This window comes from Spinacia oleracea, chromosome 4 (assembly GCF_020520425.1).
Source record: "Spinacia oleracea cultivar Varoflay chromosome 4, BTI_SOV_V1, whole genome shotgun sequence".
Classification (NCBI taxonomy): Eukaryota; Viridiplantae; Streptophyta; class Magnoliopsida; order Caryophyllales; family Amaranthaceae; genus Spinacia; species Spinacia oleracea.
In genome coordinates this window covers 145,203,368-145,275,456 of record NC_079490.1, presented here as the reverse complement: position 1 = coordinate 145,275,456, position 72,089 = coordinate 145,203,368, and the positions used below count along the sequence as shown (strand labels likewise).

The following is a 72,089-nucleotide window of genomic DNA, read 5'->3' as shown; positions in this document are numbered from 1 at the left end:
ATAGAACTTAGTTATTATCCATGCTTACTAAATTTCCAGCAACTTTTATAAGTTCTAAAACACTTGAATTAATTAGAATTTGATTGCCCATAATTAAAATAATAGTCTCAATTGAAAAACTAAAGTCCTAGTATGAAAATATTAATTTTCCACCTTTAAAATCATCAAAATCAACACTTTTTAGGCTTTGTATTAAATTTGAAAATTGCATTTGATTTTCATAATTAAAATTGACGTTCATTAATGTAAATCAATAACTTGTTAAATTGGGATTAAAACCCTAGTTAACCATAAAAATTACTTTAGTACATTAAAAATCAACACTTTATTAATTTATCAAATCTGAAAATTATGATTCTTTGATTTAAAACATTCCTCATGAATCCAGACACATAAAACATCACAATACGGTGTTCATAACTGTTCCCGGCAGCTTAATAATCCAAAATCAATAATAATAATATAGTTTTAAAATACGAAATTGAAATAGAATAGGCAAGGAAGAAGAGAATTATACCAAACTGTCCTATAGCACGGTACAATCACAATTTGAATGTGATTGGGCGCAAAAGGAATTAACGGAAAAAAGTATAATGCACACAACACACGTTGGTGTGCGTGTTTTGCGTGCGGTGCAGCGGCAAAGGCAAGCAGGGGAACGGGAGCATGCGGCAAAAACCAAGGCAGCAGCAGGGGTGCTCGCACGAGCACGGGCGAGGGTGTGCGAGAGGGTGTGCGGCAGGGCACGAGCCACACGGAACGACGCAACAACGACAAACAACACCAGCAACACGCAACAGCAAGCTAGGTGCGATGTTGTGCGAGTAAGGGCATGAGAGAGCGAGCAAAAGAGTGTGGGTGTGTGAGGCCGTCCGCGAGAGACAGCAGCGACACGAGGGGCGAGGGCGAGGGCGAGTATGCTCGGAGGCACGAGGCATAGGGCAGCAACGAGCAATGTGCTCGGCTGCGTGAGTTTGCGGGTGAGGGGACCGAGCAAGAGGGGGCGAGAGAGATAAGAGGGAGCCAGGTGCAAGGCAAGGGAGGAGAAAGAAATTTATGAAATAAGTGGGGATCAATTAATGAGGTGGGTTGTATTTATAGGTTCACAATCCCTAATGGGCTTAGGCTTAGGAATTTAGCATTAGGCTTTGCACACTTAAGTAATTGGGTTTGATTTAGAATTTGAGGCGTAGAAACTTAGTTGGGTTCACCAACTGAACGAGTTGGGCTTTTAGAACTAATCCAAACTGTTTAAAATACGACCCAATAAAATTCTCGTTTCAAATAATAAATTCGTTTCGGATTTAATAAAAATAATTATTATTTTAATTAAATAAAAATACATTTAAATCATAATTAAATGCAATTTAAGTTCAAGAATTCGTAAAAATACTTTATAAATACAATAAAATATATTTATAAATTCGTAAAAATACTTTATAAATACATCAAAATATATTTATAAATTCGTAAAAATACTTTATAAATACATTAAAATATATTTATAAATTCCGAAAAATACGAGGTATTACATGGTGAGTCCTTAGTATTTTTTTCCCTTTTTTTTCCCTACCGAAAACATTTCTCAATATTTTAAAGAATCTTAAAAAGACACATGGAATGACACATGTCATATTCTGTTGTGTCCTTAGATTTTTTTTTAAAAATATTTTAATTGAAGAATCTTTTTAAATATCTGATTTTAAATTATTATTTTTTCTTATACTTTCCTTCTATTTACCATAATACAAGTATTACTATATATATATTAAAAGACACATCAGAAATGACACGTGTCACGTCCTGATGAGTACTTAGTATTTTTCTCTTTTTTTCATGCCGAATAAATTTCGCTATATTTTAAAGAATCTTAAAAAAGATACACGGAATGACACGTGTCATCTCCTGGTGTGTCCTTAGTTTTTTTCTCTTTTTTTCATGCCGAATAAATTTCGCTATATTTTAAAGAATCTTAAAAAAGATACACGGAATGACACGTGTCATCTCCTGGTGTGTCCTTAGTTTTTTTTTAAAAAAATATTTTAATTGAAAAATCTTTTAAAATATCTGATTTCAAAAGTTTTTTTCTTATTCTTTCCTTCTATTTAATATAATACAAGTATATATGAAAAAAAAATTGATTTCATGTATTACGACAAGGATAAAAAATAATAATATTTATACTGATTTGAAGAATATATATATGTTAGAAATGGGAAAAAAAATCACAATTTTTTTTTGATATTATTGTTCCTATAATATACGTAGTAAGCTACTCGTAATAGCAAATTATTTTTTTGATTTTCGTATAAAATTTTCAAAAAAAAATTATTATTCTCTGAACCTACCATAGTTAATAAATAAATAAATTACTCTGCATATGTGATTATACCCAAACAAAAAAAAATTAAGTAAAACAAGTGTTAAAAGGTGGGTTCGATGAAGTTACTTATAAATTCGAAAGCCAATTATATATCCGTTCTAGAAAATATGGCGTTATAACTGATATGGTTATCAAATCAATACTCCCTCTATATTTTATTAGAAGTCACATGTTTACTGTCACACATGTTAATGAATGATTTTTGTTTACGAGTTAAATGTGAAGTGTGTATTATACTAGGAGTTGAGGAGGTAGTATAATGTTTAGAGTATATTCAAAGTGGATGCAAAGGTTATTTGGGCTATTACAATGGTTTTGGCGTTGCATTAGCTCGCCAGTCGGGCGAATTCCGCCCATCGGGCGAATGGAGATAGAGTCTGTTTTGAGCGGTTTTGTGACGGTTGCTTGGATGTAACCTTTAGATATTATTTTCAGCGGTGACTCTTCATAAAGAACTCTATATATAGAGTACTTATGACACATTTAAGACATGGTTAACATATACTACCTCCGTTTCAAAAAGATCTTTACAGTTACTATTTGCACGTACTCCAATGCAATATTTAACTACTAATATATCCAATTTCGTATGTGAAAAAATTATAAAAATTTGATATTCTGAAAATACATCCCGAGACCAATCTAACAAGATCTTACATGTAACGTTTTGATGTATATAATGGTGAGAATTTACGGTCAAAGTTTTTATAATTTGGACACATTTTCCAAAACGTAAAGAACTTTCTGAAACGGAGGTAGTATATTATACTTGCATACAGTTGAGAGATCTTCTTGCAAACTATTTCTTAAAGTGAGACATTTGAGTGATAAACACAAATTCTTGTTGGATTGATTTTGTGAGAACACACAAGATCAATCAATTCTTCATTGTATCTCAATAGTGTTTTTCGTGAACCCGATTGTTCCTTTATGGGTCGATAAAATACTATTAGGAAAGCGTGTTATCTCGTCCCTTGAAGATTTCCGGTCTCCCCACAGTGATATTTCTAACAATCTAATAGTATTTTAGTCTTTGGATAATGGCGTCTTCATTGCATGATATGCCAACGAATTTCCAGAAGTTGGATAAGTTCGAGGGTGCGGGTTATCGCCGTTGGCAAAAGAAGATCCACTTTCTTTTGACAACATTGAACGTGGTGTACGTGCTAACAACTCCCATGCCAGATCCTCCCGCCGATGGAGAAGAAGAGACTTTGAAGAATACACGGACGTAGAACCAAGTGGGAGAACGATGATTACATTTGTCGTGGGCACATATTGAATGCGTTGGTTGACCCGTTGTTCGATCTGTACCAAAATGAAGAGAGTGCAAACAAACTTTGGGACAAACTTGATTCCAAGTATATGGCTGAGTATGCTTCAAGTAAGAAATTTCTTGTTAGCAATTTTAATAATTTTAAAATGTCTAATGATAGGCCTATTATGGAACAATTTCATGAAGTTCAACATATTTTGAGTCAAATTAGATTTCTGGTATGGTAATGAGTGAGGCTATAGAGGCAACCTCTATTATTGTTAAATTGCCATCTTCTTGGAAAGATACAAAGAACTCCTTGAAACATAAAAAACAGGAAATGACCATGGAATAATTGGGTACTCATCTTCTTGTTGAGAAGGGTATCCGGGATCAAGATGGTGTTAAAAAGTCTAATGTCAATGACAAGATTACTCCTGGTTCTTCTATCAATATGGTGGAAGAAGGGTAGTCTAGTGGGACTAAAAAGTTCAACAAAAATATTGCAAACAAGAAGGATAAAAAGCTAAAATCTATTTCTTGTTGGGAATGTAACGGTCCTCATTTCAAGAGGGATTTTCCAACCTTCAAAAATAAGAAGGCTAGCAAGGGTCAACGTAATAATGTTGACAAGAACCAATTATGGTTGTTGCACATGATGCTACAAATATAGAAATGGGTTTTGTGGCTATGATTTCTGAAATCAATGTTGTGCAGGTTGATGACTCTTGGTGGATTGATCCGGGAGCCTCTAGACATGTGTGCAAAGATAAGAATTATTTCAAGTCTTTTGAAGATTTAGAGGATGGTCCAATTTTGTACATGGGGAATGATTCTATGGTCAAGGCTAAAGGAATAGGCCAAGTAGAATTATTGCTAACATCTGGAAAAACTCTAACTCTTAGAGATGTAGTTTTTGTACCAAAAGTTAGGAAAAACTTAATGTCTGGAGGTGTTTAAATAAATATGGATTTAAGATGGTTTTTGAGGCTGATAAGTTTGTATTAAGTAAGGGTGGTATTTATGTAGGACAAGGATATTATTGTAATGGGATGTTTAAATTAAGCATTAATAATAAAGTTGTGGATTCTATTTACTTGCTTGATGTTTATTCTCTATGGCAGAATCGTTTATGTCATGTTAATTATTGACGTTTGTATGACATGTCTAAAGTAGGATTGATTCCTCCTTTTGATTATAATATAGAGAAGTGTAAAACATGCATGTTAAATAAAATTACAATAAATCCTTTTCCTACCGTGCTAAGGCAAACAAAATTGCTTGAATTGTTGCATAGTGATTTATGTGATTTTCATAGTTCACCTTCTTTAGGAAATAAGAAATATATTGTAACTTTAATTGATGATTATTCAATATGGTTGTAAACACAAATTTCAGAGTCTGCAAAAATACGAGAATCAAAATATGTGAACAAAATATATTTTTATTGATTTTGTGTAATTTGGGTACAATCTCTAATATTTGCTCCTCTGATTCGATCTCCACTTTGAATTTGACTTGGCTCACAAACTAATTTGATTTGATTCACGAACTAGTTTGATTTGTACTTGAATGAGGGCCTTCGGGCTTGATCTCGTTCAAGAATGTCGATGTAGAATAGAACAGCACGTTCTTTTTGTATGCTTGTTGTTCTTCTTCCACCGGGATGTTTGATGTCGATTTGGTGTTGCTCACGAACGGGATTGATCTTCTTGAATAAGGGCCTTCAGGCTTAATCTCGTCCAAGGTCGATCTTCTAGAATGGAACGGCACGCCTTTTTGAATGCTTATTGTTCTTCTTCTAGGGAGAGAGAGTTTGGTGAGACTTGACTGGCAAGAGAATATGTGAGAGATTTAGGTTTGCCGTCTGTTTTCTCCTCCCTTCAAATGATGCAGGAAACTCCTATTTATAGGAGTGAATGGAACTTAATTAATTTTAGGGTTTTAGTGTTTCGGGCTTCTTGAATTGGACTTAATAGTCATGACCCGTTTATAACAGTTTTGACCTATTTGTTGGGTTTAAACCGTTTAAAATATTTGAGTTTGATTAAAATAACTAAAAATGGGCCAAATTAATTTAGGAAACCAAATTAATTACTTTTATTGACTGTCAAATAATAATTGAGTCAATATTTTGACTTTTGACCCGAATAATATCCGACGTGGCACGCATTTCAAAATTTTCGTGCCTACAAATTGCCCCCTTCGAGACTGTATCACGTACACATTTTTACGTGTTTGCTTGTGATTAAGTCTCGAACTTTTTCTAAAACGAAATTAACTCATGCACTTGACCCAATAACCACTTTCTTGTACTTGGACTTTGAAGTTACATTCTTTAATGGGCCGACTTGCTATCAATTTTTTTTTTCCCTTTGATTGAATGCTGGCCTAAATAATGAATTTAGCCACTTAGGAGTTAGAAGTTGCAAAACCCACGAAATGTTGAGCTTATAACGTAGTATTTCATATCCTTGATTCCTTGTTGGTGATAAGCTAGTTCATCAGAATCAATGTAATACCCAACTAACCTTTTTTTTTAATTGATCAATGATGAGGAGTCCTCGACTCCTCGTTGCTTCCCAAACTCAATTTTGAGGATAATTAAATTTTGTAAACAATCTAATTATCTTTTGAGAGTTCTAATTTGTATAATCTTATGGAAACTTATCATGACTTGGCCTTAGGCTATAAATATAGATCCTTGGGATGCCTTTTCTTTTCAAATTATAGAATACAAAGACAAGTTGAAGAGCCCGATCAATGATGAAAGCAACCGACGAAGGAGCCCTCTCGAAGCTACCACCCAAACTCGATAGAAGAGACATCAATAATATGCATGGAATAAGCAGGCACGACGAAAACGCTCTTTTTCTATTCTAGACACCGCTAAGGAGGACATGACATTCCCGCCTATGTTGGACGCCGTGAAGGAGGAGCCAGAGAGGAGGTCTCGTTAACTTTTTGTGCTTGTTTTTTTTTCAAGTTCTTACAGGTTTATGACCAAAGGAGTTGAAGCCAAGCAGAAGATTGAAGGAGAGTCCGCAACTCTCAGTCCTTAGTTTCCTCATTGTTCTTGGTCCGAGCTGCTTGATCGTCCGAAGACCAGAGAAGGAGTTGTCCTAGCTTGAGTCCGAGAAGGAGAGGCCTTGTCCGACATTTGCTACCGCGGAGCCAAGCATCGCTACCGAGCAGTCGAGCCACATTACCTTCACCTTGAAGAAGACGACACCTTCTTGATCATCTAGTAGTCTCAATCTTTTGATGATACGGCTGGTTCCCTCGTCCTTGACGTGTTGTTTGAAGACCTGAGACTAGAGACGGACAAGACCGAAGGAGAAGCCCCATCCTCTATCTTCTGTCCTTGAGATATAACGAGCACCGCTACCATCGGAGCAGAATATAGCTACGTGCCTACGTTACAGGTATACTTCTTGTTCGTGTGTTTCAACTCCGTATTTGATTCTATATGGACATTGCTCTCGAAAGCTCAACTTCTTTGTTTTCGTCCTCCTTCACGTGAACAGTTGAACCCGTTGCTGAACTTTATGATGATTATGAATTTATGATACTGATAATTGATGATGGCCGTAAGAGTCAAACATGTTTTTTTATTTCTTGCCTCAACCCATTTACGTGAACTTGCTGTTTCCTTCTTTTTTTTTTGTTATCATAACATCAAAAACATGATCATGATGATAAAGGTGGGCTCAAAGCACAAACATGGCCACTTCTTTTTTTTTCTTATCAGTAATTTGATCCAAGTTGTTTTTTTTTTTTTTAATTTTTTTTTTAAATTTTTTTTTTAAAGAACAGTCTTGATCAACGAGACTACTACCATGATAGCCTTAAAACACCTTGACACCCTTGATAATAATCCCGTTTGTTGTCACGTATAGGGTCTTTTTTTGCTTTTTGCTTCTCCATGCAACCATCTGATGTTAAATTTCGATAATCAAGGCATGTTGACACATCTCGTATTTGTTTTATTTGCATTTGGGAAGAACGATAACATCTTTTGCAAATCCCTGGTGCTTGAAAGCTTTCTCCGTCGATATTGCTTTATATTTCGGCAGATTTTCGGCGCTTGGAAGCTATTTGTACGTGTTTTGAGGTTTTCTCCAATCTTCATGTCAACATTTTGGCGAATTACTGGCGCTTGACGACTTTCTCCAGGTCTTCAAGAAATTTTGATAGCGTGTTGGAGCTTCAGACCTTTCTCAAATCTCCCTTTGAACAATTTGGTGGATCCCTGGTGCTTGACGGCTTTGTCCAGGTCTTCAAGGAATTTTGGTGAAGTTTCGGTCCTTTTGAACTTTTATACAGGATGGTGTTTGGATCTTTCTCCATCCCTGCAGCTTGATATATTAGGTTGATCGATCTCCGGTGCTTTGAAGCTTTCTCCACATTTCAAAGAACTTCGATGAGATGTTGCTGCTTTTGAGCTTTCTTCAGACTTCATGTTTCACATTTGGTGGATTCCCGGTGCTTGGTGGCTTTCTCCAAGAAATTTGACGACTTCTTTCTCTTTCAGTAAAACTCTGGTGCTTGGAAGCTTTCTCCAGATCTCAATGTAGTTGAACCCCTGGTGCTTGGAAGCTTTCTCCAGATCGCTGGTTCGAGGTGTTTGGTGTTTTTGAGCTTTCTCCAAACTTTGAGTAATTGACGACAATTTTCATGGGCATCATTCGAAAAATAAATTTTGAAGATAAAGTAACAAAATTTAAATTCTTTTACTAATGCCCCCAATGTCGTACTTCGTTTTTTTTTAAAACGTTTTGTGTTTTTCAAAACATACGTACTCCTTTAATGATTTTCATTTTTTTGATGTGACTGCACTTGAATTTTTTTGATTATCCAAGATGCCTACGTACCAATAAAGTGATTGGTTTTTACACTTTTTTGGATCAAGCCACACGTAGTTCCAAGTTTTTTTTGTTTGTTTTGTTTTTTGTTATGCAGTTTAGGCTCGTGCTTAGGAGCTTTGAGGACGATATTTTCACCTTTGCCCCCAGGATCATTGTTGAAACTTCTTGCAGACTTGTGGACCCAAATCGTCGAAGTCTCAACAACTGCCCGACTAATCGGATTTTTCTTCATGATTGGCTATCGCAACCTCCATTTCGTGAGCTTGAGATGCCAAATCTTGGAATGTTCTGGGCTTTATTCCTTGCAAAATATAGACCAAGTCCCAATGCATGCCTTGGGTGCACATCTCAACTGCAGAAGTTTTGGGCAAATGATCCTTGGATTGAAGACTTAGTGTCCGCCAACGATCGATGTATTCCACGACTGGTTCATCCTCCAACTGGTTTGTTTGTGTCAACTCCATCATGCTGACCATACGACGAGCATTGATGAAGCGATTCAGGAACAAATCTTCCATTTGGTCCCAGCTATCAATCGATCCAGATTCTAATTCGTCGGCATACCAATCGAAGGCAACTTCTTTTAGCGATCGAACAAACTGTTTCACGAGCAAGTCTCCTTCGGTGCCTGCGCTATTACACGTTTCAATAAAATGTGCAACATGTTGCTTCGGATTGCCTTTTCCATCAAACTGCATGAATTTTGGAGGTTGATAAGCGTCAGGCATCTCCAATGCATCAATCCTTTTTGTGTATGGTTTGATGTAATGACCACTTTCCCCAGGATCTACGCCAAGTTGATGTTTGATAGTTTTGGCTATCATATCTTGAATTTGACGGAAGCAGAATGAATCACCATGTGGCTTTCTTCTTCTTGGCTTGGACTTCAATGTTGATTTAGAATCATCGCTTTTGCCTTCACTTTCGTTTTCACCGTTTTTGTATGATTCGCCAAAGGGACGTTTTTCCAGCTTCTTGGTCAAATTGGCAATTTTTTCTTCTTGCCGTTTGATTTGGGCTCCCTTTTCTTCGCCGTCTTTAACAAGTTTTTCAAGGAGTTTCTTCATGTACGTCAATTCTTCCTCAATGGTGTTTGCTTCAATCGCCAATACGTTTACAATGACGGTGTCTATTCTTCCATTGCTTGGCTCCAATGACGAACTTTGGGCCGCTCCCTTACCTGGCTCCTGTAACGGACCTTGGACCGCTCCATCGCTTGACTCTTGTAATGGACCTTGGATTGTTGTCGAAGAAAAGGACTTGTTACTTTTGTAACCACATCCTGGATTTATGAGCGACTCAAAACGCATGGATCTTTTCTTGACCACCATGATTGGACCTTCCTTCTTCATCTAGACGCTTTTATGGCTCGAGAGTACTTCGGTAATTGGATTTGTGGAGAAAGAGATGAGAGGTAGAAATCGTCCCACCGAGCGTGCCAAATTTGTAAACACAAATTTCAGAGTCTGCAAAAATACGAGAATCAAAATATGTGAACAAAATATATTTTTATTGATTTTGTGTAATTTGGGTACAATCTCTAATATTTGCTCCTCTGATTCGATCTCCACTTTGAATTTGACTTGGCTCACAAACTAATTTGATTTGATTCACGAACTAGTTTGATTTGTACTTGAATGAGGGCCTTCGGGCTTGATCTCGTTCAAGAATGTCGATGTAGAATAGAACGGCACGTTCTTTTTGTATGCTTGTTGTTCTTCTTCCACCGGGATGTTTGATGTCGATTTGGTGTTGCTCACGAACGGGATTGATCTTCTTGAATAAGGGCCTTCAGGCTTGATCTCGTCCAAGGTCGATCTTCTAGAATGGAACGGCACGCCTTTTTGAATGCTTATTGTTCTTCTTCTAGGGAGAGAGAGTTTGGTGAGACTTGACTGGCAGGAGAATATGTGAGAGATTTAGGTTTGCCGTCTGTTTTCTCCTCCCTTCAAATGATGCAGGAAACTCCTATTTATAGGAGTGAATGAAACTTAATTAATTTTAGGGTTTTAGTGTTTCGGGCTTCTTGAATTGGACTTAATAGTCATGACCCGTTTATAACAGTTTTGACCTATTTGTTGGGTTTAAACCGTTAAAAATATTTGAGTTTGATTAAAATAACTAAAAATGGGCCAAATTAATTTAAGAAACCAAATTAATTACTTTTATTGACTGTCAAATAATAATTGAGTCAATATTTTGACTTTTGACCCGAATAATATCCGATGTGGCACGCATTTTAAAATTTTCGTGCCTACAATGGTGTTACATTTATTTGTTATCTTCTAAAGATGAAACTCTAGATAAGTTTAAGATCTTTAAAATCGAAGTTGAATTGCAAACTAATGAAAAAGTTAAGAAACTTCGAACGGATAGGGGTGGAGAGTATTATGATCCAAGTTATTTTTAGTCCATTGGTATAATCCATGAAGTTCCCGCACCATATTCTCCTCAAAGTAATGGGGTTGCGGAAAGAAAGAATAGGGTTCTAAAAGAAATGGTTAATTTCATGCTTTCTAATTCGGGTCTTAGTGACGGTTTTTTGGTGAAGCTATGTTGACAGCTTGTTATGTCTTGAATTGAGTTCCTAACAAAAGGAATAAGACTACCCCATATGAACTTTGGCACAAACGAAATCCTAATCTCAATTACCTTATGGTATGGGGATGTAGGGCTATCCTTAAAGTGAAGGAACCCAAAAGGAAAACTTTGGGTGAAAAGGCAATTGATTGGATCTTTATAGGCTATGCTGAACAATAGAAAAGCCTATAGGTTTTATGTCATTGGTTCTAATGACTATGTCTCTACACACATCGTGGTAGAGTTAAAGGATGCAATTTTTGATGAAACCCGTTTTTCATCAATTCCAAGACCAAAGAATATGTTACCTAGTACTAGTTCCGGTATAATAGATGATATTGGAAAAGATTGTTAGGTTATGATACATATGACATTACATAGATCATGCGGAAACAACCATTAACCCAGGACAACATATTATTTACACATAATCATTTAGCATAGTTTAGATGCATACTCTTTGTTGCGTGCCTTCCCTAGCTGCGCCCGAACCGAACAAGAACAAGTCTTTAGGACTCCAAGTGTCGTCCCTCCGTAGATAGTCCACAGCACGTCCGGATCCGCCTTAAGATTGACCAACTAGAATCGCCCTTAAGGTACTAGAAAATTTCGGCACTTTATGAGCAAGATGTGTTTTAATTTTCTCTCAAAAACTCACTTTTGAATACTTTGAAACTTGTGTATAAATTATGACCCCTAGGCCTTTATTTATAGAGTTATGGAAAAGGAATCGTAATCCTAGTAGGATACGAATTAATTGAAATTAGAATCCTATATGAATTCTATTTAATTAATTTATCCAATTAGGAATAGAAATTTAATCATACACTGACTCTTGCAGATTCAGGAATCACGCATGAGCACAAACTCACACACACACGGCAGCCACAAGGGCTGCCCATGCGCGTGCGAGCAGCAGCCCACGCAGCACGGCCCACGCATCCGTGGCCCTTGGCGCGCGCTGGGCCTGCCTTGCGGTAGGCCTGGGCGCTGCCTTGGCTGGGCTTGTGGCGCGCATGCTTGCTGGGCGATGGCCCCGGCTTCGTGCTGGGCCTTCGTCCGGCAAGCCTCGTCCGATGCTAATTCGTACGATACGCTTCCGATTAAATTTCCATTTCCGGAATCTATTTCCGATTACGAACAATATTTAATATTTCCGATTCCGGAATTAATTTCCGTTTCGAACAAATATTTAATATTTCCGTTTCCGGAATTATTTTCCGATTCCGGTAATATTTCCGATTCTGACAATATTTCCGTTTCCGGCAATATTTCCGATTCTGGTAATATTTCCATTTCCAATAATATTTTCCGATACGTACCATGTTTCCGTTTCCGGCAACATCTACGACTTGGATAATATTCATATTTCCGATACGATCCATATTTCCGTTTCCGGCAATATCATCGTTTCCGGAGTATTCATTTCTTGCCTGTGACGATCTTAGCTCCCACTGAAACCAAGATCCGTCGGTTCCGAATATTCATAGATGGAGTATTTAATGCCATTAAATACTTGATCCGTTTACGTACTATTTGTGTGACCCTACGGGTTCAGTCAAGAGTAAGCTGTGGATTAATATCATTAATTCCACTTGAACTGAAGCGGCCTCTAGCTAGGCATTCAGCTCACTTGATCTCACTGAATTATTAACTTGTTAATTAATACTGAACCGCATTTATTAGACTTAACATAGAATGCATACTTGGACCAAGGGCATTATTTCCTTCAGTCTCCCACTTGTCCTTAGGGACAAGTGTGCATTTCCTAATTCCTTTGTCGCTCGATGCTTGCTCTTGAACATAAGGTAAGAGTTGTCATCCTTATTATGTCCAGAGGTGTTCCTCGGTTTCAGAGTTCAACTGATCAAATAAACAGATAATCATAGCCTATGATTCATCCGAGCACGGCCATGCATTTCACAGTTTCTAGCTCTCCGAGTGGCCTTGTACAACTTTTAAGCATCTCATCCCGATTTATGGGAGGACAATCCCAATCTTGCGATCTTGAGATTAGACTTCGTTTGATAGGTGATTACCTGAGCGTTGCCTTTATAGCCTCCTTTTACGGTGCGACGGTTGGTCAACGTCAAAGCAACCAGTTCTCAAACAAGTAATCTCAAATCACTCAGGTATTGAGGATTTAGTGTCTAATAATTTAATGAAATTTACTTATGACAGACTTTCATCTCTTACAGTAAAGTTTCATAGGTCTTGTCCGATACTAGTCTTCCCAAAGTAAGTATCTATGCAAATGATTATGACATTGCCATGTCCACATAGTTCAAGAAACAGAACTACTAGTCATCTTGCATTCTAATCGTCTAACGTTTTCTATGCGTCCAATTTTATAGAAAACTCCGATTAGGGACCATTTTCAACCTTTGACATTCAAGTTCACTTGATAGACATTTCTTAGTCACAGGACTGGTCCTGACAGTCTATCTTGAATATATCGTCAAGTTGAAGGGACTCATCATTTAATAAACCACAAATTAAATGGGAAAAATGAATTCCTTTCATTTATTGTGAATGATTAACCAATAATGTTTTACAAAGATTTAAACTCTAAAACTTTAAAACATTAAACAGAGACATCAAAGCCATTCTCCAATATGCTTGATTCCCATAGCTGCAGTGTGCGAGTTGTGCTTCGCTTGCGGCAGAGGTTTAGTTAATGGATCTGATATGTTGTCATCAGTTCCAATTTTGCTTATCTCGACTTCTTTTCTTTCAACGAACTCTCGTAGAAGGTGAAATCTACGAAGTACATGCTTGACTCTCTGGTGGTGTCTAGGCTCTTTTGCCTGTGCAATAGCTCCGTTATTATCACAATACAGGGCTATTGGTCCTTTAATGGAGGGGACTACACCAAGTTCTCCTATGAACTTCCTTAGCCATATAGCTTCCTTTGCTGCTTCATGTGCAGCAATGTACTCCGCTTCAGTTGTAGAATCCGCAATGGTGCTTTGCTTAGCACTTTTCCAGCTTACTGCTCCTCCGTTGAGGCAGAAGACAAACCCAGACTGTGATCTGAAATCATCTTTGTCGGTTTGGAAACTTGCGTCCGTATAGCCTTTAACAATTAATTCATCATCTCCACCATAGACCAGGAAGTCATCTTTGTGCCTTTTCAGGTACTTCAGAATGTTCTTGGCAGCAGTCCAATGCGCCTCTCCTGGGTCTGACTGGTATCTGCTCGTAGCACTGAGTGCGTACGCAACATCCGGGCGTGTACATATCATAGCATACATTATTGAACCAATCAATGATGCATATGGAATCCCATTCATTCGTCTACGCTCATCAAGTGTTTTTGGGCACTGAGTCTTGCTTAGAGTCATTCCATGAGACATGGGTAGGTAGCCTCGCTTGGAGTCCGCCATCTTGAACCTATCAAGCACCTTATTGATATAAGTGCTTTGACTAAGTCCAATCATCTTTTTAGATCTATCTCTGTAAATCTTGATGCCCAATATGTACTGTGCTTCTCCTAGATCCTTCATCGAAAAACATTTCCCAAGCCAAATCTTGACAGAGTTCAACATAGGAATGTCATTTCCGATAAGCAATATGTCGTCGACATATAATACTAGGAAAGCAATTTTGCTCCCACTGACCTTCTTGTATACACAAGATTCGTCCGCGTTCTTGATGAAACCAAAGTCACTGACTGCTTCATCAAAACGTATATTCCAGCTCCTGGATGCCTGCTTCAATCCGTAGATTGACTTCTTTAGCTTGCATACCTTTTTAGCATTCTTTGGATCCTCAAAACCTTCAGGCTGTGTCATAAACACAGTTTCTGTTAAAACGCCGTTTAAGAAAGCAGTTTTGACATCCATCTGCCATATTTCGTAATCGTAATATGCAGCGATTGCTAACATTATTCGAATAGACTTTAGCATTGCAACTGGTGAAAAGGTTTCATCGTAATCCACACCATGGACTTGCCTGTAACCTTTTGCAACCAATCTAGCTTTGAAAACTTCAAGTTTCCCATCCTTGTCCTTTTTCAGTTTGAAAACCCATTTGCTTCCAATGGCTTGGTAGCCATCTGGCAAATCGACCAAATCCCATACTTGGTTTTCAGACATGGAGTCTAATTCAGATTGCATGGCTTCTTGCCACTGCTTGGAGCTAGGGCTCGTCATAGCTTGCTTGTAAGTCGCAGGTTCATCACTTTCAAGTAATAGAACGTCATAGCTCTCGTTCGTCAAAATACCTAAGTACCTTTCCGGTTGAGATCTATATCTTTGCGATCTACGCGGGGTAACATTTCTAGATTGACCATGATTCTCACCAGATTCTTCTAAAGATCTCTGAGTTTCATCTTGAATGTCATCTTGAGCATTCTCTAGAGTTTGTTGTTCGACTCGAATTTCTTCGAGGTCTACTTTTCTCCCACTTGTCATTTTGGAAATGTGATCCTTCTCCAAAAAGACACCATCTCGAGCAACAAACACTTTGTTCTCAGATGTATTGTAGAAGTAATACCCCTTTGTTTCCTTTGGATAGCCCACAAGGATACATTTGTCAGATTTTGGATGAAGTTTGTCTGAAATTAATCGTTTGACGTAAACTTCACATCCCCAAATCTTAAGAAAAGACACATTTGGAGGCTTTCCAAACCATAATTCGTATGGAGTCTTTTCGACAGCTTTAGACGGAGCTCTATTTATAGTGAGTGCAGCTGTATTTAGTGCATGTCCCCAAAATTCTAATGGAAGTTCGGCCTGACCCATCATTGACCTGACCATGTCTAGCAAGGTTCTGTTCCTCCGTTCTGACACACCGTTCCATTGTGGTGTTCCAGGAGGAGTCAATTCTGATAGAATTCCACATTCTTTCAGATGGTCATCAAATTCATAGCTCAGATATTCACCGCCTCTATCAGACCGCAGTGCCTTAATCTTCTTGCCTAATTGATTCTCTACTTCACTCTGAAATTCCTTGAATTTGTCAAAGGATTCAGACTTATGCTTCATTAGGTAGACATAACCATACCTACTGAAGTCATCAGTGAAAGTGATAAAGTAGCTGAAACCACCTCTAGCATTTGTACTCATTGGTCCACATACATCTGTATGGATTAAACCCAATAGTTCATTTGCTCTTTCTCCAACTTTGGAGAAAGGTTGCTTTGTCATTTTGCCAAGTAAACATGATTCGCATTTACCATAATCCTCTAAGTCAAATGGTTCTAGAATTCCTTCCCTTTGAAGTCTTTCTAAGCGTTTCAAGTTTATATGGCCTAATCGACAATGCCACAGATAGGTGAGATCTGAATCATCCTTTTTGGCCTTTTTGGTATTTATGTTATATACTTGTTTGTCGTGATCTAATAAATAAAGTCCATTGACTAATCTAGCAGATCCATAAAACATCTCTTTAAAATAAAACGAACAACTATTGTCTTTTATTATAAAGGAAAATCCCTTAGCATCTAAGCAAGAAACTGAAATGATGTTTTTAGTAAGACTTGGAACATGGAAACATTCTTCCAGTTCCAAAACTAGCCCGGAGGGCAACGACAAATAGTAAGTTCCTACGGCTAATGCAGCAATCCGTGCTCCATTTCCCACTCGTAGGTCGACTTCACCCTTGCTTAACTTTCTACTTCTTCTTAGTCCCTGTGGATTGGAACATAAGTGTGAGCCACAACCTGTATCTAATACCCAAGAAGTTGAATTAGCAAGTATACAGTCTATAACGAAAATACCTGAAGATGGAACGACTGTTCCGTTCTTCTGATCTTCCTTTAGCTTCAAGCAATCTCTCTTCCAATGCCCCTTCTTCTTGCAGTAGAAGCATTCGGATTCAGAAGTGGGTTGACTGACCTTCCTCTTTGCAGATTTGGCGCCAGTTTGCTTAGTTGGGCTGGCCTTGTTGCCACCTTTCTTAGCATTCCTCTTCTTTCCAGATTTCTTGAACTTGCCCCCACGCACCATAAGCACATCCTGCTTATCACTTTTGAGCGTCTTTTCAGCGGTCTTCAGCATACCGTGAAGCTCAGTGAGCGTTTTGTCCAGACTATTCATACTGTAGTTCAGTTTGAACTGATCATACCCGCTATGAAGAGAATGGAGGATGGTGTCTATAGCCATTTCCTGAGAAAATTGCTGATCCAGCCGACTCATATTCTCAATGAGTCCAATCATTTTGAGAACATGTGGACTTACGGGCTCGCCTTTCTTAAGCTTGGTCTCAAGAATTTGCCTATGAGTCTCGAATCTTTCGACTCGAGCCAGATCTTGGAACATGTTCTTCAACTCACTGATGATTGTGAAAGCATCTGAGTTGATGAACGTTTTCTGCAGATCCGCACTCATGGTGGCGAGCATTAGACATTTCACATCCTTGTTGGCATCAATCCAACGATTGAGGGCAGCCTGAGTGACCCCGTCGCCAGGAGCTTCGGGCATCGCCTCATCTAGGACATACTCCTTTTCTTCCTGCATAAGAACTATTTGCAAGTTCCTTTGCCAGTCAAGGAAGTTTTTCCCGTTCAACTTCTCCTTTTCGAGAATTGATCGAATGTTGAATGAATTGTTGTTTGCCATATTAAAACTACAATTGAAAAGAATAAACAAATAAATAACCATTCACAGTTTCTCTTAATAAACTTAAATTCTAGCACACATGCATAATTCAATGTTTATTAAGCATTTTATTCAAGTTATGTGTTCCGGCAGGTGTGAATAAAATGATTCCAAGATCCTAAAATCATTGAAGAACTAAGCACAGTTTGTCGACTTAATCCTAGAACATCTTAGGTAAGCAAAAGCCTTTTGCTAATAGTCTAGAAACTATTCTTGGTTGATAGGTACGTCTAAGAACTTATTAGGTAAACCTATCGAATTTGCCACGACATAAAAGGACTCCTTACTTATATCGTTGAGTTTCACCAAAACTAACATGTACTCACAATTATTTGTGTACCTTGCCCCTTTAGGACCAATAAGTAACACCTCGCTGAGCGAAAACTATTACTAGATTGATGTAAAGGATATCCAAGCAAGTGTATATTTTGGCATGGCACCTTTTAACTCAATTTTTAAGTTTGGAACTTAAGGCTCTTACTATGTTGGTTAGATTTTAAGTGAACTAAAATCCTTAATCATGCAACATAATCAAGCTTTTGATCTCATGCATTTTAAGACATATTTAAAGCAATAAATAACTTAAAACATGCATAAGATATTTGTGATCTAGTATGGCCCGACTTCATCTTGAAGCTTTGACTTCAAAGTCCGTCTTGAAAATCTCCGTGGGAGGCACCATTTTCTTCAAATAGGATAAGCTATAACTAATTACAACTATTTGATGGTTCGCAGACCATATTTGAATTGAAAAATAACTTTGGTACTTTAGACCAATTACATTCAAATTAATGGTACGCAGACCATATTTTCTATCCTATTTGGGCCATACTAGTCACTTCATAACCTGCAAAACAGTACATATACAATATATACCATTCACCCATTCATTATCATGAATGGCCCACATAGCTGGTTAGTAAAACACATTATGCATCACGTAAACATTTGCAGCAATTAATCAAGGGCACCAATAATCTACCAATTATTCAGTCCTTATTAATTCTAATCGAGTTGTTTTAACCTTAAGGATTTGTAGACCTAATCAAGAGTTTATGACTAAAAAGCGCTCCCACTCAAACCAATAAATTCATATGCTTTACTAATTTTAAACATAAAATTGTATTTCTAGTCTGACCGGAAACATACAAATTTAATTAAAATTTAAAGCTCATATAAATTTATAATTGAATCCAAAAATTTAATTTAATTTCAGTCGCATTTAAATTAATTCATGATTTTAATTTTAGTAAAATAATTAGAATAAATTCCATTTATTATAATTATAATATTCAAAATTAAAATCCAAGAAATTAATTCAAATTAATAATTTTAAAATTAATTAAAATTACGTGAACTGAAATTTTCAAATTAAACATTCAAAACGATCTAATCGTAACGCAAACACCCTACGCGTTGCACGCCCATGGGCCGTACGCACACAGCCATTGCTGGCCATGTGCGCGCAGCCCATGCGCTCGTCGCATAGCTGCTGCTGTCCTATCGCAAGCCTCCGCACAGCGCCCCATCGCACGCGAGCTATCGCTCGCAGTGCGCGCGCGCGAGATCGCTCGCTGGGCGCGCTGGCTCGCTCGCTGTGCGCGCGAGCCATCGCTCGCTGGGGCGCGACATCGCTCGCTGGGCGGGCGACATCGCGCGCTGTGCGCGCGACATCGCGCGCTGTGCGCGCGAGTGATGCTGGGCGCAGCGCTCGTGGCACGCGAGCTTGCGCTCGCTGCGCGCGAGGCTGCGCGCACTTGTGCGAGGCAGCGCGCGTTGTGGCGCAGCTCGCTTGCTGCCCACACGCGACTGCCTTGGCTCGCCCCTCGCCCATGCCCATTCGTTCATTGCTCGTGGCACACGACACAAGGCAGGGCTGCTGCTTGTGCTCGTGCACTACGCCCTTGCTCATTGCATTCGTGCCGCACGGGCGACGAGCTCCCTTGCTCGTCGTCGCATGCCCGCATTATACAACACCCCTTAAGGGTAACACGAAGCGTCCATTGCTTCGTGCGTGCAAGTTTTATGAACGAATCGCATAAAAATTTAAAATTTATATTTAAAATTAATGACAAATTAATAAATAATATTAATTTCATAATTTTAGGGCGAAAAATCGAAAATTTATTATCCAATTGATTTCCGATTGTTATGGATTCAAGTCTAGGTCATAAAAATTTAAAATTTATCATAAATTTACAATTTTTATGGTGGTTTTTAATCATAGGTTTCTAATTAAATTACAATTAATTATGAAAATCAAATTAATTCTAAATTATTCTAATTTTCAACAAATTAATCATAATTACAAATTAGATTGCATAATTAACAAGACTAGGCATTCAAACTTGTTAAACATATGCAGTAGGTCAATCAAAAATTCAAGATTTATCAACAAGAATCGCAAATATTTAATTTAACATCTTAAATTTACGAAATTTTGCATTCGAAAAACTAAAACCTTCGAAAAGTCATAGTTAGGCTTCGAATTTGAGAATTCTGGATTCGGCAGAAAAAAACTATTTTTGTCAAAATTTTAGAATGCCTTTTACATGCGGAATTGACACAAAAATCACTCGATTTGGATGAGTAACGAAGAAACTGCCGAAAAACTGCGTACGTATAATTAAATAAACGCAATTTGCAATTAATTAACAATTACGAAAATTAATCACCCCTTTTAATTCTTGCAAATTTGTAATATTTAACCATGTTCATGCAATTTAGATTATGAAAATAATAAGGGGATCGTGATACCACTGTTAGGTTATGATACATATGACAATTCATAAATCATGCGGAAAAACCAATAAAGTGATTGGTTTTTACACTTTTTTGGATCAAGCCACACGTAGTTCCAAGTTTTTTTTGTTTGTTTTGTTTTTTGTTATGCAGTTTAGGCTCGTGCTTAGGAGCTTTGAGGACGATATTTTCACCTTTGCCCCCAGGATCATTGTTGAAACTTCTTGCAGACTTGTGGACCCAAATCGTCGAAGTCTCAACAACTGCCCGACTAATCGGATTTTTCTTCATGATTGGCTATCGCAACCTCCATTTCGTGAGCTTGAGATGCCAAATCTTGGAATGTTCTGGGCTTTATTCCTTGCAAAATATAGACCAAGTCCCAATGCATGCCTTGGGTGCACATCTCAACTGCAGAAGTTTTGGGCAAATGATCCTTGGATTGAAGACTTAGTGTCCGCCAACGATCGATGTATTCCACGACTGGTTCATCCTCCAACTGGTTTGTTTGTGTCAACTCCATCATGCTGACCATACGACGAGCATTGATGAAGCGATTCAGGAACAAATCTTCCATTTGGTCCCAGCTATCAATCGATCCAGATTCTAATTCGTCGGCATACCAATCGAAGGCAACTTCTTTTAGCGATCGAACAAACTGTTTCACGAGCAAGTCTCCTTCGGTGCCTGCGCTATTACACGTTTCAATAAAATGTGCAACATGTTGCTTCGGATTGCCTTTTCCATCAAACTGCATGAATTTTGGAGGTTGATAAGCGTCAGGCATCTCCAATGCATCAATCCTTTTTGTGTATGGTTTGATGTAATGACCACTTTCCCCAGGATCTACGCCAAGTTGATGTTTGATAGTTTTGGCTATCATATCTTGAATTTGACGGAAGCAGAATGAATCACCATGTGGCTTTCTTCTTCTTGGCTTGGACTTCAATGTTGATTTAGAATCATCGCTTTTGCCTTCACTTTCGTTTTCACCGTTTTTGTATGATTCGCCAAAGGGACGTTTTTCCAGCTTCTTGGTCAAATTGGCAATTTTTTCTTCTTGCCGTTTGATTTGGGCTCCCTTTTCTTCGCCGTCTTTAACAAGTTTTTCAAGGAGTTTCTTCATGTACGTCAATTCTTCCTCAATGGTGTTTGCTTCAATCGCCAATACGTTTACAATGACGGTGTCTATTCTTCCATTGCTTGGCTCCAATGACGAACTTTGGGCCGCTCCCTTACCTGGCTCCTGTAACGGACCTTGGACCGCTCCATCGCTTGACTCTTGTAATGGACCTTGGATTGTTGTCGAAGAAAAGGACTTGTTACTTTTGTAACCACATCCTGGATTTATGAGCGACTCAAAACGCATGGATCTTTTCTTGACCACCATGATTGGACCTTCCTTCTTCATCTAGACGCTTTTATGGCTCGAGAGTACTTCGGTAATTGGATTTGTGGAGAAAGAGATGAGAGGTAGAAATCGTCCCACCGAGCGTGCCAAATTTGTAAACACAAATTTCAGAGTCTGCAAAAATACGAGAATCAAAATATGTGAACAAAATATATTTTTATTGATTTTGTGTAATTTGGGTACAATCTCTAATATTTGCTCCTCTGATTCGATCTCCACTTTGAATTTGACTTGGCTCACAAACTAATTTGATTTGATTCACGAACTAGTTTGATTTGTACTTGAATGAGGGCCTTCGGGCTTGATCTCGTTCAAGAATGTCGATGTAGAATAGAACGGCACGTTCTTTTTGTATGCTTGTTGTTCTTCTTCCACCGGGATGTTTGATGTCGATTTGGTGTTGCTCACGAACGGGATTGATCTTCTTGAATAAGGGCCTTCAGGCTTGATCTCGTCCAAGGTCGATCTTCTAGAATGGAACGGCACGCCTTTTTGAATGCTTATTGTTCTTCTTCTAGGGAGAGAGAGTTTGGTGAGACTTGACTGGCAGGAGAATATGTGAGAGATTTAGGTTTGCCGTCTGTTTTCTCCTCCCTTCAAATGATGCAGGAAACTCCTATTTATAGGAGTGAATGAAACTTAATTAATTTTAGGGTTTTAGTGTTTCGGGCTTCTTGAATTGGACTTAATAGTCATGACCCGTTTATAACAGTTTTGACCTATTTGTTGGGTTTAAACCGTTAAAAATATTTGAGTTTGATTAAAATAACTAAAAATGGGCCAAATTAATTTAAGAAACCAAATTAATTACTTTTATTGACTGTCAAATAATAATTGAGTCAATATTTTGACTTTTGACCCGAATAATATCCGATGTGGCACGCATTTTAAAATTTTCGTGCCTACAATGGTGTTACATTTATTTGTTATCTTCTAAAGATGAAACTCTAGATAAGTTTAAGATCTTTAAAATCGAAGTTGAATTGCAAACTAATGAAAAAGTTAAGAAACTTCGAACGGATAGGGGTGGAGAGTATTATGATCCAAGTTATTTTTAGTCCATTGGTATAATCCATGAAGTTCCCGCACCATATTCTCCTCAAAGTAATGGGGTTGCGGAAAGAAAGAATAGGGTTCTAAAAGAAATGGTTAATTTCATGCTTTCTAATTCGGGTCTTAGTGACGGTTTTTTGGTGAAGCTATGTTGACAGCTTGTTATGTCTTGAATTGAGTTCCTAACAAAAGGAATAAGACTACCCCATATGAACTTTGGCACAAACGAAATCCTAATCTCAATTACCTTATGGTATGGGGATGTAGGGCTATCCTTAAAGTGAAGGAACCCAAAAGGAAAACTTTGGGTGAAAAGGCAATTGATTGGATCTTTATAGGCTATGCTGAACAATAGAAAAGCCTATAGGTTTTATGTCATTGGTTCTAATGACTATGTCTCTACACACATCGTGGTAGAGTTAAAGGATGCAATTTTTGATGAAACCCGTTTTTCATCAATTCCAAGACCAAAGAATATGTTACCTAGTACTAGTTCCGGTATAATAGATGATATTGGAAAAGATTGTTAGGTTATGATACATATGACATTACATAGATCATGCGGAAACAACCATTAACCCAGGACAACATATTATTTACACATAATCATTTAGCATAGTTTAGATGCATACTCTTTGTTGCGTGCCTTCCCTAGCTGCGCCCGAACCGAACAAGAACAAGTCTTTAGGACTCCAAGTGTCGTCCCTCCGTAGATAGTCCACAGCACGTCCGGATCCGCCTTAAGATTGACCAACTAGAATCGCGCTTAAGGTACTAGAAAATTTCGGCACTTTATGAGCAAGATGTGTTTTAATTTTCTCTCAAAAACTCACTTTTGAATACTTTGAAACTTGTGTATAAATTATGACCCCTAGGCCTTTATTTATAGAGTTATGGAAAAGGAATCGTAATCCTAGTAGGATACGAATTAATTGAAATTAGAATCCTATATGAATTCTATTTAATTAATTTATCCAATTAGGAATAGAAATTTAATCATACACTGACTCTTGCAGATTCAGGAATCACGCATGAGCACAAACTCACACACACACGGCAGCCACAAGGGCTGCCCATGCGCGTGCGAGCAGCAGCCCACGCAGCACGGCCCACGCATCCGTGGCCCTTGGCGCGCGCTGGGCCTGCCTTGCGGTAGGCCTGGGCGCTGCCTTGGCTGGGCTTGTGGCGCGCATGCTTGCTGGGCGATGGCCCCGGCTTCGTGCTGGGCCTTCGTCCGGCAAGCCTCGTCCGATGCTAATTCGTACGATACGCTTCCGATTAAATTTCCATTTCCGGAATCTATTTCCGATTACGAACAATATTTAATATTTCCGATTCCGGAATTAATTTCCGTTTCGAACAAATATTTAATATTTCCGTTTCCGGAATTATTTTCCGATTCCGGTAATATTTCCGATTCTGACAATATTTCCGTTTCCGGCAATATTTCCGATTCTGGTAATATTTCCATTTCCAATAATATTTTCCGATACGTACCATGTTTCCGTTTCCGGCAACATCTACGACTTGGATAATATTCATATTTCCGATACGATCCATATTTCCGTTTCCGGCAATATCATCGTTTCCGGAGTATTCATTTCTTGCCTGTGACGATCTTAGCTCCCACTGAAACCAAGATCCGTCGGTTCCGAATATTCATAGATGGAGTATTTAATGCCATTAAATACTTGATCCGTTTACGTACTATTTGTGTGACCCTACGGGTTCAGTCAAGAGTAAGCTGTGGATTAATATCATTAATTCCACTTGAACTGAAGCGGCCTCTAGCTAGGCATTCAGCTCACTTGATCTCACTGAATTATTAACTTGTTAATTAATACTGAACCGCATTTATTAGACTTAACATAGAATGCATACTTGGACCAAGGGCATTATTTCCTTCAAAGATCATGATATGTTTTACCGAAAATAAGGAAAAGTAAACGAATTAGGAAAGAAAAGTCGTATGGACCTGATTTTCAGTTGTACTTAGTTGAAGGGTCAAGAGAGTCAGTTTTGACTCTATATTCATATTGTTATAATGTGGAGGAAGATCCTAAGTTTTTCAATGAGGCGGTCAAGTCTTATGACTCTTCCTTTTGGAAGGGGACAATTGATGATGAAATGGATTCTTTAATGGGCAATAATATTTGGGTTTTATCTGACCCAGTTGCAAACCACTTGGTTGTAAGTGGATTTTCACAAGGAAAAAGAAGATTGATGGAACCGTATTAAAGCATAAGGCCCAGTTGGTGGCCCAAGGCTTTAGGCAAAGATATAGAATTGATTACTTTGACACTTATGCTCCGGTGGCAAGAATTGCCACTATAAGGTTATTAATTGCATTAGCCGCGATTCATAACTTGGTAATTCACCAAATGGATCAACCAGAAGGCTTTGTTGTTAAAGGACAAGAGAGCAAGGTTTGCAAGTTAGTTAGATCTTTGTATGGACTAAAACAAGCACCTAAGCAATCGCATCAAAAATTTGATAAAGTTGTCTTGTCTAATTGTTTCAAAATAAATCAAGCCGATAAGTATGTATACAGCAAGTTTGATGACAACGGTAAAGGAGTTATAATTTGCTTATATGTGGATGACATGCTTATCTTTGGGACTGATTTGGAACAAGTTGAAAAGACCAAAGTTTTTCTGTCTACTTGTTTCTCCAAGAAGGATTTGAGAGAAGCGGATGTTATTCTTGGAATTAGAATAATAAGAGAAAATGGAGCAACATATTTATCACAATCTCATTATATTGAGAAAGTGATTTGGTGAATCAAATTGTTCACCGGTTTCTACTCCTATGGATCCAACCATTAAGTTGGTTCCGAGTAGTGGTACTCCAATTTCACAATTGGGGTATACAAGCTTGATTGGAAGCTTGATGTATTCTATGACTTATACTAGATCGGATATAGCTTTTGATGTTGGAAAGCTAAGTCGATTTAATAGTAATCCTAGTATGTTTCATGGCAAGCTTTGCGGCGAGTACTAAATTATTGAAGAAAATTATAGATTATAGTTTGACTTATACGGGAGAACCTTCGGTATTAGAAGGTTACTCGGATGCTAGTTGGATCACAAACCAAGAGGATTATTCATCTACAAGTGGTTGGGTGTTTATTCTTGGAGGAGGTGTCATTTCATGAGCTTTTAAGAAACAAACATGTATAACTGATTTAACTATGGCATCGGAGTTCATAGCATTAGCTTCATGTTGCAAGGAAGCGGAATGGCTAAGGGATTTGTTGAGAGAGGTAGACTTGTTGGTAAAACCAATGTCTCCTAATGCTATACATTGAAATTAGAGCATCTTCTAATTTATTTCAATACGTATTTCAAAATATATTCACGTCTAATCTTGTTTTGTTCGTCTCTGTGTGTAGTTTAACAATATCAAAATTTTACGGAGTATATTTTTTTAACATACGTATTTAAAGATATTTACGCTTAAATATTGAGTTGAAACGGATTAAAAAGTTAAAAGGAGACTAATATTTAAGAACGGATGGAGTACAAAGTTATCACCTTAAATTTGTTCGAAGATTGAAACTTTTAAAAGTACCACCACTCAACAGAGAATTTAACAGTTTCCGCCAAGACGTAGTAATTTTAGAAATTTAGACAATTTAAGGTGGTAATTTAAAATAAATTTTTTTTACGGTTTTTTCATGAAATGCCCTCGAGGTTTGCAAAAATGCACCAAATACCCTCGCGTCTTTTGAATCACATAATATACCCCTATTTTTTCGTACTGTTCATGAAATGCACTTGGAGTTAACGGACGTTAGTCCTCCGTTAGCTGCAGTTTACCATTTTACCCTTAATACATGTTATTCGAGATAAATTAAAAAAAAAAAATCTTAACTTATTCTCTTTCTCTCTCCTCTCCCCTGTTCTACCTCCTGCTCTCTAGTCGCTGGCTGCGGTCGATCTCCACTCTATCTCCACTCTCTGGTCGTCGACGGAGGTCGATCTTCGATCTCTGGTCTCCGGCGAGCCTAACTCACGATTTTGAAGTATTACGGTTCGATGGCCATCAAATTGCAAAAGGTCGCCGGATTTTTTTGGGCGTTCTTCGGCGTTTTGATCGAAGGATTGACCGGATTTTGATCGGAGGGTAGTCGGTGGTTTGGTTGCGATTCTTTGGTTCGTTGTTTGGAGCAAGACATCCCATTCCTCAGTCGGCAATTCACCTCGGAACTGTTTGAGGCAGAGGACGTTATCTTCAATCCCAGGTATAATTTCATGTTTTTTTGGGCTGAAAATCAAACTAATTTGTTTTTGATAGCATGAATTAGCAAAACTGTATAGAGAGTTGTAGTTTCAAATAAATTCGTTTTATTTATTTATTGAATTGTAAAGACAGAAAAACCCGGATCGCACCGGAATTGAATAGTTTATGAATCACGAGAAATTGAACTGTAAATAATGAAAACAAATAAAATCGTAATTGAATTTTGAAAAAATATAATTGTTTGTTTGAATTTGGTTAAATTCACCATCTAATCCCTTGAATCAGCCATATGGCCATATCCATGACAGTATAAGGTTTACATATTTTAGGTGGGATTGGAAGGCAGAGGGAGAAGAAGACTAAAATAAAAGATTTTGAGGTGAAGAAATCGCCTTATGAGATTTTTAGCGCATGGAGGAACAATGAGCTCGTCGGGAAATTCAAGTCTAGCTTGGTAATATCTCTTGTCTATCTATGTATAGTTTTTCTTAATTTCATAGATTTTGTGGTGGTGTTCTCTGGTAGAGTGTTATTGTATATGTGTATGTATGCTGCTGCAACACTTTGGACTTGTTTTTGGTATTGTTTGAGACTCCAATTTGTGCAATTTTATAGCTGAATGTGGACGGATGGAACTTGTACCTGTATGATTGTCTTCACAACAGCAAGATAAAAACCGCCCTTCCAAAAAAAGAAAAAGAAAAGTCCAGTCATATACAGTTGTCTTATTATAGATTTATAGGCATTTGATATGTAGGTTCATGACATGGCTTTGGCTTTGGCTTTGGCTGATTACATTGGAGTGATGCTGTTAAGCACGCCACATATGTGCCTCACAATGCTGGAAGTTATCTAATGAAGCGTTTCAGGAAGGTTCAGTGCCCTATTGTTGAGAGGTTGACCAACTCTCTTATGATGCACGGACGCAACAATGGAAAGAAGCTTATGGCTGTTCGCATTGTGAAGCATGTCATGGAAATTATCCACCTTTTGACTGACTTGAACCCCATCCAAGTTGTTGTTGATGCCATCATCAACAGGTACCCAAAACCCTTCCCCTTTGGTGTCTTCTTTATGTTCTTTCTGTTGAGGCTTTGCACCCAATTATCATGTATAGAACGAGGAAAGAAATGATAGGTATTGGTTCACAAGTTCGCAATACAAATGCATTTTTGCAACACTAATGTTTTCTTGAACCATATTGTGTTATGCAGTGGACCAAAAGAAGATGCTACCAGAATTGGTTCTGTTGGTTCTGTGAGGCGTCAAGCTGTTGATATCTCACCACTTAGGCGTGTTAATCAGGCAATCTATCTTCTGACAACTGGAGCTCGTGAGAGTGCTTTCAGGAACATTAAGACCATTGCCGAGTGCCTAGCTTGCTGATGAACTTGCCTAGCTTGCTGATGAACTCATTAATGCTGCCAAGGGTTCATCCAACAATTCACTCTTCTTGTAACCACCATTTATGAGTTGTTACTTGATTTCATGTGTAGCTTATCTGCTTGATTTAATAATACTTTTAAGAACCAACAATATACATTTGATGATGTGTAGGTTGGCTATTTAATTTTTGATATGCTCATGATTTGATTGTTAAAAACTTAAAATGTACACGGGTGGTACATATTTTGGTCATGGTTTGAAGAACTTTAATTGTCACAGAGATAACTACGGAGTATGATTCGTAAAACGTACATATTGCCTTCATTGTTTGAAAGATGTCCAGAGTCACTTGTTTCTTGAATTTTGGATTATATGGATTTCCTATAAGAATCAAAGTTGTTCTAGATTTTCTATAAGCAGCAAGAACATATCGGCTATATTTTGATCCCTAGGTTTAATAAAAGTAGCCGTTAGATTCAAATTCTGCAATTTAAAAGCAATTTGGGTATTTGGTACAACTTTGTTTACAAATAGGTGTATGTTGTGCAATAAGTTTAAAAATAGGGGCATTTTGTGAATTATAAACATGACTTAACGGAGGACTAACGGAAGGTCGGTTTAGGGGCATTTGGTGCAAACTTAGGCAAAAATAGGGGTATATTATGTGATTCGAAAGACGCGAGGGTATTTGATGCATTATTGCAAACCTCAGGGGCATTTAATGAAAAAACCGTTTTTTTTAAAGTGGTAACTGGTAAGTTTGAAAAATTGGACTTTATAATGTACTAGATTTTAGCCCGTGCGATAAACCAATTATATTAAATTACTAAGTTAAAATAAAACTCATATGTATACCAACTACTATGTTTTATATACTAGATTAGATTAGTTTTTGATTTTGGATTAAATTTCATTTTAGATTTATTTTTTAATTATTAGAGTGTTTAACCTTGGATAAAGTTGTGTATGCGTAATATTAATATTAACTAATAAACATATTTACGTGTAACCTAATTATTTATGTACGTGGCACTCGACTTTTTAATTCAAAAATAATTCCGAAATCTTATTTTCATCGGCCAAAACAATTAGATTTTCTACGTGACGCTCTAATATTGGGTTCGTGTTTGATTTTGGATTGAATTCTACTTTAAATTAGTGTTTGATTTTAATTGGATGAATTTTATTTAAGATTTATTTTTTAATTATTAGAGTGTTTGATTTTGGATGGAGTTGTATATATTAGTAATTAATTAATTAAAATATCTATATGGAGTTATATATATTAGTAACTAATTATCTCGTGGCACTCGATTTTTTTAATTCAAAAATAAATTAGAAATCTTATTTTTCATTGGCCGAAACCATTAGTAATTCTACGTGGCGCTCTAATAATTCAGCAAATATGTCTCCTTTATATATATATATATATATATATATATATATATATATATATATATATATATATATATTAGAATACTTATGAAAAAATTATAAAATTACACATCAAAATTCAAAGTATCGAATAGGAAATGCGCCGAAATTAGTCTTGTATCATTTATCTTTCCTATCTTATTACCCCCTAGGCTCCTACCCCCTACACCAACCATTAACACCAATCATAACGATGATGGTATCCCCAATTATGATAATTGGTTCACTGAAATCGGGCTAGGAAAATGACTTATGATTACGATTATGATAGGCCAAACTGAGACAGGCTGGATCGAACTTAGAGCAACACAACTGTGTAGAGAAGAAGCCCTTAGGACATTCTATGAAGAAGGTGGTTCTGAAAATTCCGATCTCCGACAATTTTTCTGGAAGTATACGTTTAATATCCAGTATAGTAGTACAGAGAATAACTCTAATGCAGGACAAGGACTCGAGGAACAACAAAAGTGCACTTGGCACTACATTCTCCTTTCTCTTCAGCTGCCTCCTGAAGTCCTGGGAAAATAAAACAGCTTTCAGACTGTTCTTTGGTATCAGTTTGTTTTACTGGTAAGAAAATAAGGGTTCTGGTTGCAAAATGATTACAGAGATACTCCTCATCTATACATACAGTTCTAGGCCATTTTTTCACAAGAATACTTGATGTTATGCTGGAACAAAAAACTTTTTACTTATACAACAGAGTTTTTATACAGATATATCCGTTCTACTGTTGGTCCAATACAGAATGAGACCGGAACTCCGGAAATTTAATCAAAGATTAGGCATACCTGCACTGAAGATTATTTTCATGAGCAACGCTATTTGAGAACAATAACAACACATTTTAAACGGGCATACGGATAAGACTTCCACTCAATCAGAATTCAGAAGAGAGCATTAAGTTTTAAAGGCTCCTAATTACTACTATTAACTTGACATCCATCAGTTTTTTCAAGTTCATGCCTTGACTTCTCCACTATTGACAGTGCATTCAGTACAAGGTCATAACTAGGAGATTTTAATAGTCTAATTGTTATGAATCATGTATACATGTGTGTGAGGTAATTGGGATGTCCCATGCAGTTCTCTATAGTTATGCATCTCCACAACCCAAAATGTGTTTTTCTTCTTAGATTCCCATCACTCATTACCATCTACATACTCCAATCATCTACATGGTAACCAGCACCTATATAAAGTTCCAACAGTTCATCACCTGGTCTGATTGTCTCTATTTATCAAAGTATCAATTTATGTTCCTAGCTAGAGAGTACAAATGAGGAAGCTTATACTCTTGAAATGGGACATACAACAACTTTTATGAGCTGATTTTTTCAACATTTCTGGAAAGACCAAACCCTTGAGCTATGTAAGCTACCCTTTTCAAAACCTGGAGATACAAGTACACCACATGAAAAATCCCAAACTCTGGTCATTCTTCCCTATTATAATCCCATCTACGGTTTATTATAGTATAACCCTAACTACTGGGGTGCCTTCTAAAAATGGTTCGGCGACTTGGAAAAATCTGTATGAGTCAAATTATGGCATGTCCCACACTTTTGTTTACTATAGTAGGGATGTGGAAGAGAGGGAAACGAAAAAAATTGAAAACCTAAACAAAAAATAACCAGTCACACGTGTTGCTGGTCACTTAGGAAGTTAGGATCATTTAATGCATATTTGAGATTATTATGAGAAGACCACTAATAGTTGGAATTCTTTTGTAATATTTCATACTTTTTGGGGGGGGAAAGGTGGGAGTGGACTTTAGGGATCTGAAGAAGGCAACTAGTACAGAATCAAAGAAGTGATGAAGCAAGATCATTGAGAATTTGGGGATGCGGAAAAGGTTTCTTGGTGTGATAGCCAGCTGACAGGCTGAGTTTCCTGATCAATTAGCACCACCATCAAATAACATTTCACTAAAGCCACTTCATCATGGGCTTTAGTGAATGCTTTGCTTCCGCAGTTTTCATTCACAGTCATAACTCTCAGAAGGCACCTTCTAACAGCATCAAGCAAATGGAAGACAACGCTCAGTTACCTAAACTCATATAGTCTCAATTTACAAGGTATCATTCATTATGAATCTAGTATTAACCCCGTGCCATGCATGACTTTTGTTATGTTTTAAAGGTGACTTTAATTTTGCAGTTCATTATATGACTAGAAGAGTATTTGTATTTCATTTTGTGTTTTACTAAGAATACAATGAAGATAGTAATATAAGTTGGTATAGTATTAAAATTAAAAAACTGTAATTAATAGAAAAATACGGAACGATAACTTATTACCTAACTAGTATTGCAAAATAAGCCTGAATAATTATTCCAAGGAGAAAAAGAGAGAGTGGAAATCATTGAATGGAAGAATGAAATTAAAAATATGGTTACATAGTCTGAAATTAGAAGATGAAAGGCATGACACTTATTGGAGGTGAAGGGGCATGAATTATTTTGGGTTGAAGGTAAGAATGAAATTAAGGATATGGTTACATAGTGTGAAATTAGAAGATGAATGGGCATGAAAGTATTGGAGGTGAAGGATCATAAAAAAAAATTGGTGGTGAAGAGACATGAAATTGGATAAAGAAGGGGCATAAATTTTAAATAAAATAAAATGGGAAGATGTTTTCAAGGAAGGACACTTAACACTCCAGATTTCTTGCAAATTTTCTTGTTATAAAAAAGTAGTATAGGTTAATTCTTCGTATAATGGTACCTGCTTGGACAAAACAGTGCAAGGAGCCAAAAATATATTCCAGACTGCACCTAGGCAGCACCTTTCCCTTCACATGTATCGCAGACAGAATATCCACGGCCTTCACAATATGGGCATTTTGTTCCTCCATCCACCCAATCCAAAAACTGCAACATGTTTCTGAGCATAAGATGAAAAGAAAACATGCAAATAAAAGATCAACAAAAAATATGAAATTCCATGCCAACCTGTTCTTCAACTTGTGGTTCCCCAGTTCCATCACACTCTGCAGTGAAAAAGGTTACTAGTTTTAGCTAGAAAGGTCGCTAACATGCATAACTTCAAAATTCCATTCCAAACAATATAAGAAATTAATCTGCTAGTATATTTCCTTTGAAAGCTTAAGAAGGAATAAGACCTACTAGTATCATGTTAACCAGGCAACAATAAGTCACATCATCACTTCTATCTTCTAGTTGTTTGTTGGGGTTGTGCTAACTAAGTACTGATGGTGGTTAAGTAAATTATTGCACGGATGGCAGGATTTCCAAGTTATGTCATTCAACAGTATTCTAAGTGTTAGGAAGAAGAACTGTGTAACATGCATTACAGATCTCTACACATTCAAATTCAAGGACCTATCATTCAGAAGGAGTAACTTTTTGCCATTCAACTGAAAGAATCTACATACCCATACACAATAGACGACCCTCTCCTCGACAAACGAGGCAATTTGGTGTACAAGATTGAGGGTTGACTCTGCCTTCCAATTTATCATTTCCTTTATTTAGCCTGGAAGGCTCCTCCCATCGATTTTCGCCAAGAAGAAATACTCGATTTTCAGATATATCCATATTTGTTGGCCCTTTCTTCACCACTGTCTGCTGAACTTCTTTGACTTTGGTAACAGCTCCATTTGCTTTATCCTTTCACCACAAGAACAAATAAACTTAAATAGGTTTGCATTGAAATTAAATCAATACTCAAAAAGTCAAGACCGCACATAAACACCAAATTCAACTTCAAAAAAACTCATATTCTTTATATACTGAGGAGTGAGGAAACAGAAAAGAAATGCAGACTCTCTCAATCTGCTTATCTAGAGGTAACGTCGAAAAGGAGTAAATCACAAAGCCATAAGGTATAATCACTACAACACTACTCACCTGGTACTCTGGAATTCTTTAGTACAAAATGACAATGATCGATCTCCCAAAAATTTAACACATTTACACAAACAATACTTAATTCTTCAAAAATACAGCATGAAAGAAGAAAACCATTCATGAATTTTGCATGACACTCACTTTTGGGACATCAGTCTTCTCTGGTGATGTGGAAGAAGTTGGATTCTGAGTTTGCTGAGGCGCATCAGCAAACAATTGATCAAGAAGCTCGAGAGTCATAATTCCATCCTCGCGAACACCTATTGTAGCCTGTAAATCATAATCAATGCCAACTTAAGCACGAAAAATAACAATGCTCTCAAAAAATAAAAACAATAGGTGACAAGTAAATTGATTATAATGAAAACTACATATTCGAGCAAAAATGTGGATAAAGTAGCAACATACTTGCCAAGTCTTAACAGCACTCTCAGTATCACTAGAGAAACTACAAAACTCCATATCCTCCTCCCCTGAATAAAACCCTAAATTCAGCAACGCTTCCTGCCATGTTTATACAGTTCCATCAATTAACCAAATACGAATATATAGTAAACAAACTACAAATTAAACTTCAAATAAAATTGAAGGAATTTGAATCAAAATTAAGTTTTAGAGAGAAAATTCAAACCTGCAAAGCGCGAACCTCTTCTCCTTCTGATCCTACTCTCAAACTCGTACTCCAGCTCGAACCAGAACTCGAACTCGAATTTTCCTTTTCCAATGACTCCTTCTTCACACTGTTCTCGCTTTCCGTCGAACTCACAGAAGCAATATCAGAAGGAGATTCCAAAACCGACGTTTCCAACTCTGAATTCGACTTAGTATCAGAGAATTCAATAATCGGATTGAAATTCTTAGCTTTCAAAAGCGCCGCCATCTTCGTTAACGTTGTGACCTCGAAATCGGCGGAATTGGGACGAATTTTGCGAAGATTGTCCAACTCCGACTGCAAGTGTTGGATTTGGAGTAGCAGAGATTGGCGTTCGATACTCCAGCGAGCTTCTTCGCGAAGCCATCGCTGTTCTTCTCGTAGCCATCGTTGCTCTTCGCGAAGCCATCGCTGTTCTTCTGCTTCATAATTGTTAGGGTTTGATGATGCTTGGCATGCGCTCAATCTGCCATGACGCTGATGATGATGAAGAAGAAGAGGAGAAGAGAGGGTGGGATTTCTGCAGGCAACTTGAAAGCTTGTTCGGATATGGTTATGGAGATGAGAATGATTGGTAATGGCGTAGAAGTTGCTAGATAATATTACCGCCATTGTTTTTGGTATTATTTTATTTTTACTGATTTTCCCTCCGTTTTGATGCTGCTGCACGACAGCACGAGTGAGTCGAGTGACGGACTCGTTGACCAGGCAAAAATGGTTCATCGTTGACCAGGCAAAAATGGTTCATTTGGATCAGATTCGGTTCGGGGTCTATGGGATCATGTGCATCCTTGACCTTCGATTCCCAAAAAAATAATTTCTTTCTCATCATTTTTTTTCTTCCATTTTATCTTCCATCAAGAGCATTGTTAATGGTGTGTATTTTTAATTTTTGCACTTTGGGAGAAATCCTAACACTTCTAAAAGAGCAAACTTAAAGTTACTATTACTACAATAGTGTTGTGACCGTATTACACTATTACTCCCATCCCTCACTCTTTACTACTGGTTTGCCCTTGGAGATCATGCCACGTTCCGTCATCCCTGCTTCAGTACTTCCCTTCTTCTTTCTTTCACGGTTTCACCCTACTCACTCGCCTCCATTTTCTCTCTCATCCCCGTTCTTCTTTCTCTCTCCTTCATTTTTATGCCCTGCTACATACATCTTCTCACCAATAACTGAACCTGGCGGTTTATATTCCAACCAATATGTTTCCTCTCACCTTCTCTCTGCTTCTCTATTGCTTTCAGAACGTTTTAAGATTATGTTGGTTATGGCGATCGAAGGTTCAAATTCAAGGATTATGACAAGGAGCTTGAGTATGGAACTGTGAAAACAATCGCAAGGTGAAAATTTACTCTTCGTTTATCTGATTTGATCATGCTAATTCAGCCTAATTGGTTCATTTCCGTTGGTTTTGTTCTTTTATTTTTCTGTTTAGGGCAGTTTTTAGCGTTTGATTGTTAGTAGATTTGTGGTATTTTGGTTGCTTGATTGTTAATTCGACTTCTTTCAATTAATGGTTAGTATTAACGAGCTGTAGGAAGATTTTAGTCAATAGCATCGATATATGTTCAATGGGACTTCACGATCTAAGGTTACGTTTTGGGATTATCCCTCAAGACCCTGCACTCTTCGATGCATGGTTCTTGAAGATTCAACTTGGATCCATTGAGCTAGCATAAAGATGAACAAATATGGGAGGTAAAGCTTGTTTTTAGGAATGATATTTTCATATTTTTGTGCAAGTATGGAAACTGCAGACTGCTGATGCCCCTCCCCCCTCTTATATTCTTGAAAAGGTGCTTGAGAAATGTCAGCTGAAAGAGGCAGTCCAAGAAAAAGATCAGGGCCTACATTCCTTAGGTAAAATATATTCCTTATTCTGGACTTTGAAATGAAAGAGATATTTTCTGACATATTCACCTAAAATGAGCTTATCAGTACATTTTGTATCAGTTGTGGAGGATGGAGAAAATTGGAGCATGGGACAACGACAATTATTTTGTCTAGGACGACTTTACTAAGGAGAAGCAAAGTATTGGTGCTCGATGAAGCAACTGCTGTTGTTTATGTGTCACATCGTCTTTCTGTTGTTTATGTCTAGGACGTGCTTTTATTTATGTGTCACGTCGACTTTCTGCTGCTGTTGCTGCTGTTTGAATTTGAATCTTGGATTCGCTTGTGTTGTTCACTAGCTTGTAATATTTCTAGACCTGATCAAACGGCGGGCCGGACTGGGTTCGGGCCGGGCCTGGGCATAAAAAATCGGACCGCTATGTCGGGTCGGGCCAAGGTCCGGCCAAAAATTTGTGCCCAAACCCGCTATTTTTGGGCCTAAAATACCGGGCTTTTCGGGCCATTTTCGGGTCGGGCCAAATTTATAACTAAAAAGTGTATTTTTGTGTTTCCTAAACCCGTTCAAAAAAATAAAATTTTCGGGTCGGGCTCGTCTTAATCAGGTCTAAATATTTCTGTAATTTTTTCATGTATATCTTCTTGCTAATTTTTTGTTGACTAGGTGGATGGCCGCGCGATAGGGCACACAGATGCTCACCGAGAAAACGATAAATTAAGTTTTGTACCATATTGAAAATGGATTAGCTCATGTAAGGTGCCAATTATTGAAACAAACGGACAACTTATATGCTTGTCCTCAAATAAGATGTAGAGATCAAATCTTGAACAATGAAATTGTTTTTTGAGTATTGGGTTAACTCTTATACAAACACAAAATATACTTAGTACAAGTGTGGATAAGTGTATCAATAAAATATTTGTGTTGCTAGCAGGCTAACTCAAACATGTATTATTTTGAATTTCTTAAGCTTTTGGTAGCGGTTTACGTTTGCTTCTTGAATATTGATTGAATTTTCTTATTAACCAGTCTCTATATCAATTTATTTGAAGCTAAGGGATGATATTTTATAGCCTACTACGTATTTGTTTGTTGTTAATAAAATTTTATTTAGTTGGTTTAGCATAATCTCATGCTCAAAACTCAAAAGTAATAGACTTTTTACATAATCGCCGACATTATGTACTATAAGGCCGAGTTCACTCAACCTTAGGCATATACATTGTTGGTACTCTTTTCCATAAACAAAATCCATCGTTTTCATTGACAGGCATCCACTCGCGATAGCGCGCTGTCCGATTCCCAGTAAGTTGAAAAAGAAGATGATTAGAGAATGGAAAAAATTGGTATATGGTTGAAAAATGCACATCTTTAACCACATGACCACATATACTCTATCTCTCTTCTCTCATAGCTCGACCACGTGACCACTCACCTTGTGATCCCAAGAGGACCATCGGGTTACATTTTCTAAGTTTCCAACCCATAACTTCCATTATGTTTCATAGATCTTTGTAGCATTAAATAAAACAAATACTCCGTAAGGATGTTAGTGGGTCGAGTTTATCGGATATATTCATATGCCTAGACGGAAATGGGTGGACTTTACGTGAAAACAGCAAGTTCCTAAAAGTCGACCAAAAACAGAAGCCCAAGGTTCATATTCCCCAGAATACAAACTCTGAACCACTCAAATATTTTGGTCTCTCTCTCTCATGGCTTCATCCATTGCAGTGGCAACCTCACCCTCATGCTCCACAACCATCTCGTCTTCCCATAACTCCCTTTATTCCAAGGTTTCTCTCTCACTTATATACAGTATGTAGAACTGAAGAAGTATACATTTAACTAATCCTTAAACTTATTTAGCTGAATTTCTTGCTGATATTTATCTGAATTTCTTGTTCTTTAATTTTTTTTCGGGGCGTAAAAATTGTGTGAATTACAGCATGCTACGAGTCAAACATGGAAGTTTGGAACAATCAGATTCTATAAGCTGATGAAGCAGCTCCCTTCTCCATTGTTGAATCAAAGGTACTTCCTTTTTTGCTTATTTCTTCACCAATTTGCTTTCTCTTTAGTTCATTCCTTTTATTTTTGAATTTTGTGTAATTGGGTAGATTTAATTAGTGTTCACGTACAGAGTACTGTATTTCCTGGAGTCAAAATTCATTTCCATTTTGATTTAATTTAATTAGTGAAGAAATGAAGATAGGATATGTTCTATTGTTTGGAATTGTATGTTTTCCTGAGGGCAGGATGTGTAATTGTGCATCATGCTTTCGCGTGTAGGAATCTAATTTATGGGGTTATGTTTGATTCTCTGCAAACTGTGGCCAATATTATGGTCAATTTAATACTAAGCCGTTTTTTTAAAAGAAAATCAAGGTTTTGGGTGCTTTAAAATTACTCGGTAATTCAATTTTTCGTTGCAATTATATGTATATTGAGAGATTTAGCTATTTACTTGTTGGATAGGTGATCATTTTCATGGTAAAAGGCCTTGTTTTTGGGTATATTTAAAACAGGAGAAATTTGGTCTGTGCAGTCAGTCAAGGGGGTGCTGAGGAGGCCTTCAAGAAGACTGTTGAAATTGATAGACTCATCGATAAATTAAGAGAAGCCAATCCGAAGGAAGTAAGATTTTCTTTTGCATGAATTTGTTGTCCTATTTTGTGGCTTTTAAACTCTTAGTCTTAAGCTGGAGTGCTTGCTTATGCTGGAACTGAAGCAAAATGTATGTGGGAGCCAAAGCCTTATGTTTGTGAGAAAAGTGCCTTGTAGGGACTATGAACATTCTAAACAAACTAACTATATGCTGGTTTTAATTAACTGGCAATACACGCAAGAATACATGATTTTGTATCGTCTATGGTTGAGTAGGGATAGCATTATTGGCGCACTGCCTAGGGAGCAGAGAGTTCAAGATGTATGTAGTCTTACCATTAATTGGCCAAGTTTTGTAGAGTATGAGTAAGTGGAGATCATTTTTTTTCTTGAGAGCTTTGAGTCTTTGGTCATTTTTTGATTTTTGAAAAAGGTTTTTGTTATTGATGCAAGTTTACTTCAGAAATCACTGTTATAAAAAAAATGTTACACTAACTCAGACACCTATTCAGCATAGTTTAAAGCAATTTGCTTTTTTTTTTCTTTCAATATACTACCTCCGTTCCTAAATGATCTTTACGGTTACTATTTACACGGTAATTAAGGAATTTTGGTGAACATGTGATGGTGGGGTAACAAATGGAAAATGAGTGGCTATAAATTGTCCAACAATGTGAGTGGGTGGAAACTAATATTAAAGTATTGTGAGTGGGTAAGTTATGGTGGGCCAAATAAGAGTAAAAATGGAATAAAGTAGGAGTGTAAAGAACTTTTAGGAACGGACTAAAACGGAAAGCGTAAAGAACTTTTAGGAACGGAGGTAGTAGTTGTTTACAGAGTTGTGTTGCTGACTTGCTGTTTAAGAAGATTCCATTAGCTGATATTGGTTTATTTTGTAACAGTTACCACAGCTCGTTGTTGAAAATGTTCTTGCTTTCAATGAGGGTTTCTGGATTCGTCTTGCTGCCAGAACTGACACATGCAAATCAGAGGATGATAAAGCATGGCTTCTTTCATTATTGTCATTCACTTATTACTTTTTCCTGAAATACTATGCTGTAGATATATTTATTTTTGACGCAAAATGATCTGCCTTTGTTTGCATGCAGAAAGATTACGAAGAATTGGCAGCAACTCTAATGAGCACAGTAGACCTTCTTGTTCACAAAACCAATGTAACATAGTTCTTTCAACTGGGATACTCTATCCATTAACTCCAGTCATATATTCAGTTCTAATAGCTTGAACTTGTGTTCTTTATTCTTTACGTGAAGAAAAAAATTGAGTCAGCTACCGATGTTCTAAAAACAATCCTCAATCATGTGGTGGATGAAGATCAAGAGATTTCCTGGCCACCAAGAGACCCTAAAGCTCTCACTCTGATGGAACAGGCAAGTCAAGGTGTACTCTGAATTAAAAGTTACTTTGATACTGTGCTCATTGATTTTCTTATTTGTGTTCTTTGTTTCATGTCGCAACTGTAAATTACAGTATTCTTATAAATGGTTTGACAGCTGCGTAAATGACTAGAATTTGTTTTGTTCATTTTTAGGAACTTGTTTACATAATATCTGCAATCAAATGTATGAAATGCATGATGATGAAGCTATATCTTTTCTGGGGGTTTGGGATTTATTCTTTATTATACTCTCTGCAATATCTATAGGCTTAACTTGCTTTATACGTTTCACCAGGAGTTAAATCAAAGAGAGAAAGAAGGCTCTTTAGATGAAGGTTTCCTTTCAGAAGTCAATGCACAACTACGGCAAGTGAGTAGTCTTTTCGTTTTTGTGAAATTTTTCGATCTTCTTCTGTTTAATGGCTGAGAACAGTACCTTGTAAATTGTAATATGGCTACGTAAATGTAAACAAACCAGTTTTGATAGAATTCATTGAAAAGACTTGTAAATATGTCTTCTCTGCTTGCCATATTCCCGTTGAGGCCAACTTGTCACGCTACGTGGTGTGACCTTCAATACAAGTTAAGGTGTATGCCGTGTTTAAAATCTTCATATGTTGATTCAGTGAACGGTTTACTTTCCGCATGTTGGAGTCTCAATCTAAAACGTTTATAAATTGGCAATGTCATGGGAAATTTGTGGGTATTCATCTTTCCTTGCAGGCGAAAGAAGACGGGGACAAGCCAGGACTTGTGGCTATGCTACAAAAAGTTTTGCAACTCTATGCCTGCAGAATGCTTTCAAAACGTAGTTATGCAAAGAAAGGTATATAACCCCCCCATCCCTTGATGCAGATTATGTAGCTTAATAAGATTGCAATTCCTAACCTCGTATGAAGAATTCTAGAAAAGTTAGTAATCTTAACTTCAGAAATTTTGTAATTTAATCATAAGTAATTGGAGTTTATACATGTTTCTGTACAGGTAATGAAATCTTGAAGGCAGAGCAATTCCTTGAGAATGTTATCAAAGGTAATTTTTTTTTTATTTTTTTTATCATTGTTGGTGCCAGGTCAATTGCCGAACCTTCCTCTCTTTGCATTGAACTATCTTCAATTCCAAGTAGGGAGATCTATGTCTTCTTCTGACTTTAACAAACTTGACCTCTTATTGATTTTTATAACCTTGTAAGGTTCGGGAAGATGTGGACTGTGGAGTAGCAACAACCACAATCAATGTTAACCCCCTTTTATTTATTTTTTTATTTATTTATTTTTGTTGTAATGAATAGAAGTTGCAACTCCTCGTATAATAGACTGCACGCCTGCAGCATATCTCACTCCGACTCCAGCCATGCTGAACGGACATGACTGGACACTATTGTTGCTAACCCAAGACTAATCTTTTCCAATGTTTGGCCTGTTTCCATTTTGGTGTGACTTGGTTTTCTCCTCCGCATAAATGGAATTTGGTGTGGTGAACCACATATAATTGAAGGAGGAATAGGTTTAGTATCTAAAACTGAATGAAGTCAACTCTCTTTAACTTGACCAGTTAACCACAGCCAGTCAGCATGGCATGGTGAAAAACTGATTGAAGTTCTTTGCTCCTATGCTATGATATGCTTTGGCTAATGAATCCGACACTCTCTGATATTGCATATAAAGGCACTCTTTGTGAATTGTGAGCTTGAAATATAAGTAAGAGAGGAACTTTGGGTTCGTGGATTGTGAAGATAATTTGTCGTCTATAATCTCCCATTAGAGTCTGAGTTTGTGAATAGTGAGACAATTTGGTCTCAAAAAGTAGTTGTGCACATGCCTCTATGTGTTTTGCTGCTGGCTTTTAACATTTCATAACACGGTTGAACTTACACAGCTCCTGAAAGTGAATGGAACATGCTGCTGCTTAATGGTTTAACCATTGCTAAAGGAGATATTTCACCAGAGGAATTTTATGCTGTGATTAAGAAACGAAGAGAACGAGTTTTGATTCGAACAGTAAGTAAATAAAAACCATTTGGTGTCTCTCTTAGTCCCTTGTATTAAAATATTTATGTAAAGTTTCCATACTTTGTGTTTACTTTGTTGTAACCTGTTCTATCAATCATTTATCCTATGTTCAGGAAGGAGGATCATATCAGCAGCGTGTTCTTACTGAGTACCTTAAAGGCATACAGTCAAGATTCGAGGAAATTGTTCAGGCCCTCCAAGGAAACCCATAATTGCAATTTGCCAAAAGAATGAAGAATGAAGAATGAAGAATGAAGAATGAAGAATGGAAGAATGAAGAATGAAGAATGAAGAATGAAGAATGAAGAATGAAGAATTACAGAAAGCTAAGCTTACAACCCTTCAATTTAGTACGGAGCACTCTTTTCTTCAGAGGTCATCTTTCTGCGAGGAGCAATGCCCATCTCGACTCTGTTGAGAATTCAGGAACCAACTCCTCTCCTTGAAATCTAAAGTTTCTTTTTCTAATCATATACATATACAAGAATTCCCATTTTTTTGGTAATTGTATGCAACCAAAATTTGTAAGCTTGATTCTTCTACCATGTTGGCCCTCTTGGTGATCTTCTTTGATTAAAAACTTTGGCTCTTCCACTTCTCCAAAAATAAAAACTCTCTCCTCCCCATACATCTTGCAAAAACAAAGCTAACATTAAGGGATTACGAAATGAAATGAATATGATATTGTGGAAAGTATGAAGATCAACCATATAGTCATTAAGGGTAACATTAAGGGTGATATCCCCATGCTATTAAGAGGCGATTGAAGAACCCTTGATCGAGTTACTCCATTATCCATAATGTTTTTCGCCAATGACTAATTTTATTCAACTACTCATATCATACTAAAATTAATGTTATCATGTGAAATGTTTGTTTAGTCTCAATTTACATTTTAAATTATTAAATAATTTAATGTAATTAGATACTTTGTCGTCAAAATTAAGCGTTGATATAGGCAAAAGTCAATATGTTGCATATATATCTTATCTTATTCGGTAGTATTTCTCATCAGAAATTTAATTGATTACAAAATAAAATTTCAAATTTCAAATTATGACATTCATCCAATCACACCATTTGTTACACCTCTTTCCTAGCAAAACAAATTACACCCTCTCTTCCTCTCATTAACGCACAAGTGAGTGCAGATCTACGGCACTATATATTAAAAAGGAGAAAAATAAATAAAATAAAATACAAAAACCCTCCTTTCTTCACATTTTCTCTCTCCTAAAATCCTCATTATTTTTCTCTCTCTTTCTCTTGGTAATCTGTCGATTCTGGATGCAAAATTGAGGGTTTCACTCCTCAGATCTGAAGGTAGAATTTTCTTATTTCTCTTCTTAATTTTTCTCCGATCGTTTTTTTCTTCGAATTCGATGCATTTTTTTTCACTCGATCTGCTTTCAATCAGTTTATTCTACGTTTTGATTCGATTTTAGTTAGGGTTGTAAATTTGTAATTGATTCGGTAAGTGTTAATTTGGTTTTTCTTTGATCTAGTATGAGCATTTTGTGTAAATAGGTTATTTCTCTATCCGATCAGATTTGTTAGTCTAATTACTAGGGATGCCGAGGCATTGAGCTATTTCTTTTGCTTTAGTTAGTTGCGAATTGAGAAATTGGAGAAGAAAAATTAGTGTGTGGTGAGCTTGAAATCGTGGATTATCCATAAATGTTGGGTTAAGTTAGGGAGGCAGGGTGTATTGACGTTTATAAATGACTGGTTGAGGGGACAATTTGCTGAATTCGTATTGTTTTGATTGGTAGAAAAATGATCAGTTGTTCAGAACTTAGTTGCACTGTATTTGTTCTGATCCAGTTATGATTGTTTGCAGCGAGGAAGATTTTGTGTTATTGAGTGATGTTGACGAAGTTTGAGACAAAGAGTAACAGGGTTAAGGGACTCAGTTTCCATACTAAGAGGCCATGGATCTTGGCGAGTCTTCACAGTGGTGTGATCCAGCTATGGGATTACAGAATGGGTACACTTATTGATCGATTTGATGAGCATGATGGCCCTGTTCGTGGTGTTCATTTCCATAAATCTCAGCCACTGTTTGTGTCAGGAGGTATACACTTATTCCATTCATCGTTTTATTTGTTAATTGCAGCATTTGAATAGTAGTTTTGACACTTTGACCTTGATGCCATAGACAAAACTTATTTGACAATATGTTTCCCTTACCCAAAAATAATTATCATTTCTGGAAAATTGTCTCCTTCCTTTGAGATAGTAGTAAGCTGCAAGTATTTTCCTAAATACCCTCCCTTAACACCCCTTATATAACCTTATGGTTTTGAAATATGGATTCACCTGTATATTCCAAGTCCTTGGTTCCTTGCAATTTATACTTGGACTCACTTTCTCATTATCGTCTCTTGATTCTCATCTCGAAGGAGTTAATATGTCAAAGCTGGTGAGATAGATGCAGTCATTTAATACAGTACCTGATCTATTGCCCATTGTGTAATTCATTCCAAGTTCATGTTGGGCCTGCTTAAGAGTCTGGTAAAATGAATATCAATGAGAAAGTAAACACAGGCAGAATTCAGAAAGCATTTGACTGTTCAATTGGTCGAGTATTCTTATTCGTCTGTCACATCTCACATCCTCAACCTGTAAATTTCATACTTGGATCTCCAGCTTCTGGTTTTATGGCTGACATTATGAATTTCTGATTAAAAAACTGATATTAAAGTCGTATCATATCAAAGTCATTGGTTGTTTTTGTGGTATTGACCTAATATGACTACTAATTCACCTAATGTGACTAACTGACTACTAATTCACCTAATGTGACTACTAATCTGCTGGAAGGGAGTAAATTATAGTTTTATAATTCTATCATTTAAATAATTTTCTTGCTCTGCAAAGGATCTGTACTGTTAGCGTATTGCAGAGATTTTCACATAGCGGATTAAGATATCAAAGTATGTAATTTTGGGGTGGATTTTGAAGATTCTGGCCTTAAGATTAGTGTTCCTAAATCAATTTATAGGTTGGTTTGCACATTGACACAAACCCATACTTGATGAGAATGATACAAGGTTTTTGATCCGAGTAACTTTTACTTTAATGTTGTATGGTTCTGGATGCACTGACAGAACTAGCCAAGTTAGCTACTTAGCTGTATGCTTTTAGTGTATCAAAATCTTGAATACAAATAATCCTTATGGATGTGGGGCAAGGAAATCTAGTAAATGTTGTGATGTTGTTTGTAACAAAAATAATCTTGGCAAAGTACACCTAAGAATGCGTATATCCCTGTATAGGTATCTCATTTTTTTTTTTTTTTTGTAGTTATAGGATTATTCAGAATATTTAGAATACGCTATTTTACATCCCATGTTCTCTTGATATTTTGGATTCGCATTTTATTTTACTTCTTGTTTAACATCTTGAACCTGGGTTTTTGTTTCATGATTTTCGTGTGCGTTGCACAAGTAATGGTGTTTAAATTTCCTTCCTTTTGCAGGTGATGATTACAAGATTAAAGTTTGGAACTATAAACTTCACAGGTGTCTATTTACACTACTGGGGCACCTTGATTACATTCGTACGGTGCAGTTTCACCATGAAAACCCATGGATTGTGAGTGCCAGTGATGACCAGACTATTCGCATATGGAACTGGCAGTCACGGACATGTATCTCTGTCTTGACAGGACACAATCATTATGTTATGTGTGCCACATTTCATCCTAAAGAAGACCTTGTTGTGTCAGCTTCCCTTGACCAGACTGTCCGCGTCTGGGATATCGGGGCACTAAAAAAGAAAAGTGCGTCTCCTGCCGATGATTTGTTGCGGTTAAGTCAGATGAATACTGATCTTTTTGGTGGTGTTGATGCTGTGGTCAAGTATGTCTTGGAAGGTCATGACAGGGGGGTTAACTGGGCTTCATTTCATCCTACTCTTCCCTTGATTGTGTCTGGAGCTGATGACCGCCAAGTGAAATTGTGGCGTATGAATGGTAAGTGTGTCGTATGACCTTTGCTTTGCCTTCAGTGCATATGATTTTTAGTGGCATTGATTTTCTAGTCATGCGATATTCCAAGTCTGCCTTTCTATTTCCATCATATGGCATGTGATATTGCCGTACCATGCCATCAATTTGGTTGATCTCATGAGGCTCCCCCTATAATATTGTGACTTAAAATCATCTGGAGGAAAATGTTTACTACCTGTTAAGTGTTAACTGAGACATTACATTGGAAAGAAGCTTGAAAGTAATTCATTACAATAATAGTGGCGGTTGGTTTTCATGTGCAGATCTTTGTACACCGTATTATCATTCTAATTATTAAAAGATTTCAAACAACCTTTTAAAAACCCCGAGTCCAAACCTGCTTGAAACTATGTTGCCAAACATAAGCGATATCATCCCAACTAGTACTAACCCCTTCAACAAGTATACTGAACCCCACCCGTGAAGCTGCACCTTTCAACCAGAGCATCTCCACCATAAAATCTCTTGCACAAATTGTTTGATCTCCCTTCATATCTAAAGTGTTTTCTTGATCTTTTTTTGTTGATTTCATATATTACTTGATTTCTTATGTGGTGTACCAAATACCAATTTGACTTACCATTTTTTTTTTTAATAGTGTGGTGTGATTCAATCATTTGTCATCAATGAGTGATATCGAAATTTAATGGTAATCCTATAAAGTGGAGTTTATTTCACGACACCCTTTTAAAGAAAAGTTGGGATAGGCAGTAAGGAGTTTAATTTGTTCGTGGTAAATTTTGAACTATTCTTCTCCGACATTTCGTCACAAACAATTAATTAATTGCTTTACTAGGATTGGTTGGGTCTGTTTTATTTTTTGCGCTCTTTGAAGTTCATTATGCTTTCATCTATTAAAGTGCATAACACCATTTTGCTATGTTATTTCTTAAGAGGAATTGTAATTTTTTTTTGGGGAAAGGGGGTGGGGTAAATAAAATCAGAGGAGTAAGAATTGATAGTCTACACAGTTTGTTCTTTTTGCTGAAGTCCCATAAACTTAGTATGTAGATTCAAGTACGATGATAACATCCTTTTGAATGGCGTCAAACTTACCTTCTATGTGACTGGATTCCCAGATGATACACGGAATATCCAACTTAATGAATCTTGAATTTACTTGGCTCTTTTTAGGCTGAAATTTCTTTTGCCCGCTCTCATTACTGACTTGCTCACTTGCTGTTACATTTTTCCTATCAGATACCAAAGCTTGGGAGGTGGACACATTGAGAGGACACATGAACAATGTCTCCTGTGTTATGTTCCATGCCAAACAGGATATTATTGTTTCAAACTCAGAAGACAAAAGTATTCGTGTCTGGGATGTAACAAAGCGGACCGGCATTCAGACATTTCGTAGGGAGCAAGATAGATTTTGGATTCTTGCAGCTCATCCTGAGATGAATCTCTTAGCTGCTGGTCATGATAGTGGGATGATTGTCTTCAAATTGGAGAGAGAGCGTCCTGCATTTTATGTGAGTGGTGACGCGATGTTTTATGCAAAAGATCGTTTCTTGCGGTTTTACGAATTTTCAACACAACGAGATAGTCAAGTTATCCCTATTCGCCGGCCTGGCACTGCAAGCTTGAATCAGGGTCCTCGGACTCTTTCCTATAGTCCTACAGAGAATGCTGTCCTTGTATGTTCTGATGTTGACGGTGGGTCTTATGAGCTCTATGTTGTACCTAAAGATTCGTTTGGCAGGGGTGATATGGCACAAGAGGCAAAAAGAGGTGTTGGAGGATCTGCTGTTTTCATTGCTCGTAACAAGTTTGCAGTGCTTGACAAGAGCAGCAACCAAGTCCTGGTAAAAAATCTGAAGAATGAGACTGGGAAAAAGAGTGTCCTCCCTATTGCCACTGATGCAATATTCTATGCTGGTACGGGTAACTTGCTCTGTAGGGCAGAGGATAAGGTTGTTATATTTGACCTTCAACAAAGGAGTGTTCTTGGTGAGCTTCAAACCCCTTTTGTGAAGTATGTTGTCTGGTCAAATGACATGGAGAGTGTTGCTTTGTTGAGCAAACACGCTATTGTGATCGCAAGTAAAAAGCTTGTCCACCAGTGCACTCTTCATGAGACAATTCGAGTTAAAAGTGGAGCCTGGGATGATAATGGAGTCTTCATCTATACAACTCTTAATCACATCAAGTATTGTCTTCCTAATGGAGATAGTGGCATTATTAAAACGCTTGATGTCCCAATTTACATCACCAAGGTTTCTGGGAATACAATTTTTTGTTTGGATCGGGATGGAAAGAACAAGGCCATAGTTATCGATGCAACAGAGTATCTTTTCAAGCTATCTCTGTCGAGGCAGAAGTATGACCATGTGATGAACATGATAAGAAGCTCTCAGCTTGTGGGGCAGGCAATGATAGCTTATTTGCAGCAGAAAGGATTTCCTGAAGTTGCCTTGCATTTTGTAAAAGATGAGAGGACCCGTTTCAATTTAGCTCTGGAGAGTGGAAACATTCAAATTGCTGTTGCTTCAGCGAAAGAAATTGACGAGAAAGATCACTGGTATAGACTAGGGGTGGAGGCTCTTCGCCAGGGTAATGCTGGTATTGTAGAATATGCTTACCAGAGGACCAAAAATTTTGAGAGGCTGTCTTTTCTTTATCTAATGACAGGGAACGTAGAAAAATTGAACAAAATGTTGAAAATTGCTGAGGTAAAGAATGATGTGATGGGTCAGTTTCACAATGCCCTTTATTTGGGCAACGTGGAGGAGCGTGTGAAGATTTTAGAGGATGCTGGGCATTTGCCTCTGGCTTACATCACTGCTTCAGTCCATGGGCTGCATGATGTTGCTGAGAGGCTAGCTACTGAGTTGGGAGATGATGTTCCCTCCTTGCCTGAAGGTAAGGTGCCTTGCCTTTTGACACCTCCAGCACCTGTTATGTGTGCTGGAGATTGGCCCCTATTGAGAGTGAATAAGGGGCGGTTCAGTGAGTTGGACGGTGTGAACAGGGCTGAAGATGAAGAAGATATTGAAGGTGATGAGTGGAGTAACGAGTTGAAAATAAATGATGATGGCAATGTAGAAGAAGGGGAGGCTACGGAACTTTTGAGTGACGGGGAAATAGCTGACGAAAATGAGGAACCAGGATGGGAAGACTTGGATCTTCCCCCAGAGCTAGATACTCCAAAAGCTTCTATGAGTGACCGTAGTTCAGCAATATTTGTTGCTCCAACTCCTGGAATGCCAGTCAGTCAAATCTGGACCCAAAGGTCATCTCTTGCTGCTGAGCATGCAGCTGCTGGAAATTTCGATACTGCAATGAGGTTGCTAAGTCGGCAACTTGGAATAAAAAATTTTACTCCTTTGAAACCAATGTTCCTAGATCTTCATTCTGGTAGTCACAGTTATATACGTGCGGTTGAATCTGCTCCTGTTATTTCTGTGGCTTTGGAAAGGGGTTGGACTGAGTCAGCCAGTCCTAATGTGAGAAGCCCACCAGCTTTAGTGTATCAATTCTCCGAATTAGAAGAGAAACTGCATGTTGGTTACAAGTCCACAACCTCTGGTAAATTTTCGGATGCCCTTGGGACCTTCTTAGCTATACTTCATACAATTCCTCTGGTAGTTGTAGAGTCCAGAAAAGAAGTTGATGATGTTAAGGAGCTGATTAACATAGTAAAAGATTATGTGTTGGGTCTCAAGATGGAAACTAAGAGAAGGGAGCTGAAAGACGATCCAAAACGTCAGCAGGAGCTTGCTGCTTATTTCACTCATTGCAATCTTCAATCTGTTCATTTGAAGCTGGCCCTGCAAAATGCTATGACCGTATGCTTCAAGGCAAAGAATCTTGGCACAGCTTCTAGCTTTGCCAGACGGCTACTTGAGACAAACCCCGGTGCCCAACAGTCCAAGCTTGCCCGACAAGTTGTACAGGCTACGGAGAAGAACATGAGTAATGCAGTTGAATTGGACTATGACTTTAGAAATCCTTTTGTAATATGTGGGGCCACCTATGTGCCAATTTATCGTGGTCAGAAAGACGTCTCCTGTCCTTACTGTACTGCACGGTTTGTGCCAAGCCAGGAGGGGCAAATCTGTAATGTATGTGAGCTAGCTGTGATTGGAGCAGATGCATCGGGTTTGCTTTGTTCCCCATCTCAGGTAAGATGAGCAACATCACTACTGGATTGAGATTATTTGTATACAACCCTTTCTGTGTTTCCTCTGTTCTATGGCAATGCTCCTGAATCTACCGGGAAGGTATGATATCCTGAAGAATCGACTTCTACAGCCTCATCCAAGGATATGGGACAAAGACGGATGTTCGTAGACTTGCTTTGTCATGTCATTTTTTATGATTAACTTTCTACCTTTACTTTTAGTGTTTTGTTTTTGGAATTAAGATGTAATAAACTCTGGAATTTTGATTTTTGGTCATTCATGTTAGATGTTGATAGACAGGAATGGCCAAGAGGCTCTTGTTAAAACTAGATATGCTCATAGCGCTACTATAGTCTATAGATTAGTCGACTTCTCAACATTCAGGTATGCAGACATTTGGAGATTTTTTTTCCCCACTTAATTTTGTGATAATTTTTTAGGTTATTTTGTTCCCTGACCTCCACCTCGCGTCTTCAAGACCTCAACCCACATTTCTAACAGCTTGACCTCAGCATCAAATACCCGCCAACTCTTCAAACGTTAGCTAAAGTAGTACGGAGTAAACTTTGTTGCAATGGCATTACAATCTTTTCATGGCTTAAGAACAACAAATCACCGCTGAACTAGAGCTGATCACAGGCGGGGTAACCCGCTAAGACCGGCCAGCTAAAATAGCGGGCTTGGACAACATTTTTTTTAAAAAAATTGATAGTTGGGAGGGCTAGGCCCAACCCGTTAATAAAAACGGGCGGATTATGGCACACAAAATTTATTAACGGGCAGGCCCGCCTAACCCGCTAAATTTAAATAAACATACTTAAATTTCTGATTGTTGTCTTTATTTCTTACAAATAATATAGATTTACATAGGAATCAGGAAATCTATACCTAGTATTTAAAAAGGAAAACCATAGATTATTTGAATCCATGTGGAATCTCATTATTAAAAGTCATGTGGCATCTCTCATTTCATCCATCATTTTTTTTTTCTTTTTCCAAATTTTCTTTATTGTTTCTATGTTTTACAACTTCTAATGTCTCTTCCACTCCATTTTCCTTATTCAACATCAAGTTATTAATAGTGTACAATACTCATTAGTCTCTTCCACTCCACCCCTCTAACATCCAATATTTATCTAACCTTATAGTTTTTATATTTTTCCAACCTTCAAATTACACATCTATTTAATTCATCTGTTACCAAAAATCACAGGTACTCACTAATTAAAACTTCAAAAGACATCTGAACAACCACTAACAACCGCCCGTTCTTTGAACGGGCTCAAAAACTAGTTAAAAATTAAAAAAGAACTTTCTAGAGTATCTAGTTATCTAATCCATTGCCTAAAAGGCTAAAAGAAACCCTCAACTCCTCAAGGCCTTCATCTAACTATTTCATTTCACAAAAGAGCCGCCACCCTCTACTCTCTTACTCTCTTACCTTCTTCTTTTTCTTGCTCACTACATCTTCTTCATTGCTTCTCCATCTACGAAGGCACGAAGCTACTCGCCTCGACGAAACGGCGAGCCCTATTTCATCTTATAGTTTTTTGTTTTAATTTTAATTAGTTTGTATTGTTGATATAAGATAATTTTTTTAATACAAAGTGAGATTTCTGGAATTTTTATTAGAGATTTAGAGGCAAGATATTGTTTAGTTCCAGATTGTGAATTCTTATTAAAAGTTTTGGATCGGTGTAAATGAAAATTAAGAGTATACAATATGTTCATCGGTTGGTGTTCAATGGTTTTATGGATCGGTTGGTGATAAATGGTTTTATGGATCGATGTTAATTAGTTTGTATTGTTTGTTTTATGTTCATCGGTTGGTGAACATTAATAGGCTTGCACGTTGGTGCCTGTTTGTTAGACCTTTAATTGGTTAAAAACTCTATTCCTAATTGCTAGTAGGTACATTAGGGTATAATAAATTAATTACCAGTGTTGTAAGTGTAAATTTTACGTTTTATTCTATAACAACTTTTGCTTGGAAAAATTTATGTATTACACATTCATAAGCCCGTTAGCCCGCAGACAGCCGGCATTTTATGTACAGGGCGGGTAAGGGCAATAAATATGTTATTTAGCGGACGGGTAAGGGTAACATTTTTAAGCCCGTTGGACAGAATTTTGGGAAGGTTGCCCGTCCATTACCCGTCCAAACCCGCAAATGATCAGCTTTATGCTGAACACAGTGAAAAACATTGACAGTCCAGTTAATAGGTTCAAAATTTGTCAAAAATTTTAAGGAAAAATCCGGTGTACCTTATTTTAACAAGGAAATCCTACTTATAGAATGCAAGAAGTGAGTATAACATAAATGAACGAATGGAGATCCATAACTATGAAATAGATTTTATGTGCAAAGAAGGTAAATGTACTCCCTCCGTTCCTAAATTTTTTTCCCGTTTCTATTTCGGGCGTTCTTAAAAGTTATTCCCAGTTTAAACCTTTTCTACTTTGGGTCATATATCTTTTCCCCAAATACCCTTATATCCTTTTTCTATTTACTAAAATACCTAAAGATTCTACTCAAATTCCCACATAAATTTCCTAACCCCTATTATTGATTTTTCCTTCCCAACACCTACTATTATATGATTTTCCCTTCCCCTTAAACCCACTTCCCCACCCCCTTTAAACCCATCCCTTTCACGCCTCTCTCCTCATTTTCTAGCCTCATCCTTCGGAACTCTCTCTCTCTTCAAAAACGCTTTGTCTTTTAAGAAACCCTAAATCGCTCCGCCTCTGTTCTTCGTTGTTTTCTTGAGATCTCTCATATCTTAACTTTTTTCGCTCAAATTTCCTCACAACATCTAAACGGAATTACATTCTGATCAGATCCCCTATATTTTTGTTCCCAATTCGTCCCACACCGTCGTCGGCTGTCGATTTTCTCTCGGTAAATTTTGTGAGATTTTTTAGGGTTTCTTCATTTTTCATGGGATCCTCTTCTTCTAAATCTCTTGCGAGCTCTTTGATGGGTACTTTTGGGCAACGCATTCCTGACCCAAACTGTGATTGGGAGTCGAATTGCAATTGTCCCAACAACGAGCACTCATATTCTGGCGAGTATTTGTATAACTTGATGATGGCCCAGAAAGAGAATACGAGTACTCAAAATTATTTGAAAGCTTGGTTCGAAAAGGGGGACGTGGAGGCTGGTGAAGAGGTGGAGTCGAAGTATGACGATCGGTTGCCCACACCTGCAGATCTGCGATTCTTTGGCCAAGACGAACAAGATGAGGTATAGATTTGTCGTTTTTAAAATTTTCTGGGTTTATTAAGGAAATTAGGGTTCTAGTCCGTATGCATGTCTTTTTTTGGTTGATTTGGATTTTTTTGATATTTTTTTGATTTTTAGGATTAAATGTCAATTATTTGGATTTTTTGTGATTTTCTGGGATTATTTGCGAGATCTGATTAAATCTGAAAATAAAAAATGTTAATTTGTGAGTTTTTTCAATATTTTGTTCATGTGCATGTCTGATTTATGTTGATCCGAAAATTTTTGAGTTTTTCGTTTTTATATTTACATGTCTGATTTGAGTTGATATGGAAATATTTGATATATTTCGTTATTTTTTTCATTTGCATGTCTGATTGAGTACGTGGATCTGAAAATTTTGAGTTTTTGAGCTTTTTTGTTTATTTTCATGTCTGATTTGAGTTGATCTGGAAATTTTGAGTTATTTGCATGTCTAATTGAGTTGATCTGGAAGTATGTGATTTTTTCCGATTTATTGTTCATTTGCATGTCTGATTTGAGATGATATGAAATTTTATGAGTTTTTTCGATTTATTGTTTATTTGCATGTCTGATTTGAGTTGATTTGGATTTTTTTGATTATTTCGGATTTTGTGTTCATGAGCATGTCTGATTTGAGTTGATCGGAAATTTTATGAGTTTATTCGATTAATTGTTCATGTTCATGTCTGATTTGAGTTGATCTGAAATGTTATGATTTTTACGGATTTTTTGGATTTAATCTGACATATTTGGTTAATTTTTTGAATTTGTTTGAATTAATCGTGCATGATTTGATAAAATGTGAATTGTTGGAGGTTATTTCGAGTTTCTGTTGATGTGCACTTATTAGGCTTGTTGATATGAATTTGTTTGATTTTGGAATTAATTTTGCATGATCTGATAAAATCTGTATTCTTAGGTTTTATTTGTGACTATTTTGGACTTAGTGGTGTATGATATGATATTCTCTGTGATTTAAAAGATTTTTTATAGTTCTTGTTCATGTGCATGTCTGTATTTGTTCGATATGGATTTGGTTGATCATACTAATCACCTATGGTGTCCTCTGTTGCTTGTAAGGAACCCAATCAACCTGATTCATTTGAACTATATTAGGTTGGTGAGTGTGAGCACAAATATGGTGTTACTGAGGTGTCTGATGGGCAATGTTCAGCTTCGTTCCCAAACTCTAAGGATGATGATCTGAAAGATAAATCACCTACGGCATCTGATGATGCTTAGAGATAAGTGTGTCTCCTAAAAGCTCTATTTTATTTATGAAATTTTGGCTAGCTGTGGAGACATAAGGTGGAGATGCCAACAACTGTAATCTGTTGTTGACTAGGGGTGTTGTTGTTTTGATGATGATGTTTTAGGGTTTGAAGTGTATGCATGTCCCCTTATTTTGCCTTGGTGATTGCTAAATGTTGCCTTGATGATGATGTTGTGATATTGGTATAAAAAAATATGTTTCGTTTACTTGACGTTGTGGTATGTTGTCTAGCTGATCATCCTGGTTTTATGGCTAGCATGTTGAATGTCCCTTGTTTTATGGTGAAGTATGTTTGTTGGTTAACTGATTATGTTGGTTAGCTGATAATGTTGCCTTGATGATTGTGAGGGGGTGAAAGCATATGGGGATGGGTTTGTGAATTAAAGAATAAAACATGATTTGAATCACTAAGGCATGAAATGAATTAAAATGTGTGAAATAAATTGAATCAGTAAAGTCCCCTCTTAATGTGTGCTTCTGTTGAATGCTTGATGTCCTTGTATGTCCCTTTAGTATAATTGGCTTAGGGTTTGTGTGTGGTTTGTGATGAGTCTTTCAGTTTGCTGAGAAACTATCCATGTTTCACAAACCACAGTGCGCCATTAGCATCCAACCATTGTTTGTTTGAGGCTTTTGTGTGCTAATGGTTTGTGAACATGGTGTGCTTCAATGAAGTTTGGGGACATCTGACATCAATATTAACATGAATTGTATTGTCTTTTCAATCTTTTGCAAGTTTAAATTTGTTAGGAATCACTGTTATTCATTCCTTCACATATAAAAATGCATTGGTTTGCTTAGGCATTTAAAGTCTTGTTTGATAATACTCCCCTTAACTTGATTTGTTTTGGCTAATGTGTTAGGAAACAAATAAATTGAATCCTTCGCGTATAAACTGGCATTAGACCGGAGAGGTAATTCATGTCTTGTTTACTGAGTTGTTAATTGTCCACTTCAGTTCCTTTGTTGTGTGTGATCGATGATGAGTCTTTTATATGCTGAGAAAATAGTCCAATTAACTACAACTGCTCATGCTGCCATTAGTGTCAATGATGATGCTTTTCAGGCGCTAAGTGTTTGTAGTTTGGATTTGTTTCAATGATGTCTGGAGACATTCTGAGATCAATATTTATGTTTTGCATGAATGACGTTTAGTCTTTAGGTGGTTCTTCAAAGGGGATTGAGTGATTGTTTACTATCCAATGTGATAGTTAACAATTTCTCAATTCCTTTCGGAAGAACCACCAAAACAATAAAACAACATGTATGAATGTGGTGTTAGTGATACTCAATGATGTATTTATTGATATTCTGAGACTTCTATTTTAATAAATGTCCTTTAACTCCTTATGTCCAACGGAGTGATTGTCATTTCACATGATCAATAGTGAATATCAATCATTTCGTTGGGCAAAAGGATGTTAAAGTTCTGAAAATATTGAAACAAAACAATCAGTGATGTAAATCAACAAATCTGAGATTGAAACCATATACTTCCTCCGTCTTTTAATACTCGCAACGTTTGTTAGTTTCACGCATGCCAATGCACAACTTTGATCATTTATATCTTAAATTCTCTTTATGCAAAAATTATAAAAAGTTGATATTTTGAAAATACACATTAAGACGAATCTAACAAGATCTCACATGACTATGTTTTATCTTATATAAAAAGCACTAAGAATAGTCAAAGTAGATTATATGAATAGTGGCAAAAGTCCAAACGTTGCGAGTATTAAAAGACGGAGGAAGTATTACTTTAACTAATCAACTAATCTGAGATTGTCCCTTGTGTGTAAGTCTTATATGTCCCATGTGATAAATGACTTGTTGTGAGTCCTATACATTAACACTCATGCACCATTAACAAGATCATTCCATGCCTTGCTGAATCATTCCATGACTTGCTCATTCATTTCATGCCTTTTTGAATTTTCTGTTGTTTGATATGTGACGAGTCATTATTTGCTGAGACTCAAACCCAATCTTCCGTTAACACTCATGCGCCATTAGCATCATTGATGCTTTTCTGGAGCTAAGTGTTAGTGGATAGGGTTTGTGTCAGTGATGCTTTAGGACATTCTGTGATCGTATATGATTTTAGTAATGTGGTGTTAGTGATATTCAATGATGTAATTGTTGATAATCTGATATTTATGTTTCTTAAAATGTCATTCGTCTCCTTTTGCCAAAGGGAATAAATGTAATTTCACATGAGCCGAAGTGATCATGTATTCCCTTTGGTAAAAGGATGATGAGGTTGTGATAAATTTAGAAACAAATTAGTCAATGATGTATATCAACTAAACTGAGATTGAAAACCTATATTCCTATTTTCACTTGTGATTATGTTGCCTTGATAATTGTAAGGCCTAGCTTGCTGAATCATTTCATGCCTTGCTCACTCAGTCCATGCCTTGCTGAATCATTTCATGCCTTGCTGATTCTTTGCCTTGTTGATTCTTTGCCTTGTTCTTTCCATGCCTTGTTGACTAATTCCATGCCTTGCTGACTAATTTCATGCCTTGCTGATTCTTTGCCTTGATGATTCTTTGCCTTATTGGTTCTTATTCCATGCCTTGCTGGCTAATTTCATGCCTTGCTGATTCTTTGCCTTGATGATTCTTTGCTTTGATGATTCTTTGCCTTGTTCATTCCATGCCTTGCTGACTAATTCCATGCCTAGCTTGCTGACTCATTTCATGCCTTACTGAAATCATTTTATGCCTTGTTGAATTAGTTCATGCCTTGTTCATTCTTGTCATGCCTTACTGAATCACTCCATACCTTGTTCATTTACTACATGCCTTGTTCATTCTTGTCATGCCTTACTGAATCACTCCATACCTTGTTCATTTACTACATGCCTTGTTCATTCATTGCATGCCTTGTTCATTCATTCCATGCCTTGTTCATTCATTCCATGCCTGGTTCAATCATTGCATGTCTGGTTCATTCATTTCATGCCTTACTGAATCATTCCATGCCTTGTTCATTCATGCCATGCCTTGTTGAATCATTCCATGCCTTGTTGATTCATTGCATGCTTTACTGAATCATTCCATGCCTACTAAATCATTCCACACCTTGTCCATTCATGTAATGACTTACTGAATCATTCCATCCCTTGTTCAATCATTCCATGCTTATTCATTCATTTCATGCCTTGTTCATTCATTTCATGCCTTACTAAAATTATTCCATGCCTTGTTGAATCATTCCATTCCTTGCTCAATCATTCCATGCCTTGTTGAATCATTCCTTGCCTTGTTCATTCATTTCATGCCTTGTTCATTCATTTCACGTCTTACTGAAATCGTTTCACGCCTTACTTAAATCATTTCATGCGTCACTGAATCATTCCTCCTTTTCAGAATGCACTTCACGTGATTTTCCAAAAAAATGGGGGGGGGGGGGTTTCTGTCTATTTTCTCTCCCCTCCATTTTCTACTCTCCGACCTCTTGTTTTCTCTGCTCCATCAAATGGCAGCAGTACTTAATTAAATACTTATATTTCTTTGCTTCCTACTTCATCAGTGGCGTCCTAAATCGCACAATTTCATGGGCTTTATTTTGTTCGTATTGGGGCTTAATTGCAATTGACCTCTAATTTCTCCCTCCTATCAATTTTGATTTTTAAAAATAAATCCCCCTTCTCCTTTGTGTTTGTTCGGATTTTATTTCTTCTAGATTTATTGTTGGAGTTCTTTCATCCATTTTTTATGGGTTTATTGTGAGAGTGTCATGGTTTATAGTTGAGTTTATTTTTGTTGGATTCATCAATTTGGCGGATTTGCATTTACTAATTTGTGCAAATGAGCATATATAGTGTCAAGAATTCATCCATGGCACTCTCACAATAAACCCAGAAAAGTTGTTCTTTTTTCGTCGAGTACTCCAAAAACGGTAAAAGAACGATTAAATCAAATCTATTTGAATTGATTTTCGTCATTCTGTTTTTTTATGTTTTTTTCTTGTTGTTTGCTTTCGATCAATATGCCAAAAAAATATTTTTAATGAATTTCTGCAAGGAGATAACGGTGGTGACACTACAGGTGGTTGGCCGGAGGAGATGGATAGGAGAGAGAAAGTAAGAGGGTCTGCCATGATTGAATGTTTGAGGAGGATAGAGAAATTTGAGGATGACAGAGGAAGTTGAAAGGGGGAAAATAAAGTAAAAGTGAAATCTAATCTTGAACGTCGATTTGAACGCTTATGAATTCTTCTCATTCTTCTCATTATAAGGTGCTTCTCATTTGAGTGTAAATTTATATATAAAGTAGACCGAATTAGGCCTTCAATTCAAATCACTTCATTTTTAGTTAATTAACTAGCATAGTACCTATGGGATGCACGTTTATAGTCTAAATATACGAAATCTAAATTATAGTAGTGGCCAATTATCATAAAAATAGAGCTTACATATATTCTTCTAATTAATCTCAATGATGGATAAATTTGTTACTTTCCCATTCATTATCTTATTTATGAAAAAAAATTAAAACAAATAAGGGTACATAGACAAAATTAAGCAGTACTCGCCCATCTACCTCATTATCCGATTTCTTAACACTTACCCCGCACCATTTACTTTATTCAGATAGTTAGAGACGACTTTGAGGCGGGGAGAGACCTCCACACTCGTAACCACCTAAAATCTTATCCCCCATCCCCTCCACCCACTATAGAAACAATAATACTAACCCGACCACCAACCCAATCCCCTTCCTGAAGAGTAAAAAATAAAATTAATCCTCGTTCAATCACCCACCTGTGTATCTACACCAGCCTCAAACCCACTCCTAGAATCAACATTTTTGTGGTTTGGTAAGAGATTTTGAATTTTAAAACTCTATTCTAGAGTCTTCGACAATTTGGTTGTCTGATTGGAGTAATTGAATAAATAAACAAAACATTGTAATATATAGCTTAGTAGGTTTTTTTTTATAGTTTCACAATAAATTGGTTGAAGTATAAGGGAGGCGGGGGGGCTAATTAAAAAATCCATGCGTCATCGTCCCGTCACACGCGGCGAGTATATTTTTTACCCATCACCCACCAAATTTCCTCCACCCCGCCCACCAAGGGTGGATGAGCGGGGCATATATATCTCCCATAAAACCCGCACCACTGACAACCTTTCCTCCCTATATTCGTTAAATAAGTCACTTTGTCTTTCAGCTAACTTTTGAATATATTGACATAAGTTTATTATTAAAATTGATTGTATTAGCTATAATATTGATGAAATTATCTAAAAGTGATATACATAATTAGAATTGGGTGACGTTCTCAAATCCAATAATTCAAACTCACCCCATCACCAAGGTGGGTACATGTTATCCTCATACCTGCTCACCAACACCAAGTCTCTATTTGTTAGTCAATATTAGTCAATCATCTATTTTTATCTTCGTCGTTAGCCCAATCTAAAGTACGAACTCGCCCATAGCAAGTGTGATGCATGGTTTGCACATCAAAATGTTAGTTTTACACGAAATTCTATATATAAGTGATATTACAATCATTTACATTAACATAAAAATAATATTTTTGTTGTTGCAAACATATTAATAATAACGTTTTTATAGTATAAGATACTACTACGTACAATATAAACCCTTAATTATAAGATATAACCATTATAAAGTCTAGGCTGACTTATGGAGTTAGAAATTTCAAAATCATCTTTGCTCCTTCAGCCCAAAAATGATTAATATGATATATTATTAGCAGATCAAATATGCTACATTATAATGTACACGCACTTTATTCGACCAAATATTCATTCCAAAATGTCATACTCCACTCCCTTAACTCAATTGACTCATTTAAAAATTCATTTTATTCATCAACTTTAAAATCGGACTTAATATAAATCGTAAAACACAAAATTAAAAAGTTTCAATGTTATATGTATGTATATGCTCACCTATATTGTTTTTTTATGTATTTTTTATATTACTCCATAAGCTTTTGATTTTTATTAAACTTTTTAAAAATTTGTTAGAAAAAATTTATAAATTCATTCGATCTTCATCATTCTCATCTATCACATACCCAATTAATACCCATTTTATGTATCTCGGCCCACCACTTGTCTTATTATGACTCTTTTCATAATTGTGCAATAACTTTCTTTTATTCTGTTTTCGACTATATAAACATAAACATATGAAGTATTTATTTAGTTAAACTTTTGTGTCAGTATTATGACATATACTTTCATTAAATTAGTTTTGCATGGACATAATATGAAGCAGATCAGTTAAGTTGACATTTACTCTGTACTCCCTCCGTCCCTTAATACTCGCACCGGTTTGACCGGTGCGGAGTTTAAGACATTTGAATTGACTTATTAATTTAATGGATGTTAGTTGACAATGGAGTATTTTTTTATTATTGTTAGAAGGAAATGTGTAAGGGGTGGGGAATGATGAGTGAAAGGTGTGGATTTTTAAATGATTTTTTTGTAGGGAGTAGGGGTGTAGGTGGGGTAGTAGGTAAGTGTGAGAAATGATATAATATTGGTAAAGATTTCCATTTATAGAAGCGGTGCAAGTATTTAGGGACGGCCCGAAAAGGAAAGCGGTGCGAGTATTAAGGGACGGAGGGAGTATGTCGTAGTAATACCATTAAATGTTTACTACTCTACTAATACATAAATATAAGAGATATTTTTTAGTTTGGCAACAATATCTTTTAAAAATATATTTCCTGATAAGGTATTGAACTGAAATATATCCTCCGTATAATTGATTTGTATAATTAGGAAGGGAAAACAACCCAAAAAATATTTTTAGTATGTTTGTTATCAACATAAACTTTAGGATTTATAATGAAAACCAGTAATATTTTTCCTTAATTAAAGTATTTTAATTATTTTTGTTTAATTAAAAGAAATGTGAATCAATGAGTGTCATTTATCATTACCACATTGATTTCCTCTCTTTTAATATAATATATAGATAGATGCATTAAGGGGTAACAAACCCAAGTCACTTACAATGAAAGATGTAAGGAGTATACTATCCAAAAAACAATAGAAGACATAAGGAGTGTGATTAGACTTAAGATATTAACTTAATAATTAGAGTCAAATTTCCAAACTTTTAAATTAGAATTTTTCATCAAACCAAATTAGAATTTTTCATCAAACCGATCATGTTATTACGGAGTATCAAATAAATAAACATATACTATCCGTTTCTAGATTTTTTTTTTTTTTTTTTTTTATTGTATTTTTTAGGTCTCGCTTGCAATTATGTGTTAAAAACATTAACAACTTACAATTTCAAAATATTAAAAGTATTAGGGATGGAACATGTTTCACAATTTGTTTTACGAATTTGTGGCAAAGGAATATTTTACCACCCTAAAAGTATGTACTAATGACCTAATCTATAGCTAAGAGTCACGGCTCATGGGGGATTTGACATTGAGAGAAAATGGGAACAAGGCATGACCTACACGTATTATGGTGCCAATTATCCTATACAAGAGTTTTATGTACATCATATCAATCATACAAGTGAATTGACAATACTTAATTTCAAAGTAAAAATTGTTATTTGAGTGGTTATTGCAAACTTGGAATAACAACTACGGCCTATGGGCTACGGGCACTATTGTTATCACTACTAAAGTAATACTACTTCAACTGTCCCTTAAAAATCTATATCACATTTTTTACTTTATTACCACGATCGTCTAAGGTTGGACGTATGAGCGTTACTTATAAGTTATAACAAACTATGATATAAAAATAAAAAATAAAAAGTTATGTCGTCTCAAGATCTGTGACATTCGGTGCAACTTGTGTTGAGGACAGTAATCGATGGAGGTCTTAACATTACAACATGAAAACAACCTAATTAACTAGGGTTTCCATTATCATTCTAGACCTTAACATGTAGCTAGCCAACCATTAAGATACGGAGTAATAAACCATATACAATACAATAGTTTATCTGACCATCATTTTTATCTATGTATACGTGTTAAATCTTAGTACTATGATTAAAGTTTTCAAAGTTTAAAAGTTCAAAAATAGCGGACCAAATAGATACGAGTAAAAAAGAATACGGAGTTATAGTGTAATACTTCCTCCATTTTTTTACTTGTAACATTTTACTTTTCACACTATGTCAATGCATAAGTTAAACAATTAATATATTTATTTATCGATAATAAAAATTATAATACAAAAAAAAAATTATTCGGAAAATAAATATTTAGACGAATCTAACAATATCCCACATAAATATATTTTTCATTAAGTATAAATCATACTCCGTAACAAATAAACAAAGTACAATATGTGAATAATGCAAAAAGCAAAGTGTTGCAACTACTCCCTCCATATTTATTTAAGAGATACACTTGGACGGGCACGAGTATTAAGAAAAAAAATTGAATGAAATAAAGTAATAAAACAAGTGGGGTTAGGTAGATATTTTAATAAGTAAAACAAGTGGGGACCATGTCATTTTAAGGGTGGGGGTGAGGTGTAGTTCTGAAATTATTTGTTTGATAGGGTGGTGGGACATAAGATATATTATATAGATTATTTAATTAGATGGTGGGGTTGATAAGTTACTAAAAATGGCAAGTGTATCTCTTAAATAAATACGGCCGGAAAAGGCAAGTGTATCCCTTAAATAAATACGGAGGGAGTATAAAGAAACGGAGGAAGTATATTTTTCTTCTTAATAATTATCCCTTCGTATCTAAAAGATTAACTAACATAAGTCGGTGGATTTGGTTAAAAAATCACATTTGGTTAAGTAGGATCTCTTTTTTTTACCTTCAAAAAAATATCTAAAAGATTGGTTCTATTTAATTTTTTATGGGTTTCAAAACATGACTTAAAACGTAAATAAATATATATAATTCTCCAAACAAAAAAATAATTATTTCCATTTCACAATACTTGCATCATTTCTTTTTTTCACGTATTCGAACAAGCTTATTTGAACATTGATATCTCTAATTGCGAATGAGTAAAAATTATTAAAAAAAAAATTGATATTCGGAATCCTGTAATTGATACGAATTTAACAAGATCTCACTTGACTACGTTTTTTTTACATAAGGGTGAAATAAAGATTGTCAAAGTTGATTGATGAATAGTGTCAAAATGAGAAACGATGATGTTCCGGTATTGAAATCGGGTGGTGTAGTCGGATCTTCGCATCTTGAACACGGAGGTGAGTTCCTGCAAAGTGAACCCTGAACCCGGGGGAGGTTCCACGAATCGGGGCCTCCGACGCCCAACATTAGTGTCTGATATAACATAGAGAGAGAAAGTAGAGAGTAGAATGTGTGAGTCCCCTTCTTACCTTGCCTTATAATGAGTATTTATGGAGCTCGGGAGACTTAGGTCATGGATCAAAATTGGGCTTCTTGGTTTGGGTCTTTGGGCCTTAGAACCCTTAATTAGGCTCAAGGAAGTATCCCATATAGATGCAACTATTGCAAAACGAAGGTAATATATAACACGAGTATATTAAACGAATTTTATAAGATTGCATATCACCATATAACTTCTTATAAATTCATTAATTCGTTTGGTAGGACGTAAAACGTTTTCATTGTAAAATGATTTTTCGTGGAAAACATTTTCAAGGGAAAGCGCAATTTCAAACTAGTTTTCCTTTGTTTAGTACCTTGAAGGAAAATATGAAAAAATGGTGAAGATTGAGGGGAAGAAAGGAGAGGGAGGTAAAGAGGAAAGAAGGGAAAATGGTTTTCCTCCCTTTCAAATGGAAAAGGGTTTTCCACCTTTGAGAGAGTCCTGGAAAATTATTTTCCATCCTTATCAAAGCAAACAATGTAAAATGATTGAAAAAAGGAAAAATCGTTTTCTATGAAAATATTTTACGCCCTACCAAACGGAGCTTAAAGTACTAAAAGTTAGATTAAAAAAAATACACTATTGATACCAGCGCATTATTATTGGCCTGGCATCCGCGACGTCTTTGGAGTTTGATTCAACAACATTTGATTTGCTAAGAGAAAAGTCTAGGACACCCTGGCTTCATGTCATTTTTTTAAAGATATTTTTCTATTTTAGAAGAAAAATGAAAAAAGTTGAAATAATTCCAAAAATAAGGGAAATTGGTAAAAGGAAAATGGGAACTTGTAGGAAAGCAACACGTAAATAGTTGGCATCAACCTACCACGTGTGAAAGTAAAACAAAATAGGGAAACTCCCAAGTCCCAAACAGTGAGGTGGTGGTGCCCCTCATCCTCATGTGCCCCCAAAGCTAATTTAAAGTTCTTTCACTTTTAAATTTTTATTAAAGCTAAAGTTTCCTTCTTACTTTTTACAGTGTACTACTTCTAGTACTCTTATTTGGAGTATGTCTCTACAAAAGACTGCATGCGAATTTTACATATTCCTTCAACCTATGCCATTGGCGAACCTTGAACATTGGTTAGTAGAATAATTACCTATTGCCTTATTGGTTAGTAGAATAATTACTTTTTCGTTCCTCATTAACTGAAACACTTCTGGATAATAGTTTTAAATAGTTGTGGATAGTGTAACAAAATGAATAAACTAATGTACAAGCAGAGGCGGAGACGGGGGCGGGTAGGGGCGGCTGCCCCCCCAAAAATAAAAAAAATAAAAAAAAAGTATTAATAACTGTAAGAATAAATCAATAATTTCCCTTTGCTCTAGTGGTCAAAGGTTCATATTTGAACCCCTTGATACAAAGTTCGACCCTCAACTTCAATCAAAACTACCTCTTTTTTTTCCTCAAACTTATAAAATGTTACATTTTTTATGTAAATTTCTCCCCCCCCCCCCAACCTATAAATTTCTCGACCCCGAAACCTACAAATCCTGGCTCCGCCACTGTGTACAAGTCAAGTTAATGGAGATAATTTTATTTGTTGGGGGAGAAATGTGCAAGCGAGGTTAGTAAGATAAAGATTCAATAGTGAACCGTAACAAGTGGGTTAGTAGAAGGGAGAAATAGTAAAGATATAGTATTGTTCCCGTGTCGAAACAGAAGGTGTTGCAGATTTTAGAACAACCGAAAGAGTCAAGTGTTCCGGATATTCAAGAATCGATTAAGTAGTCAATACAGTATAAAATTTATACAGCTAGTTTTTAGCCCATATGATGCACGGGCTTCTTCATTTAAATTTTTGTATATTTAGATGTAGTATAGGAAATGATACGAACAATTTGAAACAATAGATGAGAACATAGCCAATGGATGACTAAAATATTTTGGTCATCAAATAAATAACTATTTTCTACTCTTCCAATTCAACCATGGCCAAAGCCTGTGACCAACAATGCCCAAATATCCCTAATGGTTTCCCAATTTACTTTGGTCACCATTTTATCTCTCTTACTTTTAGTCTACCCCACCATAATTCTCTCTCTTCTATTGCATCATTTAACTTAAAATAATTATTAATAAATGCATTAAACCTTATTCTTAATTAAATTATGACTTATAATTAAACACTAATCAATATTAGATAAATATTTAATTAAAAGTTAACAAAGAAAATATAGTTTAAAACGAAATTACATTATAATAAATACGAATACAATAATACAAGAACACATCTTAAGGATACGACAATACATATGATAAACATAACATAATTTATACAAATTAAGCATAATGACTAAAGACAAATATGATTATAGTTACGATATCAAGTCCGTTACTCCCTATTATTATCCCCCTCCCTATTATTACCCTCATATTTGAGCCACAAATGTTCTACCAGATCTGACTTGAGGGCTCTATGCATAACTTCGTCACGAACACGAACTCTATTAGACATAAGTATCCAAATTTGCTATCCTCTCAGCACCGTTGTGAAATTGAAATGGTTCTCCATTATTTCTTCTGTTCAAGGATGAAGGTTGTTCAACGGCTTGGTCATACTCACTTGGGTCCTTATAATTTAAATATGTATCTCGTTCATCCTCAACAATCATGTTATGTATAATAATACAAGCTATCATAATTTTTCCAAGCATTGATGTATTACGAGCTAGAGCAGGTTGACAAATTATTGCAAAACGAGTGAAGTACCCCAAATGCACGTTCCACATCCTTTCGTCGACTTTCTTGTAATTTGGAAAAAAAGCCTTCCTTTTCGTTTTGGGGGAGGGATATCATGGGAATGAATGACGCCCATTTTGGGTATATACCATCAATGAGATAATATCCATGTTTTATTGGTGGCCATTCGCGATATAGCTAATAGGTGGTGCACGACCTTCAAAAACATCTGTAAATAATAGAGATCTATCAAGAACAATGATATTATTACACCTACCTGACGTTCCATAGAAAGATGCTAAATCCAAAGATCTTGTGATGCTACAACTTCTAAAATCAATGTTGCCTTATTAGCTCTTCCATAGAACAACTCTTTCAATCTAAGAGGACAATTTTTCCCTTGTCAATGCAAACAATCAATGGAACCCATCATGCCTGGAAATCCTCTTGCTTCTTCAATTTGTAAAAGTCTTATTGTATCCGCTTCCGTTGGCCTTATGAAATATTCATCACATAAGACACAATCCCTTCAACAAAATATTGTAAGGAATCTCCCATAAGAGATGCGTTAATCCGTAAGTAGTCTTCAACACTATCAGCAGCGGTACCATACGCTAGCAACCTCATAGACGCAATGCATTTTTGCGATTATGATGCACCGAGTCTACCGGTAGTATCCGGGCGTTGCTGAAAGAACTCATGGTGTTCTTCCAAAGTTTGCGTTATACGGAGAAACACATGCTTTTTCATGCGAAATCTCCGACGAAATAAGGGGGGGAACACGTAGTCATTCCACAACGGTCGTTTCCATCATCACAATTTTTGTACAAGGACCCTTGGTTCTCTTGGAACTTGATTATCCATTTGAAAAAATTCAAATGGATTATTCGCCACCATGAACTCATCCACGATCCGATGAACTACACAATTCGCTTGTTCGTGTCTTTCATAACGTCAGTTATAATCATTAGTATAATGTTGGGTACTATTATCAGAATTGTTGGAAGAGGTGGAAGAAGAATTTGAAGAATTGATACTTTCGTTTGAGGACATCTTTCACTTCAAGCAAGCCAATTAAAGTGAAAAAATTTAGATTGAGACTAAAAGATACTACGTAGGAGATTGGAGATATAAAAGATACTAAGGGTGAGTGAAGTGAAATTGAAATGTTTTCACTCAATTAATAGAACAGTATTGAAGCTATATAATTCAATAATGAGCATTATGTATACAACAATTTACTGCAAAAATTGATTGATGTGAAAAATGTTAGTAGTGATACTTCACTTCACATGGGTCATGTAATGAAGGTGCAGTGATACTTCACTTCATCAGTGTCATTATTACCCAACATTGTCATAACAATAAGTCACAGTGATAAGTCTTGTCAATCAGAATAATGGAGTAATTTTATCAGGAACAATAATAGATCTATGAAATAATTTTCAAACAAAAAAGAATTACATTATTGAAATGTTATGAATTTCAAAACAAATACTAATAATAATTTAATTTAAACATCAAGATTTAGAAAATAACATTAGAATATTAAACATATATAACTAACTACCACTAAAACGTTAAGAATAAATAACTTAAGCGTTAAGTAAATATTACACAAATGGGAATAATATCCCTACTAAATTGTTACATCGTTCTTGATCTTCTTCCGACAAGTACGGTTTGGCTTCAAGTATCTTGAATAACTCTGTATTGATTTTTCGTTGCTTTCGTGCTTCTTTCTCTCTTTCCAATTGAGCCTTTTCAACCTCTCTTTCTCTTTCATATTTCAATTTTTCTCTTTCCATCTCAGTTTCAGATTGTCTTGTAATGTTCATGTTTTGCACAACATCCAACCATTATTGAAATGACCCTGAAGGCACATTCATCACTTTGTTCTTACCTTTATTTTCTAGTTCCGTCACTTAAGGGGAACCAAAAGCACCCAGTATCATCACTAGTTGGTGTATCCGGGTTTGTTGAAGACGAGTAGTTACCAGCTTCATTGATCCGTGATCTGTTTGAGTTGTTTCCTTGGTTTGATGTATTTTTCTTATATGTATCGACAATATTTTCAACTGGCTCCCATCCTGAAGCATTTTTCAAAATATCCCAAGCATGCTTGTCATGAAATACCTTAGAGGTATTTTTTTTGTATTGCCAACCCTATATATTTTATGTGCTAGCTTCATTTTATTGTCATCACATTCACCACTTGCCTTCTTTTCTACCGCACTTGCATATGCTCCAGAAAATTTGGCGCATGAAGTTGGTACCCTTATCCATCGACTTCTAAGTTGCTCTAAATTTCTTACCTTCAACAGTTCACTCTTTGTAACCCCTTCAGCACCTTCATTATATAACCTTTATTTATACAATCTAACATTATCAAAAAAAATTTCAATTTTACCCAATAATTCATCCCCCTTATGTTTAGTGTTAGTTTTCTTATTACAACTAACCTCAAGCCAAGCCTTCACAAGGACCTCGTCTTCAGCATGCGACCAAAATCTTCTAGACGATAAATTGACTCCTTCTTCATGCAACATCATCATCGTCATTGTCGTCTTCTGATACCGCGGTTTCTCTGTATGAATTATTGAAATTCGAAAGAACTTTTTCACCTTGTGACATTTGAAAATGTTGTGACATGGGAAATGTTTTTTCATCTTGTGAAACTTGATATTCCCAAAAGTTGAAAATTCTTGTTGTGATCTAGGAGCAATTGGTGAGAAAGTGCTCGGATTGGAGAAATTAAGATTTAGTGATCCATAATTTGGAAACTGTGGAAAATTTTGTGAGTTTGAGACCTCTTGAGAGTTTAGATCAATTGGATAAACTAGACAAACTAGCTAGGTGTAAATTTGGATTATTTTGGAGTTGTGAAGAATATTTGGATTTTGGTGGATTTTTTTTCCCTACTAGATTTTTTGTTACTCATCTTCAAAAAAAATGTTGGATTGTTTAGAATGAAATAGATTACGTATATAGATTGGAAGATTTGGGTAAATGAAAAGTTTTGTAAAAGTACCTTAATATTGGTCTCATTTTATAGAGGAAAAAATAAATAAATCCGTTAGTGTAAGTTTTGTAACTTTTTACTTTGTATTTTTTTCCAGATATCACCGTTTGAAATTTTTGTAACGTTAATAATTATTTTCAAATGAAAACAAATATAGCAGTTGCTTTTGGTTGATTTCAAATATTGCATGCCATTGATTTAGGCTGATCTATCTGTTGCATGTTGTTGATTGTCAGCGAATCATGACCAAAGTCAGTGATTTTGTTTTTTTGCTCCACAAAAATAACACGTATCTCTCTTATATTGCATGCCATGAAATTGATTTTGGTTGTAGGGACGACCTGGTCATCTGTCCCTCTCTCTTTATTTCATCTCTCTTCTCATCTCACTTTCTCTCACTTCATGCAGTGCCATGACCATCCGATGTGCACACTCTGAGGATGCATTTGGAGTGTCATGAAATTGACATTAAACTATGAACAAATAAAATAAAATGTATGAGAAAAGACATTAATGAGCTAAAGAATATGAAATGATAGATAAAGAGAGGAGAAAAAGGATAGATTTCACAAAAAAAAAAAGAGGATGATATGTGGCATCATTGTATTCAAAAAAATTTGAATCAAATTTTAGGGGAGGGCTGAACTAGATTTTTACTGTAATCTTTTTGTTTTGGGCCAGACCAAAGGTTCGCCTCTAAGATATGCAAATACTCATACATTGTCACATTAATTATGTTACTCGTTGTTTTGGGCCATACCAACATTCTTCACATGTGCGTTTGAGGGAGGAAAAATCCTGGAGTGTAACTATGTAAGTGATTTTATGCTTCAGGATCCTCAGCGATGGGATGCAGAGAAAGTTCGGGGAAATATGGAGTGGAAATATGCAAGGGCTATTTTATCTATGGTGCTTCCCAAGGACCAGAAATCAGATCGTCTAGTTTGGCCTGGGCGACAATTTGGACGGTTCTTTGTTAAATTTGGTTACACTTATTTATGCAATTTACAGGACACTTCACTCCCATGTCAAACTCCCCAGTTATCAACATATTTCTTCCCCATGTTATGGTCTCTCAATATTCCTACTAAATGGAAATTATTTTGTGGAAGATTTTGTTGCAGGGGTGACCAATTACCGCTAGACGATATCAGAGAGGAATACAGTCCAAAATAATTTGTTCGTAATGCGATGCGCAAGAGGAAGATATGCTACATTTATTTCGGTTATGTCCGTTGGCGCAACAAGTGTTGACGGGTGAATTTTTAGCAATCCATTCCAATTTTAATGAGAATCTTTCCCAATAGGAATGGATTCTCTACTATATCCGTCTTTTCATTAGCTTGGATGGGAAACAAATGCAGAGGATGCACTTTTTCATTAGCACATTATGGGCACTTTGGCTTACTAGAAATAATAGGATTTTTAGAAATGCACCTGGGGATGTTGGTATTGTTTTCAAACATGCATATTCAGGATGGTTTGGAGCACTTGGGAATTTTAAACAAGGTTACAAGGCAGGACCTTCTATCTTTGAAATCATCAGGAGCTAACACAGATTATCCACCAGGATTTTGGGTGTCAATATTGGCAGACACCTGGAAGGTGAACCAAATTTTCGTTTACAGATTGACGCACATGGAGGAAGGATACTCGCCGAACGGGTATGAGTTGGTCTCTAATAACAACTGTTGATATTTCAATTCCCCCTAAAGAAGTGGGGCATGTCTAATTTTGTGTCTCATGCAAAGTCTTTAGCATGTTTATTTGTAATGAAATGAGCTCTTAGTTGAAGAATAGACTCACTTCTTATTTTCACGGACTCTGTTGTTCTGATCACGTGTTTACAGGGTAAACAATTTGAGGACGTAAATCAAGATGGACTATCGATCGAAAAAATAAGGCACACTGGTGGGGATTTGCCGCATTGTGTAATTTACAAAGTGGATCGCGCTTAAGTTCAGAGGGCTCATGATCGTGCAAGGACAACCATTCAAGATGGATTCG

The 72,089-nt window shown here is 36.5% G+C and overlaps 4 protein-coding genes and 1 long non-coding RNA gene across 8 annotated transcripts; 4 read left to right on the top strand and 1 right to left on the bottom strand.

Moving 5' to 3' along the window:
* The first annotated feature begins 26,084 nt into the window (after nt 1-26,084).
* Nucleotides 26,085-28,522, top strand: LOC110789570 (40S ribosomal protein S5). The gene is made up of 4 exons (XM_056842382.1): nt 26,085-26,156; nt 27,894-27,946; nt 28,006-28,176; nt 28,351-28,522. The coding sequence occupies exons 1-4, from the start codon at nt 26,085-26,087 to the stop codon at nt 28,520-28,522; spliced, it is 468 nt and encodes a 155-aa protein (XP_056698360.1).
* A 1,459-nt stretch (nt 28,523-29,981) lies between these two features.
* On the bottom strand, nt 29,982-35,129 carry LOC110789562 (protein disulfide isomerase pTAC5, chloroplastic). Of its 4 annotated transcripts, none has more exons than XM_021994260.2 (7): nt 34,460-35,129; nt 34,237-34,332; nt 33,970-34,098; nt 33,354-33,588; nt 32,911-32,948; nt 32,684-32,829; nt 29,982-30,747 (listed from the first exon to the last, which is right to left on the bottom strand). In XM_021994260.2, the coding sequence occupies exons 1-6, from the start codon at nt 35,090-35,092 to the stop codon at nt 32,734-32,736; spliced, it is 1,227 nt and encodes a 408-aa protein (XP_021849952.1). In that variant the 5' UTR covers nt 35,093-35,129; the 3' UTR covers nt 29,982-30,747; nt 32,684-32,733. The 4 variants fall into 4 exon arrangements, with proteins under 4 accessions (XP_021849952.1, XP_021849953.1, XP_056683161.1 ...); XM_021994261.2 differs by having other exon boundaries at nt 29,982-30,472; XM_056827183.1 differs by having other exon boundaries at nt 29,982-30,464.
* Nucleotides 35,130-35,990: 861 nt separating this feature from the next.
* LOC130472432 (uncharacterized) lies at nt 35,991-36,824 on the top strand. Its single transcript, XR_008932672.1, has 3 exons — nt 35,991-36,185; nt 36,284-36,347; nt 36,441-36,824. It is a non-coding gene; the product is annotated as an uncharacterized lncRNA (long non-coding RNA).
* Nucleotides 36,825-37,950: 1,126 nt separating this feature from the next.
* On the top strand, nt 37,951-42,969 carry LOC110789561 (uncharacterized). The gene is made up of 11 exons (XM_021994257.2): nt 37,951-38,135; nt 38,288-38,373; nt 38,868-38,976; nt 39,849-39,947; nt 40,056-40,121; nt 40,221-40,337; nt 40,641-40,715; nt 41,069-41,171; nt 41,330-41,377; nt 42,224-42,345; nt 42,471-42,969. The coding sequence occupies exons 1-11, from the start codon at nt 38,055-38,057 to the stop codon at nt 42,567-42,569; spliced, it is 1,005 nt and encodes a 334-aa protein (XP_021849949.1). The 5' UTR covers nt 37,951-38,054; the 3' UTR covers nt 42,570-42,969.
* A 536-nt stretch (nt 42,970-43,505) lies between these two features.
* Nucleotides 43,506-50,954, top strand: LOC110789560 (coatomer subunit alpha-1). The gene is made up of 4 exons (XM_021994256.2): nt 43,506-43,680; nt 44,198-44,431; nt 45,839-46,333; nt 47,570-50,954. The coding sequence occupies exons 2-4, from the start codon at nt 44,224-44,226 to the stop codon at nt 50,503-50,505; spliced, it is 3,639 nt and encodes a 1,212-aa protein (XP_021849948.1). The 5' UTR covers nt 43,506-43,680; nt 44,198-44,223; the 3' UTR covers nt 50,506-50,954.
* Nucleotides 50,955-72,089: the final 21,135 nt, after the last annotated feature.

Coding starts and splice junctions, on each gene's coding strand:
- LOC110789570 (XM_056842382.1), top strand. CDS start 26,085: ATGGCATCGGAGTTCATAGCATTAGCTTCATGTTGCAAGGAAGCGGAA. Junction 26,157..27,893: donor TAAGGGATTTGTTGAGAGAG/GTAGACTTGTTG, acceptor TTTGATATGTAG/GTTCATGACATGGCTTTGGC. Junction 28,177..28,350: donor GTTGATGCCATCATCAACAG/GTACCCAAAACC, acceptor TGTGTTATGCAG/TGGACCAAAAGAAGATGCTA.
- LOC110789562 (XM_021994260.2), bottom strand. CDS start 35,092: ATGGCGGTAATATTATCTAGCAACTTCTACGCCATTACCAATCATTCT. Junction 34,333..34,459: donor AAGAGGTTCGCGCTTTGCAG/GTTTGAATTTTC, acceptor TAAACATGGCAG/GAAGCGTTGCTGAATTTAGG. Junction 34,099..34,236: donor GTGCTGTTAAGACTTGGCAA/GTATGTTGCTAC, acceptor TATGATTTACAG/GCTACAATAGGTGTTCGCGA.
- LOC110789561 (XM_021994257.2), top strand. CDS start 38,055: ATGGCTTCATCCATTGCAGTGGCAACCTCACCCTCATGCTCCACAACC. Junction 38,374..38,867: donor TCTCCATTGTTGAATCAAAG/GTACTTCCTTTT, acceptor TATTTAAAACAG/GAGAAATTTGGTCTGTGCAG. Junction 40,122..40,220: donor TTCTTGTTCACAAAACCAAT/GTAACATAGTTC, acceptor CTTTACGTGAAG/AAAAAAATTGAGTCAGCTAC.
- LOC110789560 (XM_021994256.2), top strand. CDS start 44,224: ATGTTGACGAAGTTTGAGACAAAGAGTAACAGGGTTAAGGGACTCAGT. Junction 44,432..45,838: donor GCCACTGTTTGTGTCAGGAG/GTATACACTTAT, acceptor TTCCTTTTGCAG/GTGATGATTACAAGATTAAA. Junction 46,334..47,569: donor GAAATTGTGGCGTATGAATG/GTAAGTGTGTCG, acceptor TTTTCCTATCAG/ATACCAAAGCTTGGGAGGTG.